This window comes from Helianthus annuus, chromosome 15 (genome assembly GCF_002127325.2).
Source record: "Helianthus annuus cultivar XRQ/B chromosome 15, HanXRQr2.0-SUNRISE, whole genome shotgun sequence".
Lineage (NCBI taxonomy): Eukaryota > Viridiplantae > Streptophyta > Magnoliopsida > Asterales > Asteraceae > Helianthus > Helianthus annuus.
Window position 1 is genome coordinate 51,849,159 of NC_035447.2, and position 72,089 is coordinate 51,921,247.

General features: G+C 36.0%; 4 protein-coding genes and 3 long non-coding RNA genes across 7 annotated transcripts; 2 read left to right on the forward strand and 5 right to left on the reverse strand.

The window, feature by feature from the left end:
* Positions 1-6,381: 6,381 nt before the first annotated feature.
* Positions 6,382-11,314, reverse strand: LOC110913706. Its single transcript, XM_022158526.1, has 10 exons — positions 10,597-11,314; positions 10,155-10,497; positions 8,772-10,112; positions 7,723-7,780; positions 7,544-7,622; positions 7,328-7,464; positions 7,122-7,216; positions 6,891-7,023; positions 6,788-6,810; positions 6,382-6,529 (listed from the first exon to the last, which is right to left on the reverse strand). The coding sequence occupies exons 1-10, from the start codon at positions 11,312-11,314 to the stop codon at positions 6,382-6,384; spliced, it is 3,075 nt and encodes a 1,024-aa protein (XP_022014218.1).
* A 559-nt stretch (positions 11,315-11,873) lies between these two features.
* LOC118487599 lies at positions 11,874-13,006 on the reverse strand. Its single transcript, XR_004882035.1, has 3 exons — positions 12,698-13,006; positions 12,439-12,541; positions 11,874-12,072 (listed from the first exon to the last, which is right to left on the reverse strand). It is a non-coding gene; the product is annotated as an uncharacterized LOC118487599 (long non-coding RNA).
* Positions 13,007-13,097: 91 nt separating this feature from the next.
* On the reverse strand, positions 13,098-14,180 carry LOC110911616. Its single transcript, XR_002577182.2, has 3 exons — positions 13,973-14,180; positions 13,527-13,825; positions 13,098-13,377 (listed from the first exon to the last, which is right to left on the reverse strand). It is a non-coding gene; the product is annotated as an uncharacterized LOC110911616 (long non-coding RNA).
* A 1,665-nt stretch (positions 14,181-15,845) lies between these two features.
* LOC118487454 lies at positions 15,846-22,459 on the reverse strand. Its single transcript, XM_035984321.1, has 4 exons — positions 22,366-22,459; positions 17,968-18,406; positions 16,030-16,970; positions 15,846-15,934 (listed from the first exon to the last, which is right to left on the reverse strand). The coding sequence occupies exons 1-4, from the start codon at positions 22,457-22,459 to the stop codon at positions 15,846-15,848; spliced, it is 1,563 nt and encodes a 520-aa protein (XP_035840214.1).
* Positions 22,460-22,807: 348 nt separating this feature from the next.
* Positions 22,808-23,287, forward strand: LOC110913705 (MAPK-interacting and spindle-stabilizing protein-like). The gene has a single exon (XM_022158525.1). It carries the CDS (start codon positions 22,808-22,810, stop codon positions 23,285-23,287), a length of 480 nt encoding a protein of 159 aa, XP_022014217.1.
* Positions 23,288-40,054: 16,767 nt separating this feature from the next.
* Positions 40,055-41,169, reverse strand: LOC110911615. Its single transcript, XR_002577177.2, has 4 exons — positions 41,016-41,169; positions 40,851-40,930; positions 40,555-40,755; positions 40,055-40,462 (listed from the first exon to the last, which is right to left on the reverse strand). It is a non-coding gene; the product is annotated as an uncharacterized LOC110911615 (long non-coding RNA).
* A 1,984-nt stretch (positions 41,170-43,153) lies between these two features.
* On the forward strand, positions 43,154-44,547 carry LOC110911614 (xyloglucan endotransglucosylase/hydrolase protein 9). Its single transcript, XM_022156244.2, has 3 exons — positions 43,154-43,489; positions 43,585-43,778; positions 43,974-44,547. Exons 1-3 carry the CDS (start codon positions 43,223-43,225, stop codon positions 44,383-44,385), a joined length of 873 nt encoding a protein of 290 aa, XP_022011936.1. The 5' UTR covers positions 43,154-43,222; the 3' UTR covers positions 44,386-44,547.
* The last annotated feature ends 27,542 nt before the right edge of the window (positions 44,548-72,089 follow it).

Sequence of the window (72,089 nt, forward strand, 5' to 3'; positions counted from 1 at the left end):
AAAGTCGGAGTCCGCGTCAGAGTCAAAGTCTGAGTCAAGCACTCCGGGTCAAACAGAAAAACAGGATAAAATAGTGTATGATAGAAAATTCATGTTATCAAAATCTAATTTGGATGATGAACTATTTAAAGTTGCTTACTCTTTGAATGATTCTGACAAATTATATTCTGATGAGGAGTTTCCAATAAGGGGTGTCAAAACTGAACTGATAAACAAGGTTTTCAAACTCACAGAAATTAACATTTCTGAAATAAAAGGCTTATGTCTTAATGGTAAACCTAAACCTTACAGCTCAAGAGTTCAACAAAGATTAAACAAGAAAAAGGGTTACGGTTCTGGTTCTGGTTTCCAAAAGAAATCAAATCATAACGGTAATTTCAAAAAGAAAGGTCTTGGTTTTACTCCAACAGAAAAACAGAAAAATGAAAAATATGTTCGTGATTTTAAATCCAAAATGACATTTGTTTCAGGAACGTCAGCAGATGAAGAAGAAAAGAAAGATTTCTTGAGACAGTCAAACAATGAGTTCCTTGCAAAGAAGCAAGATGAAATGAAGAAGATGGTTGAGCAAAAGAAAGATACGAGAACCTGTTTCAATGCAACACTGTTGGACATATTGCCAGAGATTGTTCTAAGGCAATACAGTCAAAACAGGGAGTATCTCGTAAACTCAAAGAAAAAGTGGTTGAGTCTGAATCATCAATTGATAGAACCAAATTGTTTAAAAATTCTACTTTTGAAATTGGTGAATGTTCAAACAAATTTTACAAAAAGAGAGCTAAATCTGACAATCAGAAATGGGTTGTTAAGAAAGCTGCTAAAAGCTCTAGCGATCATTCTGATAGGTCAAAATCAGAGGAGCTATCTTCTGGCGATGAATCTGACTCCACAAAGTTAGATGAGCCACAAATTGTTTCGAAAAGTGAAGCTAGTTTAAAAGATGAAAAATCAGTTCCGACTGTGAATGATGAGGATTTTCCATCACTTCGGGCTGAAAATTATACAAAGAAAATTGGTAAAGTTGAAATTTCTAACCAATTTTATAATGACAAACAGGAGTTTGATGCTGAGAAGGTCTTTAACCCCAAAGTTAAACATATCTTTGGTAAGATGATTGATCGAAAAGTCAAAGGGGTTAAAGAATTTTATGAGAAGAAGAGGAAAGGTAAGAAACCCAGTGATGGTGACTCGGTGACACCCAAGACTGGTCAGGCTTGGGTGGATATTTTTTCGACTAAAAACCTGACTTGCCGGAGCTCCCAGGTTGGTAAGCGAGGAGCAGGTATCGGCATCTTTCTTGAGGATTTATTCGGTAATGTCAATCATATAAACGGTAAAGAGGTTTGTTTGTGTTTGTTTTTACAAGTAGTTAGAAGATTTGATTGTGCACTATTGCATATGGTAAATCAAGGACATTAATTTGTACTTGCATTTTCCTACAATTGGTTGAAAGACAAGATGATGAACCACATCCCCAAATTTATTATTGATAAACCTACAAGTGGTAAAATCAATCAAACTTATTTTCCGGAAAAACCATTTTGATTAAAACAAACTTAAGTGTTTTGAAATCTAAATGGGAAAATAGTTTGTTGATAGGGGGTTCTGATTGTTTATGCCAAGAGGATGGAGAATTGATGCAATTTGATATCGGTTGTCAGGTTCTGTATAGTTTGTTTAGTTTTGTGTCAAGTGGGTCAAGAGTTTAGTTAGTTTTCACATTTTTCTTTTATGTGTTTGCATTTTAGGGGGAGTAGAAAATTTCAGAAAATCCAAAAACATTAGAAAATTTGAAAAAGTCAAAAACATGATAAAATCAAAAATGAGTTTTGTTGTGAAAAGAGGAAATGATAGTACATCAGTGGACTGTCACAACATGCTAAAGAAATGTAAAGATAAAATGTAATAAACAATCTCACTGTGGATGTGTCACTAGGTTTTTGCACATTTAAATAAATTGTGACGAGATATAAACCTAAAAATCAAACTTGCTTATTCTGTGGGTTAACAAAACTGCTTGGATATATAGGTAACCCCTGAAATCTTGTTTGAAAGGTCCCTTATTCTGAGATACTAGGTCTTTATGCTCAGTGATATCTGGGGTATTATCCCGGGACTTCTGCTGTATGGATGTACTGACCTAGTCCCCGGATAATGCTTTTCGCAAATGCTTGAAACATAGCATCGCCCTCAGCAAGCTGATGAAACAATAAAATTGATAGTCGCTACTGTTGTAATCAAAAGATCCTCTAAAGGGGACACGCCAAAAGTCGAAGCCGTCATCTCTTTGCGTATATGGAAGTATCGACCTGAGCTCTCACGGCCCTCGCACATAACCCCTTTACAGATATCATCTGTGGTATACTCACCTGTAAGACTGAATATTAGGATCTGGATACGGGAGTATATTCAAGTAGTGGGACACACGGATAAGTTCAAGTATCTAAAACATTAACATCGTATCTCGGAACTATTGAACTTTGTGTGAAAATTTAAGTGGATCAATATACTGACAATCTAAGTGAATTGTTTAGAACTTAAAATGAAATGAAGCTTAACGGTGTTATTGACACGTCTCATTAACTGATATGATCCTCTTACACGAACTCACAAAAATATGGTTTGTAAATATTTTTGTTTCTGCATCCTGTTGTTTCTACACTTAGTGGTAGTCTTTGTCTTTACAAGTGGTGTCAGTTAATTTCTTTCAGAAAATCCAAAAAGATTTTCGGTGTGTTTTAGCATAAAGTTTGAAAATTTCAAAAAGATTTTCGACGACTGATATTGAAAAGCTGATTTTCAAAATTCCAAGTGCTAAACATGATGAACAAATAGTTTGGGAGAATGTGTTGTTTTGATAAGAAAAACAATATAGTTGTAAGTGGTTCATCAGAAATGTATTGATATACTTGTTTGTGATAGTTTCAAATGGTGTTTTATATACTTAAATGTTTATCATAAGACTTATGTTTGTGGTAGAGTTTTATGTAGGAAGAGTCAATATTTGAGGGGGAGTACATGTTGGTAATGATGAATTTAAAGATGTCAACAACTAAGAGAAGAAGTTTGTTGGTGATAAAAGAGAAAGAGATGAAGATAGAGAGAGAGAAGCCCAGAGACTGTTCAAGACTGAAGAAGTGTAGATATGATATTGTCAAAGACTCGACGAACGACTCGTTAACATCTGAGGGGGAGTTTGTTGGTGCACTACATCTGTCGACTTCGTCTTGTATCGAGTCTTAGTCTTAGATTGTTAGATCAGGGCACGTTTTACGAGAAAACAGGAGATTGTATGTATCAGAGGTGAGGGTTTCGCTTATAGGGACATAGATGGGTTTCGCTTATGTGTCAACATGTAGTTTCGCTTATGTGTCATTGATGGTTTCGCTCATGTGATATGTACATTGGAGCGAAACCTCAAGCACTATATATAGGAGCTTATGAGCGAAACCATGTAACATTGCCTTGTAACTCATACCGAGGTGCTGCCGGTGTGAGATTTGGATGTAATATGTCAGATATCAATACAAAAAGGTGTTAAAAGTGATTTGCTAGCTGTTTCTAAGTCAGATACTTGTTTTCCGCACCTGTATCTGATCAAAACTCCTCTGAACGACTCGTTCGGGTCGAAACACGATCTTACAATTATTTCGTTAGAGGGGGTCAGAGTGCCAATTGGCCTAAACCCCAGGGGGTAAAATTGCAGTTTACTCTTATTATTATTATTATTATTATTATTATTATTATTATTATTATTATTATTATTATTATTATTATTAGTTTGTTTGTTTTTTTATTTGTAAACTAGTTGAATACCACCCCGTTTTGTGGCGGTATGTTATGTAGATAAAAATAAACCAATCGCGACATGAGATTCTCTGTGATGATAAAAAAAACAACAACGTGGCGGTAAATTCGAAGGTCACGTAAAAGTTATCAGTTGAGTTCGTTACAGTATTGGTGCTCGCTATAACATAAAAACAAATACCCGCAGCATGTTCTGAACGTAAATAAATAGCTTACTTATCATGATACATACAAAATTTAGAAGAATACTATGTTGAGAAAAAAAAACTAAAAAGAAACGACAAAAAAGTAAGTAGAAAGAAAAGAAAAAAACTAGACTTTGGAGTCTAAACAATCTACAATAAAGTGTAAAGAAAAAAATTAAAAGTTGAGGGTCTAAATAGCAAGGTTGGAGAACTCGCTAGTCGTTAGTCGGCCGGTAAGGTGGAGACTCATGATTACTCGGGATTAATCGGATCGGGTTTTTTATATGTAATTTTATGTTTTATGTATACATATACACCTTTTTATAGGTAAATATTTCAAATAGCTAGTTGTTAACTCTTATTCAACTCATTTTTTTAAGTATATAAGATTAATTGTTGGAATTCACATGGTTTGTTTGGAAACTAGCCGGAATTTAGAGGTTTTGGCAAGAATATACAGGTTTTTTGACGGAATCTTGCAGGAATCGCCGATTTTTGGATGGCCGACTAGACTAACGATTAATGGATTGATTAACGAAAAATTATTCAGTTACTGGCCGACTAGCGATTAATCGCCACCTAGTCGCGATTTTTACAACAATGCAAAATAGTAGTTATAATAAAGTGTAAGAGTATATAATCTAAATTAAGAAAAACCTTATTAAAATATAAGGGGTTAAATATGTCATTATTAAATTTGAGGGGCCAAAGATGTGTGATGTTAATAAAATAGTCTTTTAATGTACGTTATAATATAATTTGTAATTTTAAAGTATTATATTATTATGAAAATAAAAATAGTCAAACAGATTTTATACGAATCAATTTTATGTTGTATTCCTGTTCACGTAACTTACATTCATTTATAGATTTACTAGGCTTTTACCCGGGATTGCTTCCCGGGCTCGGGAAAGTTATTTATATTAATTAATTACTATTTGTTTTTAATACAACCACATTAAATCAACCATCTCATTCGATTGAACATCAATGTCTTCAAATCACCGGATTAGATCATGAACTCATATTAGAGGATAAACAAAAGCACAACAGGACCATATGAATAATATCATTTCCACTTTTACATCAATGCACTTACATGATAGGGTGATTTGGAATTTTGAAAAAAATCTTTGTTTTTGTACCTCTTTTACAAAATAAGGTGTTGATCAAATTTGAAACAGATGTTAACCAAAAGTCAATAACATATTGACAAATAGTTAAACAGATGTGGAGCTTAAACAGATGTTTGGTTTAAGGCCAAACATCTGTTTATGGCCAAACATCTGTTTAAGGTCAAACATCTGTTTATGTCCAAATATCTGATATAGAAGAAGAACATCTGTTTAAGGCAAAACATCTGTTTAAGGTCAAACATGTGTTTAAGGTCAAACAACTGTTTAAGTCCAAAATCTGATATAAAAGGCCAAACATTTGTTAAATGCCAAACATCGGTTTAAGCCTTAACAGATTTAACTTGTTAAGATCTACTGTCTTCTAACACAGTTTTCCTCTTCAAAACACTGTTGAACCTAGCATGGGTTTCCATTAACTATTGACCAAAAGGAAAACAGATGTTGAAACCACTATTTGTTATTGAAGTTCTTTAAAAAACTAGATAGAATTCAAGAAAATGGAACAATGACTTAAAGGACTATAATTTAACAAATAATCTAATTGGCCAAATTTAAAACATAAAGTGCTAATAACAGTGTTTTATCATCTTAGCCATACATAGCAACAAATCATCAACTTAATAATTTAACAAAAAAACCTACATCACCATCAAAAAGTTCATCATTAGTATCTGCTAACATAACAGACTTAAGATGTGTTTGTTAAACTAATGTAACATGATTTAATACTATCTTCTGTTGCGAAGACACGTATGTGAAATGCAACATATCACCAAACCTCAAGTTATTGTCAGTCATAAACTTTCGCCCACCGTCCAACACATAACGTGGCTTCAATTCATTTAACTCCAACTTAACATCATAAACCTCCACAACTCCAACCATGTTTTGAACTTTCAAAGGATGAAGATCAAGAGAAAGACCTGCTCGTCTCGCAACTTCAGCAGGAAGACGCTACATGTATTGTGTGGAAAAAAATAATAGTCAGACAAATAAACGTAAATCATTACTTTATTATAAAAAATGGTATACCAGCCTATAGTCTCCTTTGCGATCAAAATGAAAGAACTCAGGGTCAAGAGGATGTCCAGAATGGTTTTTTGCAGTCTTTGCACTCTTATTTCTACGGTTAAGCTTTTTCGGAACGTTGGCAGCTCTCTTCCACTTGATGAAAAAGTAAACATATACATGTGAATTCAAGGAATGATCAATATATGCACACAAAAAAAAACAGTTTATATAACATATACTAATTAACTGGCAAGTATATACCTTAACTTTATGAACAGACGAAGAACATCCAGTATGATCACTTGTGTCGACAGGTAAGGCAGCATTTCCCTTAGTCCTATTCTTGACGACCTCCTTTCTCTCAGAAGTAACTTTACCTTTCTTCTTAACCTGTTGTCATAGAGTAACTTTAATAACAATAGTAATATAACAATCTTTAAGATGGTAAACTTACATCTTGGGTTTTCTTCAATCGTGAAGACATGCGTCTCTTGGACGTGCATTCAGCATTGGTTGGTAAGTTCTTGTAAATAATACATTATTGAATAAATATAACATCAGTAAACAGCATTACTAATAGTTGTAAAAACATTAAATTCTTATATGTGTTAAATTAAAAATAAATAATTTTAATAATTTAGCAAGTACCTGAGTAACGGTTGTACCTTCACCTACAGACACATTAATGAAATAATTAATATAATGCTAAAAAAATTAAAACTTTTCTTGCTAATGCTAAATACTTATGTACCTTGAATGCATTATCAACATAATCAGCCTTCGATATCTCAACTACACTATCATCATTAGATTCAGGTTTCTCTAAAAAGCAAATCTCAATCTCATCTCTATAAACTACTACTTCAAAAACAAAATCATCAATCCTGCTAAACACAAGCAAATCATCCTCAAGTATCCCAACATCATTGCACATTTCCGGCCATCCTCTAGAAAATACAAAGTGCGTATCAACTTTAAGCACCTCAACATTCCAGTAGGAACCTTATAACAGATTTGAAATTTCCCTCTTGGTGGGCTGTTTACGTAAAATTGTTCAATGTAGCAGCCTTCAATTACCTGCATAAAATTAAAAATAATGAATACTAAACGTGAAGTATTTATCTTATGAGAATAAGTGTTAACACGTTAAAGATGCAAAAGAATTGAAGTTAAGATCAATACTCATACCGTAAAACCAAATCTTGTATAACGATTAAAGGTGAAATAAGATTCCCCACACATGCCATTAACATAACAGGAAAGTTCAAGTCCAAAATCACCTAATGGTTTGAAAACCAACAAAGTATCCCTCGGCAAATTGAGATCTTTAACAACAATGTCCCAACCGTCAGTTATTATCGGCGTTGAATTTTCTGTTCTGACCCTAACAACCCATTTTTTTACCAGACTCATGAAATATTTGCAACCTACTTTTTTGCCAACAATCTCCCCAATTTTGATTAGCAAAGAATATAGGTACATCCTGTATATAATTTTTAAATAGTGTAAGAAAATATAAACCATAAGAACTGTTAAATAAATATCTCAATAAAATAAATTATGTATGTAAAAACATGTCATACCAGTTTCAAAGATTCTGGGTTATGAAGAAACTTACAAATGTAGTATGCATCATAAAACCTGAATCAGTAAAGATGTTAAAAGACTGTAATTAAAAAGTTGTCCTCGAAAATGAACATTAACTTTTTGTATTAACAAAGTATATAGTGAAATTATTCATAGAAACAAAGTATGAGTTAAAACTATTCGGCAAATAAGAATTATTTTAACATGTTCTCAACAAATGATTCAAACACATAAGTAAACCCTTCTTGAATGTATAGCAATAAACATTTAAAATCGTATTAGTAGCAAGATAGGATTTAAATTAACATAAATTAAACAATATAAAGTTCATTACAATTGAAATGTAAATACCAGTTGCTGAAGAAGAAATAATAAAACCTCAGGTGATTGAAGTGTAGAAGACGGAGGAAAACAAAATTGAAACCCTAAAAAATGACTGGGGAGAAGAGATTTTTGAAAGAAGAGATGATAGATGTTTGATGTGTAATGATGATGAAGAAATAGTGACGATTGTGTTTTTCTCTTCCCATATTTTCAACTAATGAAAAATATTTACACATACACCCCTTATTGAATTTGTTATTTACATTTACATTGAGATAGAAGAGTAAAGTACATGATTAGTTGAATTAATTTGGTATTCAAATTAACAAAGAAAAATAATTTTTAGTATAGCAAAACCATAGAAATAACATATAATTTGAATGCTTTGAATCATGTATTAATAATAATTAGGTTTTAACATAAGTAACTTTCATGACCTCAAGAAGCAATGCCGAGGGAAAATCTAGTTTTATCTATTATATGTACTTTTTAACATAAGTAGTTTGACTTTGGTCAAACAGGCTTTGGTTAAACAGGCTTTGGTCAAACAGTGTTTTATCAAGCAGCTTTTAACAAAAGTAGTTTGACTTTGGTCAAACAGACTTTGCTCAAACAACATTTTAACATTGGTCAAACAGTGTTTTATCTATTATAATTAGCTTTCAACATAAGTAGTTTGACTTTGATTAAACAGCGTTTTAACATTCCTCAAAATGATTACAAGCTAGTAAAAACTTCTTTGTAAACAACATTAGAAGTCTTATTTGTTGGTTTTCCATCAGCGTCGAGTATTAGTATTTTAACGCCTTCTCTGGTCTTGACCCTTGATAATGCAACATACAACTGACCATGAGTGAAGACATGATCTTTCAAATAAAGACCAACCTTTGATAACGATTGTCCTTGACTCTTGTTAATTGTCATAGCAAAACAAACTGATAACGGAAATTGTCTTCGTTGAAATTGAAAAGGTATTTTTTTGTCAGACAGAATCATATTAATCCTTGGAATAAAAACTCTTGTGCCAATGTTCCCACCAGATATTACTTCAGCTTCTATAACTCGTTTAGCAAGAAAAGTAATTTGAAGCCTTGAACCGTTACATAACCCTTTCTGTTGATCAATGTTTCGAAGAAGCATCACAGGAACACCAACTTTAAGAACTAATCTGTGATTAGGCAAGCCAGAAATCTTAAGAGCATTCAAATTTTCTGTTGAGTATAAGCTTTGTTGAAAAGAATCAAGAATTTGTTCAGTTTGACATATACTATCAGAACTCAGATACTCTTTCGCATCACCAGGAAATAACGAAAGCAATCGATCATTAATTTCATGAACTACCTCATTTTTGGGTGCTAGAATTGCTCGCTCAGAAAAAAATCCAGCAATCCTAAATTGTTGAATAACTGAAGGATATACAAAGTCAATTAAACTTTGTATTGGGTCACAAATATCGGTGATCAGTAAATCATCTGGTATCTCTATAATGGCGTCACCATCATTATCATCTCCAACGTTTCCTTCACCAATATCAATAAGCCATTTTGCAAATTCTCTGATAGACTTCATATTCGAACTTTGAGCTCCAATAGTTAAACGCATGTTTTTAGTCAGCCATAAGAGTCTGCATTTTGCCCATATGTATGAAGAGCTTAAAGAAGCACTAACAATTTCTTGTCTAGTACTATTAGGGATAACAGGTAGTATTTGTCTAAAGTCACCACCAAATACAATAACTTTACCACCAAAAGGAATATCCGAACGAATACTCCTACCTTCCGAAAATACGTCGGTCATGGTCCTATCTAAAGCTTCAAACGCATGTTTGTGTACCATCGGTGCTTCATCCCATATTATTAATTGGGTTTCCTTTAATAATCTCGCAATATCACTATTTGGCTTAATATTGCACATTGAATCTTCTGTTAGATTAATGGGAATATGGAACCGAGAATGAGTTATCCTTCCACGGGAAAGTAATAACGACGCAATACCACTTGAAGCCACATTTAAAACTACTCCATTTCCAGTTCCACCATAACCATAGACAAAAAAAGGCCTCCTTTACGCCATAACCATAGACAAAAAAAGTTATCCTTCGAACAGCTGAAGCCAAAGTCTTCCATAAAAAGGTTTTTCCAGTTCCACCATAACCATAGACAAAAAAAGGCCTCCTTTACGCCCTACAACTGCTTCCATTATTTCATCAAAAACCGCTCGTTGTTCATCTGTAAGAGATTGATGCAACCTGTTAAACTCAGCTTGTACTTCATCTAGGTCATGTGACAGCTCTTCATTGATCAGACGATTAGAAGCATCACGTAAGGAATCATCATCAGGGTACGGCATAGTGGCAAACCTTCGTAATGATGAACCATTGGAAATTAAATAGTTTTCAATTTTCAACAAAGTAAGTTTCTTAATCTGATGTTCAGGAAGCACTAAACCTAGCAAATAAAAAAATTAAGATTATTAAATAAAAAATCAAAATGTAGTATATGAAATAAAAAAAAGATCAGAGCCTGAAATATTTGTTTCTTTTTGACGTCTATAAACAATATCATCAGCTAAGTATTTCCACGTATTCTCCCAAACAAATTCTGGCCGAGATAGAGTATTTGACAAAAGCAGGGTAGCAAATAACGCTCGAAGATACCCAGCATGTCCTTCAAAACTTGCTTCTTTAATGGCCTCAACGTATTCATTGTCATCATCTAAAAGTCCCATCGCATAGCAAGCATCTCTAAAAGTCAGGAATAATTGACCGTTAACTGTACGTATCTCCTCAAATGATCTAGGTCCTTTAACTTTATTCAGTAGTATCCTCAAAAAATAAGGTTCGCCCAAAGCAGGAGATACAGAATGAATCAGGCCAACACACTGGTACAACTTACGTACCTGCCAACATCTATCTTTAAGTATCCAAACAAATTTGGAAGGAAACTCAACATAAGTTAGCTTTCTAGCATCTTCATTTGTCTCGTTCAACTTCATCCATTGCATAAATATTGAAGAAGCAACAGAAGGCTTGCTTAAAACATTATCAATATCGTCATCAGCACCATACACAACATTCTGTTGGCCGGGCAAATGAAAGGGAAGCCTCATAACAGCAGGATACCTATAGTGAACCTCATTAGAGAATATTCTCCACGATGCCTCACAAGCTGAAATATATCTACAATCATAATACTCCTTGATCTCGTCTTTCGGCTTTTCTTTGATGGTTGAACTTGTATCACCAAAAACTACCGCATTAGCCATATCAGGACCTTTGTTGATGTACTTGAACAAATATTTCACTGAACCGGCTTGATTACACCATTCAACATTAATGTGTGCTTGCTATCTTTTCAAAATCCTTTTGTTATAAGGAACAACATTTATGTTGTCTAATCTAACACCAGATTTTATAACTGTATGACCTGAATCTCTTCTTCTGTATACAGGAAAACCATTTGAATCAATAGTTGTATGTGGTGTGAATTTCTTCGGAAAGTTTTTTGAACATCTTTTATCAACCATGCAAGGACAATTCAAATTAGCATTCCCACACGGACCATGAATCATATAATCAGTCACAAGAGAACTAGTTCTATACCCGTCCGGTGGACGGGCATATCAACGGTATAATAACATATGTTTTTATCTTTGCATTCTAACAAAAACCCTAAGTAGGTTCCGTTTGGGTTAACTAAGGTCAATGTAATCGGTAGTCAAGTTTCCAATTGGGCTGCTAAAATGGGTTTTTGATTCTAAACAAAAACTTGCATCAAGTGCATAATGATTATAAACAAAAACATTACATCAAATGCTAGTCCGAGTATAAACCTTATTATTACCAAGAAGTAGGCCGTTGATCAGAAAAAAAAAGAACAATATTAAAAGGCAAAATTACTCGATCACACTGCCTGGACATCGTGATAACGAAATTATCACTTTTCGATTTCTTGAAACGTTGTTCCAACTGCTCATTTCTTCTAATTCCCGGTCCTCGTTTTTTCTTCTATGTAGAACAATCTCTGATACATAATCAAGAGGCTTTAAATCCTCATAGCCATAAAGATATATAGGAAATTCTATCTAAGAAATTTTGCCTATGTCCCCAAATATACCAAGCATAGAATAAGAGTGAAAAAAATAAATGTGAGTACATTTGGTGGCTTTCAATATGTGTATAACAGATGGAATTACAATCCTACTTCCTAATCACATATACATAAAAAAAATTAACTGCTAATGCATATATCTAGCCTAATCATAATCAAAACTTTTAACTGTCCAGATGTCATGATCACACTTGCCAAGATTGTAAGTTTAAGCAGTTTTTTGTAAGTTTAAGCAGTTTTAAAAATATATAATAGACTCAAAGAAGTAAAGCACCATACCATCAACCATGTCTTTGGTTTTGTGTATGAATGTTCCAAAAAGGATTGTCACAAAGCCACATAGTTTTGTTATAATCTGAGGAGGATTTTACCCATCCCAATCCTGTAAGATGAAATTAATAAACTCCTCAGTAAGATAATTTTGTACATGCGAGCTTAACAATCCCTTCAATTTGACTTTCTACATAAGTCAACCAAAAAGTTTGGCCACATATTAATAAATAATGCACACTGATTCATTCTAAGAAATAACCATTACCTTATTTTAATAATTGAGTGATGATACATAGCAAAACAATTACGGTAAAGTAAGCTTCAAAGCAATTCCAATAGCTTTCACACGCATCAATAGCTTTCACACGCATCACCTGGGTCAAGAAAATTTGAACTTAATGTGATGAATGGGAATGTAACACAAGATAGAGGTGGCAATTTTGATCCATTTACCTATCAACAGGTTTATTGGGTTATTTTTTTGAAATATTAGCTAAAGATGGAACACGTCGAACGGGTGAATGTAGCAATTGACCCATAGCACATATCTTTAATACTAAATCCTAAATTACTTCATTTAAAATTAAGAATAATTATCGTAATGATATTGTTTTTTAATCATATATGCACAATATAATTTTATAATCAATTAAATAAATGAAAAGAAAACGTGTTTACCGTTCAACCCAATCGGACCATATAAAAAATAACCCACCGAGCCCGCCCATTGTGCCGCCTTTAACATGATTGGGATTGGGTAGCTGTAGGCACGGCTGTGAGGCCGTACACGGATCGGAACCCATCGGGTTTCTCCATGGAGGGGCATAACACCGGCTTACGGGACCTCTCCGTGTCCCCACGGTAAACCATATCGCGTATCTAAATGAAAAAGTTACCTCTGTAGTCCTCTATATTGAAGATGCTAGCAAACTCATGATTTTGAGCCTACAAATATGAGAACTATTTAGAGCCTAGGAGAATCAATTGTATATGAATTACTGGAATATATAAAATAATAGTTAAACCCCAACTCTCTGGAATCATGCTTATATACTACATTGATTATGAGATGTAGAAAAAAAGTATACAAGTACCTGAAGATGTCGCAATAATTGTTCATGAGCTTGATGGTTTTGAGATATTTCTTCACATGTATGATGAGATTTTACTCTCTTTTCTGAAAGGATCTTCGGTGAGGTATGAATCTGGGAATGTCATTAACTTCAATATAAACCTACGTATGTGCACATAGGAAAGTAATACTATGAACTCACTTTACTCGTAATAATATGAATGTGCGATTTTCAGTAATATGAGCAGTGGCAACCTTACGGTTACAGCGGACCTCAATTTGTTCGCTAGGCCTCAGATCAGAGGGATGATTAATGGCTAACTGATATCACAAAACTCGAAAATTAAAACCCTAAATATGCAAATCGATACAAAATTGACAGTAAATTTCATAACTATGATTAATACACAAGTGAAACGTATCAATCAATGGAAAAAAGCTCATGATTCAACGATAATCCAAACATACCTTCAGAGGCTGAAACTACAGAGGGAAAAAAAGGATCATGCATATGATGAAGAGAGGCTGTAATCATTCCGAGATTTTGGATGGCAGATAAAATGCGAAACTGGAAACTCAAACCTCCAACCTGCCTGTAACCTCCGGTAACCTCTGCTTCCAGAAGAAAATATGTAGTTTAAATGGCTGAGATCTCATCTCAGCTTGATCAGACGGTCAGGATCCAAAATCAGTTTTTAGTTAGTGGGAACATTAGTATTTATAATTCGGAAGTCATGAGACGAAGAACTGAAATCAAACCTCAGATTCTTGGTATAATTCTATGAACAAAACAACGTAATTTGCTCACTGAAACTTCGATCCTTCGGCCTCAAATCCCTCCTCACGTAACCCTTGGCCACTTCATGACTATGCGACCCAAACCCTTCCTGATGAATGGTTCTGCATTTTTTTGACTTGAAATTAACTGCTGCTGAAAAAGAGATAGTGTAGGCGAAAACAACAGGCATACAAGGACAAAAGCAAGATTTATGCCCTAATTGACTCTATTTAAACCCTTCGGGCGGGTGGAGGTCGGGTTTCCACGCATCTAGGAGAGCCAAGGGGCTGGCGGTGGTCGAGTAGTCGACCTTGGCCACAGCACCCGGTGTCACGGTGGTTGGCACGTCGTTCTATGCCGTTAAAAAAAGTAAGCATCATATATTATTGTAAGAGGACAATTTACCAGTAGGTAGACAGACAAAGTCAACCCCTCACTGAGTTTACGGTGAAAATGCGATTTGTAGGGACTAAAGATGGGCCCATATAAATGATCTCCAGGCTATCACTCTCTTTATGAAATTAAACGAAAAAAACTGATTTCAAGTGTAATAAAAGCACTTAAAAAAGAATCAGGTTAACAAACTTAGTACCTCAGCTTAAAATATGCGATCTCATAGTACCTCAGATCCTCAGCTTCCTAAGATTTCAATGTGGTCAAGTGCATTTGAACATGCCCCCTGCACAGACCATGTCACCAATTTGTAAGAAATTTCCCATCAAAATTGCAACTATTTTCATTTCAACAGTTATGGTTTTATGCAATTTGAACTAATTTCAATGAACTCGCATTTCGCCCTAACCCCTTCTCACTCACTGGATGGTCACCATCTTACATACATAGAAAAAATAAGGAACAGATTATATTCAACCTTGTAATATACATCGGGGATGTTTTCTTAGAATTTAACAATGCAAAATGACATACCTTGACAAAGATATAACCTGGCATTTCACTTAACTCAAAAATTAAAACCCTAAAGCTGCAAAAACATAAACACAAAATTGATTTATAAAAATTGGCCAATAACTATGATGAATACGCAAGTAAAACATACCAATCGATGAAAAAACCCCTTTTATTCAACAAAACCTAACTATTATCGGTTTCAAGTCCACCATCGTTGTCGATTTCGATTGAAAAAACCTGGTCAGAGCAGCGGCGAGAGAAAATCCGAACACCAATCCACCACCAGTTTAATCTTATGAAATCAAACCACTCTAAAGGATTGTAAGATGAGTGGATTTTTTAATAGGCTCCAGTGCTTGGGGAACCGAAATCCAAATTGGGGAAACTACGAATTGTTTTTGAGCAGAGAAGAGAAGAAGAATGGGTTTGACCGGCGACGTGGGGAGAAACCGAAGGAAAGGATAACCGCTCTCAACCTCTGCTTCTAGAAGGTTTTCTTGAATTATTACGGTCCAGATTTTACCTCATATTGATCTAAGGGTTGATATTTATCTAATAGTGGGTTGACTTTAATGGGAACATAAGAATAGATAATAAAGTTCAGGATCTTCTTCTTTATCGGGAATCTCAGCAGAAATAAATGGATCTATATGATCAATGGTTGGAAGTTTGTGATCGACCTTCATGAATAAGCATATGTGCATGAGGAAGACCACGCTTTTGAAATTCTACTGTATAAACAACTAAATAAAAAGGAAGAATAAATAAATTTATTAGTTAATAACCTTGATTAAAAAATATACATCAGAGGATAAGCTGTGAAAACAAAATAACCTACCAGCATTAATCTCACCAAAATACTTGAAATCCTTAAAATCTTTGATTAAGGAATCAAGCTTCCTTTTAAACAATCGACATAATATGTCAGGCCTGTCTTCGGCTTTGATGGTTGAATCTTTTAGAAATATTTTTACTTCAGGCCACTTAGGATTACATGTTATAGTTATGAAGAAATCAGGGTACCCAAACCACTTACATAAGGCCATTGCATCGAGGTAATTTTGTTGCATGAGTCTTGCACCACCAGTAAATGAAGAAGGAAGTATAACAGGCTTTCCGGTATCTGTTAAAACTTCCTTACCTTTAGATTTATACTTTTGAAGATTCTCAAATGTTTCAGAGTGAAGGTTCGCTTGTTGCCTACGAATGTAATTTAATCTTTCGCTCTCAATCATTGTGTACGCATCAACCAAAAACTGTTGTAACAACCTTCGCCCATTTAAAATTAAGGAAAAGCCATAAGTTCTATCTTGGATCCTATATGAAAAAAATTCTCTCATTGTGCACTTTGGTTTTATTTTCTTTTGTGTGGACATAAAATCTCTATGAGGAATATCAACTCTATAACCATCATCACCATATGGAAAAAGTAACGGATATTGAATAGCAAGATACGATGGGTGTAATTCGCTAATACGCTGCAGCATTCCCGACTGCGTCTGGAAAACAATATCACGATGGTCTATAGCTTTATTTATGTCTCCGACAACCAAAGCAGCAACTTCAGATGTGGTGGGTAAGTCATATGTCATGCCGTCTTTTTCTCTTCTATAAATTAGTCGAAGACTAAGGTTGGCATCTGGAGATTGGTGAAAATGGTTTCTGACCATCCTATATGTCTTAACCAACATATTTTGTGAATCTAATAAAGCCCTCAAATACTTTATCATTTCAACATCAAGTTCTTTATCAGCAGGCGATGAAGGTTTGGTTCTTTTGCTGTTAAAAGAAAAAAACAACAAAACGTTAACATAACATAACTATTGTAATAAGCAGTGGATAGAGAATCAGTTATTAGTAATTAAGTGTTAAGGAAAAACAGATTAGTACTAAGTCAAACAGCTGATGTAAAACTTGTAAGCACTGATAGTAATTAAAACATTGATGATACTTAACAACTGATAGTGAACTACATAAGGTTAACAACTGCTATTGTAATAAGCAGTGGATAGAGAATCAGTGATTAATAATTAAGTTTTAAGGAAGAACAGTTGTAAACAACTGTTGATACCAGCTCAAAACTTTTAGAATAGGTTGAAAAAAAGTAACATTTCAGAGATTTGGGCTTAAACAGTGGTTTGGTAGGCATCAGTGGTTTGGTCTTGAACATTGGATGGGGTTAATTAGACTTTGTGTACAAATGTAATTGTATCCAACAGTGTTTTGCCTTATTAAATTGTTATAACCAATGTCATTCTAGGAAACTTAGCTGGGCAGAGCTTATTGTAGGAAACTTCAGTTTACCTACAACAGCTGATGAATTTAGAATTAATAACGCAAACTACTGTTAAGACAAACAGCTGATGAAAAAAACTTTTAAGCACTGCTAGTGATTAAAACACTGATGGTACTTAAAAACTGAGAGTGAACTTTTAAGCACTGCTAGTCATTAAAACACTGATGAATTGTAATTATAAATTTAAAATGAATAAAGCAAACTACTGTTAAGTGAAACTACTGTTAAGTGAAACTCCTATTAAGTGAAACAGCTGATGAAAAACTTGTAAGCACTGCTAGTAATTAAAACACAAATGGTACTTAACAACTGATAGTGAACTACTAATGGTTAACAACTGCTGTTGTAGCAATGTGTGGATAGAGAATCAGGGATTAACGATTAAGTGATAGTACTTAACAACTGATATTGAACTACAAATGGTTAAATTTCTAGATGTTTTTTAATAGAATAAAAATGGAACTTAGAAATCACTCGTACCTGAATAATGCCTGCCTGTTTGTTATTTCATTTTCAGTATCATGTATGTATAGCTGACAAAATTTAGCTTCATTTCCAGCTGGAGGTTTGAGACTCCCCATGCAATGATAGTTTTGGCCACTGATACGATATATAAATGGAGCATTGCCCTTGTTGATATTAGAATCAAGCTTTCCACCCATAGATGTAAAAGAGAACATAGAGTTGTATCGTATTATATTCTTCAGGAAGAACTTGCTTTTTGGATTTGAGGAAGAAAACAAATTTTGATAAGACGGATGTGCATCCTTTAAAGGCGGTAGCTGAACTTTACCATACCCACAACACATACCATAACACAGCTTATTTAAAGTTAAACGACCTTTTCCACCTTCCGATGCCCATAACTTTGCACTACAAAGCTGACATGTAAGCACTTGGTCACCATGGTCCAAATAGTCTGTTAACAAATGATTGAGAGTTATATTACAGGTAGATGTAACACCTCGAAAATTCCTGTCCATTGAAATAAAGACACGTGTCATGAGAGACAGACGTGTCAGGAAAACCGGATCAAATAAAAAGATGTATGGTAGGATTTTAATAAAAAGGGCGTTATGTTATTAAAATACCTCTGGACGACCCACGGGCGACATGTTATTAAATCACCTCTGAGCGACCCAAATTTTTATAAATCCCGAGATCCTTAAAATCATTTGATAAACATCTTACAGGATAACCGGTTATTCCAAATAAATAAGGTTCCATCTTTTATGTGGACTTAGGATTGACAGGATTGTTACTACTATAATATTGAATAAAAATTCTTGATTAAAGGAATCAAAGATAGTTAATTAGTTTGTCCAATTTCCATGAGAAACCAAGACTTGTTCTTGGTGTTTCCGTCAAATTAAAATTATCATAAGAATCCAAGGTATCAAAGTTCATGCAAGCATGCAAAAACCTGAATTGGTGGACCCTACACTGCAGTAAAGGCCTGATGTTTCGGCATTTCAAGGTTGCATGGTCAAGACTTAAAAGTTTCAAAATTTTTGTCCTCTGACCATCGGTTACGGACCGCAAGGCCCCAGGCTTACGGTCCGTAAGGAGGGTACCTGGGCGTCTTTCAGCAAGGTCGGTTACGGACCGTAGCCATTTTAGCTTACGGTCCGCAAGAGCTTCTTACGGACCGCAAGGCCTCAAGCTTACGGTCCGTAAGACCGTCGCTGGCAGCAGATTTTGGACAGCTGCCTGTTTAACCAGTTGCACCGACTTAAAAAGATGGTTTCGGAATTCAGGGGCTTGCTAGGCAGTATTTAGCCCTCTAGGGACACCTGGAATGATCCCCCAACCTTTGTAGAGTTCCTTGTCTCAATCTTGGACCATTTAGTTCACTATATAAGGGCATGAGGTGGTGACCATTTCATTTGCTCATTTGAAACTTTGGTTCAAGTCTTCTCTGGAGCTTTCCTGGACAGCAACCAACTTCCATTAGGTCCCTAATCCTTCTTAGGACTCTTGTAAGTGCCCTTAACCTCCCTTAATCCATTCTAGCTTAGTTAATTAGCTAAAAGTCAAACCGTCGTAATTAAGGTTTGACTTCGTGATTAATTAAAATGTACTCTGTCAAATCACGAATTACAGATACCTTTAAGTAGGTAATTAGGTGGGTAACAAACCCTTAAAAGGGTATTTTCAGATTCCCACTCTAAGCATGTCAATTGTCGAGTCAAAGCTAACTTTAAAAAGTCAACAGAATGCTTAAATCCGAATTAACTTATAATTAGCAATGTAGGATGCATGCAACCTATTTTAACATTAATGTCACTTGGTAAATAATGTAAGAACATGTTCAACTCGACAATTTTCTGTTTAGACCCGGTTTGGAACCGAAAGTCGCATAGTTTGACTTTCGCTTTGACTTTCAGTTCTGGCCCGGTTTAGTCATGATTAAGATTGCCGTAGAACTCCTTTTGGACCTAATAACATGTTAGTATATCCTCCTGTGATTATACAACTTGGTTCATTAGATATCTTGATCGTATGCATGTTTCCGTTAAATGCCCATATGTTGACCATTATGCCCAAATGTCCATAAATCATGATTTTTGAGAATAAAAAGGGGTAGACATCTTAGTTACTGAATTATAAACTTGTACCCAAAATTTGACATCAGTTTGAGGTCTAGATTAAGAGTTATGCTCGTTAGCGTAATTAGAAGCTTTCTTAGTAAATAGTTAGCGTAATTAGCATGTAACCTACCTAAACCCAAATTTTGTATCAAAACTTTATACCCACTGTTATATAATAATATTTTGGGAATTTTAAAGATTTTTATTTATTTTTAGGCTAAGCATAACCTAAGGTTTTAAGCTTAATGCAGCTTATGCCGGTTTTGCCCTTGTAGACCATAAAATGAGTTTTACAAAACCTTTTGACCCCAAACCTTTTTCTACTGATTTGTTATGTTAAATATATTATTTTGAGCCTTCTGAAATTATAAAAATATCAGCTTTTCTTTTAAAACCCGGAAAGGGCTCCAAATCGCCTTTTAGGCATTTTTACGACATAGTATATGTTAAAACTAGTTTATATACATAAGGTTTAATACCTACTGATATAATTAGTAAAATTTTATATCATAACAGTAAACTAAAGTTGAGAACTCAGATTTCCGGTTTTAACCTTTTAAGCTTATGTAAAATTACCAAAATGCCCTTAAGGGGCGTAATTGGAGTTCAAAATCATTTGGGGCATAATAGGACATATCTTACTGATATTACAACATAATTGGTGCATATAATCTCAGGAAACTTGTATATGATTTATATGGTTACCCGTTACGCACTTTCGCGTTCGGATCGGCATATGTGACTAGTTTATGCACATTAGCCGAAGCGGGTCAAACCGTATCATCTTAGTCTCTAAATTCAGAATGTATTTAGTTTACCCATAATATACAAGTCTCCAAACTTGTAGGGTCTAAGTCACATTCATTTTCGGTTTTCGCCTTCCTCGCGATTAAACCGTATTTATCCTTCGAAACTAACCGGTCTAAGCTTAGGCTATGATAAAAGACCGGTTAGGATTCTAATAGGTTATTATAAACCTTCGTTCTAGAATAGGAGCCCAGTAAAAGACACTTGCATTTTGCTTTTGTGGTTTATACTTGCTCAGGTAAATACTTTTAACTTATTTTCCCTTATATGGGCTTGGGGGTACGGTATATAAAATACTGCTTGGTCGGGCAATTGACCCTAACTCATTAGTAGTTGGGTATTATCAATGTGACCCGTTTGAAAACTGGTTTTGTTTGTTTTACGCCTTTGGGAGATTAATGACCATGTCCCGGATATCCTTGGCATCATTTTAAGAAATGGCCACGACCTTGACACCCGGGTGTAGGCGTACACCCGGTAATGTGTCCATATTTATTAAGGTATAATCGTTGGCTTCCCGCCGCGGATTTATACTGAGTGGTGTGTCAATTAACCTTAAACCCGGCACGACCCGGGCAACTGAACGCATAACGAACATGTAATTCTTTTACAAGTTTAACTTTGATTAATTACTCCCAAGTTATAAAATGTTTTGTGCCTTGTGCATTCAAATCAATTTTTAAACCTTTTCAAAATGAGTCGGTTAAATTGTATTTACCAGTGCAAACTGACGTATTTTCCCCAAAAAGATTAAGTGCAGGATCTACGCGGAATAGGCTGGCTTCTCCTTAGCATCATAGAGTCTCGCAAACTTTGGGATGCATTTATCTGTTGAACAATTTTCTCCTTTTTATTTCGATCCGCCTGTGGATCTATTTCGACTACTTGTGATACTTAGATATTACATTTGATGGTTGAAGTAAATCTATTTTATTGCTTCCGCTGTGCATTATAATTTGTGTTGTTTGACAATGATGATATCAACTACGTCACGATAATCCCCCACCGGGCCCACCGGTGACACGTGGAAATTCGGGGTGTGATAGGTTGGTATCAGAGCCAACACTGAGTGAATTAAACACTAGCCTTTTGTGTTTAAATCTCAGTGCACAAATTGCACATTCTTCGAGTTCCGAGTCTAGACAAAGAACATAGGACAAACTCTGTTTCGTTTTATTTTATTTTGGGTTTATTTTATATATGTTGTTGTTGTTATCTAAAACTTGTATGCAGGTCAACATGCCACCAAGATTTCTTCGCGGTCGAGGCAAAGGACCAGTCACGGGTCACGATCACGAAGCCGGGCCTTCGCACCGGCGTACCCCGTCCATCACCATGAGCACTAGTCCACAAGAGCCGTGGAGGCTCTATGTTGAACCCGGGAGACGGTCAGTTTCCCTCAGCTCTTCACCTTCTTACCAGCACTCCTTTGGGCCCCAATCGGAAAATGAGCTCAACCAGCAACCACCCTCTTTCATACCTTTGCAGAGATCCAACTCCCACCATTCCTTTGGTGACCCAACCCCAGTTTTCCAAAGCCGATTCAACCCGGCCAACATGCTTCCAGAACCCATGGGTTTTAACCCACTCGGACCGGAAGACCACTTCTCTGGGGAAAATGACATGGACGAGGATACTGATCCAATGGAGCCTGCTACAGGAACGCCGAACCACCCCATCGAAATCTCAGATGGGTCATCTTTCCACGGATCACCGTACCGCGGTCCGGATAGTTATCAAGAGAGGTTCAAGTAGTGGGACTGGTACTTCACGCCCTCTGAGCACTCGTCCCCGTATCAGCAACAGCAGCAGCAAGATCCTTCTGAGGATCAACGATTGTGGCAGTCACTCCGCCACCACCACCACCAGTGGAACAGCAGCCGCCTCCGGAGCCACCGAGGCGGAGAAGGTCGAATGCACGAATGTCTGTGCGAGGAGGAGTTCGTATCAGTACTCCTCAGCCTTCAAGTGGCAGCCATTACCCGCCACTACAGGAGGAAGAAGACCCACAGATGGGAGGTCCATCAAGCCCCATTCCAGAAATCAACTCAGTACCTGCGGCACCACCGTTGGGTTTCGATAACCCAATCCCTGCATACGCTGGCTCAGCGGCGTATAATCCTTTTGAGCAGCCGGCGCATACCCACTACAACTACAACTACGCTAGTGTGGATCCATATCAGGAAGCATGGGATTACAACGCTAGTCACCCAAAGGGGCCTTATGGTGGTCTATGGACCACTGGCTACCCGACTTATGGGTACCAGCATCCGCCGCCTCCTCCACCTGTGTATCAGCCGCCGCAGCCACAGATAATTCCTCCAGAGCGCCAGCAGGAAGTCCTTGAGAGATTAGACCATTGTGAACGGGAGATTCAGACTGAGCGCAGACACAACAGATGATTCTTCAAGGGACTATCAGATCTGATCAAGGGAAAGTCCAAAAGGAGGGACTATTGAAGATCCTTGTTATTTTTTTATTTAGTTGTAATTCAGTCCCTGCGTGGACTTTTGCTTCAGTATTCAGCTCCTGCGTGAGCTTGTCATTTGTACTCTGCTCCTGCGTGAGCATGTTTGGTTAGTTAACCTCTGCGTGGGTTTGTTTCATTCCCCGCCCCTGCGTGGGCATTTATTTTCGTAGAAGTCCCGTTTTGGGCAAATGTTGTACTTGTTTAAAACAATTATGAGATGTTCTAGTTAAATTTTCATCTTTATTTATTATTGATAATTATATGCATAAAACCTGAAAATAAGTGAAATTTAAAAAGATCTGCCGTTATATTGAATTGGTAAAATCTAAAGAGAACAGAGACCTAGCCTTTTGATTAATAAAACAAGGCCAAAATGGTAGTTCCATAATTAGGTTAAGATCCATAATTAACATCTCAATTTAGGACCATTCTACGTTAATTATTAAGAGAATCTTAGGGGTAAGACCTAGCCTTAGCATTGTTGCAAACATGGCCAAGATGGTATAACCCACATAATAGATTCCAATTATTGTTAACATCTGTTAGTATGTTAACCTTTTAGGCAAACTGTGAATCAGTAAAGTCACACAGGCCATCCTTATTAAAGGGTTAATTTTAAATTCCCTTAATTATTTAACCGCTTCTTCGAGGCGAAGTGCCTGTGGACAATAATTGAATGTCCTCCGTGACTAAGGACAGTGGTAACTTGTGACTCCCTGTTAATAAATGGTAATGAACTACGATTCAAACCTAAAACACCTAGATACTATAAAATCCGGGTTTATTAAAAACTGTCCCTGTGACTAGGCCTTATGTGCTAATAATAGAGTATCATAGGATGATGATAAAATCCTAAGATTCTAACAAATTAACCTGAAATGGCAATTTAAAACCTTGGTTAATAAAACATAAAACACTGTAAGAGCCTTTAAGTAAAAACCTTGTCCATCATTTATATGTAGCAATTGAAGCTACATGGCTGGATCGGGTGAAGTCAATAGCCATCCGGTAGGAAACCGTGATGATGCTAAATTCTTAGTAACGGGTGCTGAGCTGAAAGCAATTGTGAATGATGCGGTTGCGAAAGCCTTGGAACGACAGTACAGTGAGTACAGTGAGACCCGTAGTAGAACCCTACCTACACCGCATGCTAAACCAAAGAATCATTCTGAGGCTCACAACAAACCACCACCTACTCCACCCAAATCTAAGAAAGATGATGACCGACTTTCCTCAAATGAAAACATTGTTCACCCCAAGAAGATTGTGTTTGACGATGCTCCGCGTGCTAAGGGTTGCACGTATAAATATTTTGTGTCTTGTAAACCCCGGGATTTTACTGGGGAAAAAGGAGCAGTAGACTGTATGACATGGCTTGATGAAATAGAGACAGTTGTAGACATCAGTGGTTGCGCTGAAAGGGATATGGTTAAGTTTGCATCCCAGTCTTTCAAGGGTGAGGCTCTAGCTTGGTGGGGAGCTTTGATCCAGGCCTCTGGAAAGGTTGCCTTGTATAATATGTCATGGGAGCAATTTGTTGCTCTTATCAAGGATAACTACTGCCCTCGGCATGAGGTTGAGCGGATAGAGTCTGATTTTCTATCCCTGGTTATGAAGAACCTAGACTGCCAGGCATACCTCACCAGTTTCAACACTTTGTCCAGATTGGTTCCTTACCTGGTAACCCCGGAACCCAAGAGGATCGCGCGCTTCATTGGGGATTTGGCCCCAGAAATCAAAGCCAGCGTGAAAGCCTCCCAACCTATCACATTTAGATCTGTAACCGATTTGTCTCTGTCCCTCACTCAAGATGCAGTGAGACAGAGATCATTAAGAAATGCGGACTCTGAAAAGAGGAAACGTGAAGATGAAAATTCACGTCGGTCAGGCAAGAAGCATAGAGGGAACCGTGACAGTAAGAAGGGGTCTGAAGCCAGGAGGAACGATCAACAGTCGGGCGATAGGCCCAAGTGCAAGGTTTGCAAGAAGCACCACTTCGGGAGGTGCAGGTATGAGCAGAAATCCCAACCTAAGGCATGTGGGATATGCAAGTCCACTGAGCACCGAACTCTTGAGTGCAAAAAGTTGAAGGATGCAACTTGTTACAGTTGCAATGAGAAAGGGCACATCAAGACCAATTGCCCAAAGATAGTAAAGAAGGCTGAGGAAGGGAAGAAGACCAACGCTAGGGTCTTCCAGATGAATGTGCAGGAGGCCATCCAAAATGATAACGTCATAACTGGTACGTTTCTCATTAATGACGTTTACGCAAGGGTATTATTTGATTCTGGAGCAGATAAATCCTTTGTAGATGATAAATTCTGTGAATTATTAAGATTGCCTATTAAAGCCTTGAAAGTAAATTATGAGGTAGAGTTAGCAGATGGGACTTTAGAAACCGTCTCGACTGTGCTAGATGGATGTGCCATATCCATTAGGAACCACTCTTTTCCTCTGTCCCTCCTCCCGTTCAAATTAGCAGGCTTTGATGTAGTAATAGGAATGGATTGGTTATCGCGAAACCAAGCCCAGATAGTGTGCAACAAGAAGCAGGTAGTAATCAAGACCCCATCTGGTGAGCCACTCACTATTCAGGGAGATACTCAACACGGATTGTCAGAGCAAGTGGCCATGCTTAAGGCATCCGGATGCACGAGTAAGGGTTGTGTCATTTATATGGCACAAGTAACTATTGGCGAGAAGAAGCCCAGGATCGAAGACATACCGGTCATTTCTGACTATCCTGAGGTTTTTCCAGAAGAACTACCTGGTTTGCCACCAGATAGGCAGGTGGAATTCAAGATTGACATCATTCCCGGAGCTGCACCAGTAGCCAGAGCACCATATAGATTAGCACCAACGGAGATGAAGGAATTAAGGACACAGCTAGATGATTTACTGGCTAAAGGTTTTATTAGACCTAGTTTATCTCCATGGGGAGCGCCAATTCTGTTTGTTAAAAAGAAGGATGGATTAATGCGTCTATGCATTGATTACCGTGAGCTAAACAAGGTTACTATCAAGAACAGATATCCTTTGCCTAGAATCGATGATCTATTCGACCAGCTACAGGGAGCGAGTTACTTTTCTAAGATAGATCTCAGGTCAGGCTATCATCAATTGAAAGTTAAGGAGGAGGATGTACATAAGACTGCGTTTAGGACTCGTTATGGTCACTACGAGCTCCTAGTGATGCCTTTTGGGCTCACTAACGCACCTGCCGCATTCATGGATCTCATGAATCGCGTATGCAAGCCTTATCTGGATAAATTTGTCATCGTCTTCATTGATGACATCCTCATCTACTCAAAGAACCGAGCTGACCATGAGAGGCATCTTCGGTGCATTCTTAAGCTGCTCCATCAAGAGAAGCTCTATGCCAAGTTTTCAATGTGTGAATTTTGGCTTCGCGAAGTCCAGTTCCTTGGACACGTTGTGAGTGAGCGTGGAATTCAAGTGGATCCCGCAAAGATAGAAGCTCTCATGAACTGGCAGGAACCAAAGACACCTTCAGAGATTCGTAGCTTCCTAGGTTTGGCTGGATACTATAGGCGTTTTATTGAAAACTTCTCAAGAATTGCTGCACCCTTAACGTCGTTAACACGTAAGAACATTAAGTTTAATTGGGGACCTAAGCAGCAAGAATCTTTTGATATCTTGAAGCAGAAGTTGAGTAACGCACCAGTTCTAGCCCTACCTGAAGGCATTGAAGAATTTGTGGTGTATTGTGATGCATCACACACCGGAATGGGTTGTGTGTTAATGCAAAAGGGCAAGGTCATAGCCTATGCTTCACGACAATTAAAGGTGCACGAAAAGAATTACACCACCCATGACTTGGAATTGGGTGCCGTTGTATTTGCACTTAAGCTTTGGAGGCATTATCTGTATGGGACGAAGTGTGTAATCTATTCCGACCACAAGAGCCTTCAACACCTGTTCAATCAGAAGGATTTGAACATGAGGCAGCGACGATGGATGGAAACCTTGAACGATTATGATTGTGAAATAACGTACCATCCAGGCAAGGCCAATGTAGTCGCAGATGCATTAAGCAGGAAGGAAAGAGTGAAGCCGATAAGGATCAATGCGAAGAGCATTGAAGTTAAGAGCAGTTTGAATGAAAGGTTGTTAGCTGCACAGAAGGAAGCTGTGTTGGAAGCTAACTATCCTGAGGAGAAATTAGGAGTAACTGAAGAACAGTTGTCCTACGACAAAGACGGGATGTTGAGATTAAATGGACGAATATGGGTTCCTGTATATGGAGGACTTCGAGATGTTATCCTCAAGGAAGCCCACAGTTCCAAGTATTCCGTCCATCCTGGAGCTGATAAGATGTACCAGGATTTAAAGGCTAATTATTGGTGGATAGGCTTGAAAAAGTCTATAGCTGCTTATGTAGCTAAATGCTTGACGTGTGCTAAAGTCAAAGCTGAACATCAGAAGCCGTCAGGTTTACTGCAACAGCCTGATATTCCCACGTGGAAATGGGAAATGGTGACGATGGACTTTATCACCAAATTGCCTAAGACGCCGAAGGGAAATGATACTATATGGGTCATAGTTGATAGACTGACTAAGTCAGCACATTTCCTGCCCATTAAAGAAACCTTCAGCTCTGACATGCTAGCCCAACTGTACGTGGAAAAGATTGTGGCCTTGAATGGCGTACCAGTATCTATTATCTCAGATCGGGATACTAGATACACATCACATTTCTGGAAGAGTTTCCAACAGTCTCTGGGCACTCAATTAAATTTCAGTACGGCTTACCATCCTCAGACGGATGGGCAGAGTGAGCGTACTATCCAGACATTGGAAGACATGCTACGGGCATGTGTAATTGATCTAGGAGGTAGTTGGGACAGGCATTTACCGTTGGTCGAGTTCTCCTACAATAATAGCTACCATACTAGCATTAAGGCTGCGCCTTTTGAGGCACTATATGGTAGAAGGTGCCGAACGCCCATCTGCTGGGCAGAAGTAGGGGATCCCCAATTATCAGGTCCTGATTTAGTCTTCGAGACAACGGACAAGATTGTCCAAATTCATGACCGCCTGAAAGCTGCTCGAGACAGGCAGAAAAGCTATGCGGATGAAAGACGAAAGCCTCTCAATTTTGAGGTTGGCGATAAAGTTTTGCTCAAAGTATCACCTTGGAAAGGGGTGATGCGGTTTGGCAAGAAAGGTAAGTTAAGCCCAAGGTATATAGGACCATTCGAAATCATCGAATGTGTAGGATCAGTGGCTTATAAGTTGAACTTACCTGAAGAGCTCGATGGAATTCATAATGTATTTCACGTCTGCAATCTGAAGAAATGTCTAGCTGATGAGTCACTAGTCATACCACACACAGATGTGCATATGGACGAGAGCTTAAAATTTGTGGAAAAACCTGTGTCGATTGAGGATCGACAGGTAAAGAAGCTTTGGAGGAAGCTTGTGCCTATTGTCAAGGTAAAATGGGATGCTCGTAGAGGTCCTGAATATACATGGGAGTTAGAGTCCAAAATGCAAGAGAAATACCCTCAATTGTTTCAGTAAATCTCGAGGTCGAGATTTCTTTTAAGGGGGTGAGGATGTAACACCTCGAAAATTCCTGTCCATTGAAATAAAGACACGTGTCATGAGAGACAGACGTGTCAGGAAAACCGGATCAAATAAAAAGATGTATGGTAGGATTTTAATAAAAAGGGCGTTATGTTATTAAAATACCTCTGGACGACCCACGGGCAACATGTTATTAAATCACCTCTGAGCGACCCAAATTTTTATAAATCCCAAGATCCTTAAAATCATTTGATAAACATCTTACAGGATAACCGGTTATTCCAAATAAATAAGGTTCCATCTTTTATGTGGACTTAGGATTGAAAGGATTGTTACTACTATAATATTGAATAAAAATTCTTGATTAAAGGAATCAAAGATAGTTAATTAGTTTGTCCAATTTCCATGAGAAACCAAGACTTGTTCTTGGTGTTTCTGTCAAATTAAAATTATCATAAGAATCCAAGTTATCAAAGTTCATGCAAGCATGCAAAAACCTGAATTGGTGGACCCTACACTGCAGTAAAGGCCTGATGTTTCTGCATTTCAAGGTTGCATGGTCAAGACTTAAAAGTTTCAAAATTTTTGTCCTCTGACCATCGGTTACGGACCGCAAGGCCCCAGGCTTACGGTCCGTAAGGAGGGTACCTGGGCGTCTTTCAGCAAGGTCGGTTACGGACCGTAGCCATTTTAGCTTACGGTCCGCAAGAGCTTCTTACGGACCGCAAGGCCTCAAGCTTACGGTCCGTAAGACCGTCGCTGGCAGCAGATTTTGGACAGCTGCCTGTTTAACCAGTTGCACCGACTTAAAACGATGGTTTCGGAATTCAGGGGCTTGCTAGGCAGTATTTAGCCCTCTAGGGACACCTGGAATGATCCCCCAACCTTTGTAGAGTTCCTTGTCTCAATCTTGGACCATTTAGTTCACTATATAAGGGCATGAGGTGGTGACCATTTCATTTGCTCATTTGAAACTTTGGTTCGGTGACCATTTCATTTGCTCATTTGAAACTTTGGTTCAAGTCTTCTCTGGAGCTTTCCTGGACAGCAACCAACTTCCATTAGGTCCCTAATCCTTCTTAGGACTCTTGTAAGTGCCCTTAACCTCCCTTAATCCATTCTAGCTTAGTTAATTAGCTAAAAGTCAAACCATCGTAATTAAGGTTTGACTTCGTGATTAATTAAAATGTACTCTGTCAAATCACGAATTAAAGATACCTTTAAGTAGGTAATTAGGTGGGTAACAAACCCTTAAAAGGGTATTTTCAGATTCCCACTCTAAGCATGTCAATTGTCGAGTCAAAGCTAACTTTAAAAAGTCAACAGAATGCTTAAATCCGAATTAACTTATAATTAGCAATGTAGGATGCATGCAACCTGTTTTAACATTAATGTCACTTGGTAAATAATGTAAGAACATGTTCAACTCGACAATTTTCTGTTTAGACCCGGTTTGGAACCGAAAGTCGCATAGTTTGACTTTCGCTTTGACTTTCAGTTCTGGCCCGGTTTAGTCATGATTAAGATTGCCATAGAACTCCTTTTGGACCTAATAACATGTTAGTATATCCTCCTGTGATTATACAACTTGGTTCATTAGATATCTTGATCGTATGCATGTTTCCATTAAATGCCCATATGTTGACCATTATGCCCAAATGTCCATAAATCATGATTTTTGAGAATAAAAAGGGGTAGATATCTTAGTTACTGAATTATAAACTTGTACCCAAAATTTGACATCAGTTTGAGGTCTAGATTAAGAGTTATGCTCATTAGCGTAATTAGAAGCTTTCTTAGTAAATAGTTAGCGTAATTAGCATGTAACCTACCTAAACCCAAATTTTGTATCAAAACTTTATACCCACTGTTATATAATAATATTTTGGGAATTTTAAAGATTTTTATTTATTTTTAGGCTAAGCATAACCTAAGGTTTTAAGCTTAATGCGGCTTATGCCGGTTTTGCCCTTTTAGACCATAAAATGAGTTTTACAAAACCTTTTGACCTCAAACCTTTTTCTACTGATTTGTTATGTTAAATATATTATTTTGAGCCTTCTGGAATTATAAAAATATCAGCTTTTCTTTTAAAACCCGGAAAGGGCTCCAAATCGCCTTTTAGGCATTTTTACGACATAGTATATGTTAAAACTAGTTTATATACATAAGGTTTAATACCTACTGATATAATTAGTAAAATTTTATATCATCATAGTAAACTAAAGTTGAGAACTCAGATTTCCGGTTTTAACCTTTTAAGCTTATGTAAAATTACCAAAATGCCCTTGAGGGGCGTAATTGGAGTTCAAAATCATTTGGGGCATAATAGGACATATCTTACTGATATTACAACATAATTGGTGCATATAATCTCAGGAAACTTGTATATGATTTATATGGTTACCCGTTACGCACTTTCGCGTTCGGATCGGCATATGTGACTAGTTTATGCACATTAGCCGAAGCGGGTCAAACCGTATCATCTTAGTCTCTAAATTCAGAATGTATTTAGTTTACCCATAATATACAAGTCTCCAAACTTGTAGGGTCTAAGTCACATTCATTTTCGGTTTTCGCCTTCCTCGCGATTAAACCGTATTTATCCTTCGAAACTAACCGGTCTAAGCTTAGGCTATGATAAAAGACCGGTTAGGATTCTAATAGGTTATTATAAACCTTCGTTCCAGAATAGGAGCCCAGTAAAAGACACTTGCATTTTGCTTTTGTGGTTTATACTTGCTCAGGTAAATACTTTTAACTTATTTTCCCTTATATGGGCTTGGGGGTACGGTATATAAAATACTGCTTGGTCGGGCAATTGACCCTAACTCATTAGTAGTTGGGTATTATCAATGTGACCCGTTTGAAAACTGGTTTTGTTTGTTTTACGCCTTTGGGAGCTTAATGACCATGTCCCGGATATCCTTGGCATCATTTTAAGAAATGGCCACGACCTTGACACCCGGGTGTAGGCGTACACCCGGTAATGTGTCCATATTTATTAAGGTATAATCGTTGGCTTCCCGCCGCGGATTTATACTGAGTGGTGTGTCAATTAACCTTAAACCCGGCACGACCCGGGCAACTGAATGCATAACGAACATGTAATTCTTTTACAAGTTTAACTTTGATTAATTACTCCCAAGTTATAAAATGTTTTGTGCCTTGTGCATTCAAATCAATTTTTAAACCTTTTCAAAATGAGTCGGTTAAATTGTATTTACCAGTACAAACTGACGTATTTTCCCCAAAAAGATTAAGTGCAGGATCTACGCGGAATAGGCTGGCTTCTCCTTAGCATCATAGAGTCTCGTAAACTTTGGGATGCATTTATATGTTGAACAATTTTCTCCTTTTTATTTCGATCTGCTTGTGGATCTATTTCGACTACTTGTGATACTTAGATATTACATTTGATGGTTGAAGTAAATCTATTTTATTGCTTCCGCTGTGCATTATAATTTGTGTTGTTTGACAATGATGATATCAACTACGTCACGATAATCCCCCACCGGGCCCACCGGTGACACGTGGAAATTCGGGGTGTGACAGTAGAACACAACAAAATGTCCTAAAACAATAAAATAGATTAAAAGCTTTAGATATCCCTTTATAAGGATCTTCATCAGTGCAAAAGAACACATTTTCTTGATCGGAATTCAAAGAGAGCATAGGTACATGAGTATTATCACGCTTCTTACGCTCAAGGTTACGTTTACCAAAAGACAGCCGTGTAAGCGTAGAGTTACTACCCAATATCGACTGATTGTTACTGCTAATAATGCTAGAAGTAATGGAATATCGACGGTTGCTATCTGCTGGTGTACCTATGTTAATGCCATTATATGAACATCCAATATTAAAACATTGATGTTAAGACCGGTATGTGGTTTAGTAATGTGTTTATCAAAACAAATAATAAAAAAACAAAATACAAACCTGGTGTAGTTGAAATTAAAGAACCAGTAGCATTTCTAACTGCTGGACACGCAATGGAGTACGTATGTTGATCCGTAGAATCAGAGCATTCAACCATATTTGCATTGTCAGTAAAGATGTTACGAACATTCGTTGATGATGACGATGCATTTAATAATTTCTTATTATCAAGTGTTAATTTTTGAAGCTTACGCCTTTCATTCGGTGGAGTAACTAAATAACAAAGAATGTATAATATGTACGAAAAACAACAATCAGTCCCCTTAGAAACCTAAAACGGAAAAAAGTATACTTATAATCAAATTCAAGAGGTATTACAATTTGTGATATCTGAAAGAGGAAATCTGTTAGAGATATCTGAAATAGGAGTTCTCATAAGAGGACCTACAAAAAACCAAATAGAATTATGATTTCAATCTGAAAACTGATTTTGATTTGCGAAATGATGAGTTAAGAAGTTATAATTAGTCTTACTACGTAAATTTCGTTGAGGTGAATTAGCAGCTGATGATGACCACGCATTCTTTAATTTCTTATTATCAAGTATTAATTTTCAAAGCTTACGTCTTTCATTCGGTGAAGTAACTAAATAACAGAGAAAGTATAATATGTACAACACAAGAATCAGTCCACTTAGAAACATAAAATGGAAAAAAGAATACTTATAATCAAATTCAAGAACAATTACTATTTGTGATATCTGAAAGAGGAGATCTGTTAGAGATATCTGAAACAGGAGTTCTCATAAGAGGATCTACAAAAAACCAAGTAGAATTATGATTTGAATCTAAAAGTTGATTTTGATTTTGGAAATGATGAGTTAAGAAGTTATAATTTCACTTACTATGTAAATTTCGTTGAGATGAATTAATTGCTGTAGAAGATGAACGTGAATTCTTTGACATTGTTAAGTCTGAAAGAAGAAGATGCTTTCAAAAGAAGAAAGAGTATAAGATCAAGAACATTAAAAAAATAGAAGAAAAAGGTGGTTTTTAAATTTTGAATTACAATATGTAATACCTAGGGATTAAACATAACCTCAATAAGTTATAATATTGCATTTTATAATTTTGTAATTAAAAATCATTTCATGAAAAAAAAATTGTTTCATATTATTGAATTAATTATTCAAAATAATCTATTACATTGATAAAAACTTAACAACAAATTTTGTAATCTTTGTGGAATGTAAATCGGATGTTCATCGGTTAGGTTTATGGTTTATTTGTATATGATTTAAGTTAAACGGTATTTTTTTCAGTTATCCAAATAAACCAAAGAAAACAAATAAAATAAAAAAAAGGATTGATAAACCAAAAAAAACCAAATAAAATGGGTTTGAATTTACGCTTTATACTTGGTTACGATTTTTCTTAACAACATACTTTGAATGACTTACAGAAAATTTGAAGTATATAAAAAACCTATTGAATGAGATTACTTAAATAAGTTAATAGGAGAAACAGGCACAACTTAAATATTTTTTTTAAACTGTAACATATGACGGATACTTACTAAATCTTAGTGGGCAGGGATAACGGTAAAAACAAATAAAGAACAACCACATCCATTAATAATCCTATATAAATTATGAGATAAGATAATAAGATTAAAATTGCTTAAAGATTACAAATGTTTGTAGATAAAAAAGTTGTTAATTGGGTATATACAATATATATTATAAATTGTTGCTACTATTCATACACATAAGTTTTAAACATAAATAAATATTGACTATTGAACATCTCAATATTTATTTAACAATATACATTATAATAAGCAGATAAGTTTTTAGGAATTCAAAACCACATAATCAGTCCAAAACATAACCCACCAAACACCCAAAAGCAACAAAACGAAAACCATAAGTTCAACATGGCAACAACATATGAAATCAACACGTAAATGTATTTGAAAATACAGAAGACACTATTTCTCAATCTTTGGAATCAACAGCGTTGAAACACCAGCATCTTCATCCTGAGAGTTCATCACTAATGCGGCGCTTTGTCGAGGAGCAACCTAATGCATCATCCACATCTAACACTTCACGAATATTACATTTTGTTTCATCAGAAGACGGATTCTCAGTGCCTACAAGTGCTTGGGATGCAGGTGTAACATTGTCATCACAGTATGACATCTCATCCTGATATAAAAAGACAATAAGTACTAACGTTTAAAAAATTTTAGTACAAATAAGGAAATTCTCATATTACCTTCATAAGGTCAACAGGAGTAGACAAACTGCAGGAATCTGGAACATCCAACGATTCGGACTGCTCATGCTTTAAGTACATAATACACAATAACATAAAATACACACAATGGTATAAATATATTTTAAAATGATATGAATATCAAATTAAAAGAATGACATAATGAAGATTTAGACCTGGTTAAGATTGAATTTGGCGCAGAGCGCGGAAAGGATCTCATCATTGTTAGTGGCCATTGAAATACCATAGTTTTCAACTTGATGCTCAATGTTATAGTCTTTAACGCTTATGATGAAAGCATACCTCTTTCCAATCAATGTGTCAAAGATCTCAGGATATGCGTTCGGTATCTCTCTAGAATTAACAACCTATGATTTTATAAAAATTAATATAAATTACAATGAGCAGATTGATTCCATAATTGAGAACATACAATTTTATAAAAATTAATTTTAAATTATATATAGTACATGGCCAAATAACTGAATGCATGTATTTGTTACCTGATCTTGAATTGAAACTAACTCTTTGGCAGTTTTCTGAAGAATCTTGTAAGCTTCAAAATCAAACAGTGTCAAAGACACAGTACCGGAAGAGTCTTGCACCCTAATAGGTATCTTGAACCTAACAAAGTTAAAAACAAATGAAAACATTAGCATTACTAATAACAAAAGTGTGGTTCATATTAGTATTTAGTATTAGGAAATAAAACAGTAATCTCAAACCGGGGAATAGAATAGATGTCGACTCCTTCACATTTATCATTTGTACACACCCACGATTTTTCATGATAAACATCAGATGAAGCATCCGGATTTTCTTTCGTTACAAGTCTTTCCTCCACACCTGACTTACAGTGGTTACAACCATTGTAATACCAAAGTTTATCAGTGCATATAGCTGTAATAGTTCCAACAACCAAAACCTTCTTTGTCTATCAAAATCAAACAAAAATAATGACACTTGGAAAAGAGTTTTAAAAAACTCAGCATGTAGAGTACTTATAAGAAAATACACACCGTTGATATGGTTCCAAGGAAACCAATAAGCATGAAATCAGGGTTATTAAGAAACTCATCTTGAACACTTGAGATAATGATTGAACCAACATGATCATTTGATGAAGATGAAGCAGAAATTTTCTCTACATACCTAAACAGATTCATGTGATCAAATTAAAACGTAAAAAATAAATGTAAGTACAAAATAATACTGTTCAATGTTTATATGCATATTACTAACTATACCTCTTCCTAAAAGATGATATCTCTTCAATGTCCGTGTCAATAAAAAGTCTGTTTAGCTCAAAGCCGTTTGCAACACCACGCTTGCCTGAATTTAAAAATAAAACCAAATATAGATCAATATAAATAGTGTCAAATTTAAAACATATAAGCAAATCTAAAGATAAATCTATAACAATAAAAAAATTAAACTAATTAAGTTTAAATTGTACCTTTGTAAAGGTTGACCATACCAAAATGACAAAGGATAACAACATATTTCTCTCGTTTCTTATCATTCATGTAAGCAAATATGTCAATAGCAAAACCATCCTACAAAGTAACCGGACACTTTTGGCCTCTAAAATATTAACATAAAACATAATAACATCAAGCAACCTTATAATGGTTTATACGTGAAAATGCAACAACTTAATAAAAAGAACGCACTCAATGTCTTCAAGTCTAAGATTAAGTCTTTTGCCCTTGCTCCCATCCTTCTTTGACGTATCCTCTAGATTGAAACATACATCCACATAACCAATCCAATCTATTCACAAAAATATATTGTGAAAATAAAACAGCATTAAGAAGTGATAACAATAAAAGAAAAAAAAATAATAAGACAAAACAATAGATATATATCATTTAGTGGTTTACATACCAATAACTGTATTAACTTCAAATTTATTTTAACAACATCCTTGAGGTTAACGAAATTAGAACGGTATTTCGGTCCAGACCAGTCAAAGCATCTCTCAACAGAAGTATAGAAATACAGTGATATTTTGTCATTTCTCTTGGTATACTTAGCAGAGGACTTATTAGTAGCAAGAGAAGGTTTGGTGATAAGAAGACATTCATCCAAGTGAAGAAATTCCTTGAATTTTCTAACATCTTATGCAAACAGCTGGCTTGAATCATAGTTCCCTAAGAATATAAAACATCGGATTAAATAAAAAAGGTGTTATATTCATTTGGATATTCATATGTCCAAAAAAATTATAAGACAACTATATACCGTACCATCTCATCCATGAAGATCATATCAAGACGATATATTTCATTTTTGTTATTATTCATCATCTTCTTCGAAATGCTAACAATCTTCACTCTAATCGAATAGTTGTTTGAGAATGTATTAAGATCGTTAAGCATGCTAACCTTTGCAACCTCCATTTTAAGACTGTACAATAACAAAAAAAAGAATATGCAAAATATAAGTATTGTTAAACATAATATGATAGTACAATAAGCATGGATGTTCTTAAAAAATATATCAAGGTTGGAATTCAAGCTTACCAATTATCCAATAAAAACTTTAACTGAATGCAGTGGCAAATGTAATTTCAAATGTAAGGAGAGTATATATTTATATGCTGGTTTATTAAAGTAATAAAATATTAGAAATGATATGCAAAGTAGGCAAAAAAGAGAAAGAACGTCAATTTTAAATTACCATTTTGTATATTTAGAATTTCAAAATTACTGACTTGATTTCAAAGCAATTGTCATAATTTCTTTTCTATATTTTATTTTAAATTTAATTAAGAAATAATAACCGTGAATTTGAAATTCACATTTTGCTTAACTCAAATGTGCAAAGCTTAAGAAATTAGCATTAATTACTGATTTGATTTGCAACAAATAGTCATTAACATCCAAGTGTATAGGAATTTTATTTGAAATTCACATTTTGCTTAACTAAATATAAACACTTAAACACTGTTAACATCCAAATGTTTAGAAATTTTATTTTATTAAAATAAAGATGAAACAATTGCTCAATTATTAGTACAGATGAAACCACTAAGATGATGTGATAAAAACAACTGTTCCTAAACACTGTTACATATAAACACTGTTGCCAGAAAAATGGTTACATATAAAACACTGACGTCATGACAACTAACAACCTAACAGTGTATAAAACATTCATGGGGAAAACACTGTTACATATAAACACTGTTAACATAAACAAATAAACAAACATAGAATAACTAAAGTTGATGCTGAACCACTATTGTAGTTTGACACTGTTGTTGGACGTCATAAATTTCAGATTTAATTTCAAAAGGAAAAGTAGTGTATATTCTTACATGCTGCTTTATTAAAGTAATAAAATATTAGAAATGATATGCAAATCAGGAAAAAAAAAGAGAACGAAAATTTGAAATTGCCATTTTGAATATTTTGAATTTCAAAATTACTGATATTGTCAGAAACTACTGACTTGATTTGAAAGCAAATGCCATAGTGACTTTTTTAAATTTTATTTTAACTTTAATCAAGATATAATAACCGGCAATTTGAAATTCAAAATTTGCTTAATCAAATGTCCAAAGCTCAAGAAATCAGCATTAATTAATGATTTGATTTGAAACAAACAGTCATCAAGAATTTTTTTTTTATTTTTTAATTTAACTTTAAATTTTATCATAAAAATAATGTTGGTGGAACTCTTATGTAGTTGGAATGTAAAGATTAGGTAAAATGGTAATTTGATTGTAATTCTAGTTTTCATTTGATAATTTCAATGTATCACAAATTAACAACATCAATAATAAAAATATGAGCACTGACTATTTTTTAGGGAAACCGCTGATGGTCAATATCAGTGAATGTCAACAATGTAAAAGTGAACAGTGGCTATTTTTTCGAATCAGTGGATACCAAGCATTTTTCGAAACCCTGATGTTCGTTTAGTCAGTCGTCAACATGGAGATTGAAGAAACAGAGGTTGTATTTCAGCAGTGGAATACATGAACAATCAGATGTGATAAATAGTGTTACATATAAACAACAGTCGTAAACAGTGTTACATATAAACACTGATGCCATAAAAATGCTTACATATAAAACACTGAGGTGATGACATCTAACAACCTAACAGTCTTTAAAACATTGATGCGGAAAACACTGTTACATATAAACACTGTTAACATAAAGAAATAAACAATAGAATAACTAAAGTTGATGCTGAACCACTGTTGTAGTTTGACACTGTTGTTGGACGTCATAAATTTCAGATTTAATTTTCAAAGGTAAGTAGTGTATATATTTATACGTTGCTTTGTTAAACTAATTAAATATTAGAAATGATATGCAAATTAGGAAAAAAGGGAGAGAACGAAAATTTTAAATTACCATTTTGCATATTTTGAATTTCAAAATTAATGATATTATCAGTAACTACTAACTTGATTTGAAAGCAAATGCCATAATGACTTTTTTAAAATTTATTTTAACTTTAATCAAGATATAATAACCGTCAATTTGAAATTCAAAATTTGCTTAATCAAATGTCCAAAGCTCAAGAAATCAGCATTAATTACTAATTTGATTTGAAACAAATAGTCATCAAGAATGTTTTTATTTATTTTTTAACTTAACTTTAAATTTTATCATGAAAATAATGTTGGTGGAACTCTTATGTAATTGGATGTCAACAATGTAAAAGTGAGCAGTGGATATTTTTCCGATCAGTGGATACCAACCAGTTTTGGAAACACTGATGTTTGGTCAATCAGTGGTCAACAGGGAGATTGAAGAAACAGAGGTTGTATTTCAGCAGTGGAATATTTTGAACAATCAAATGCTTGAACCAATTTCAAGAATACTATAACCAAACAATCAAGATGAGGTGCTTAATATTCATCCAAGTGTATAGGAATCTTTTTAGTATAAAAATGAAATAACTGTTCAATTAATAGTACAGATTAAAACACTGAAGTGATAGGATAAAATTTGTTATATATAAGGACTGTTAAAATAAACAAAGATAGAATAAACACTGCTAACATAAACAAAGATAGAACAACTAATGTTGATGGGGAACCACTGTTGTTGAAGAGTGTTTCACATTTAGTTGATCAGTGCTTGTCTGGACTTTGGTCTTGATCAGTGGTTTTTCATAATTGAACAGTGGATGATGTTTATCATACTTTATGTAGAACCATCATTATATCCAACACTTGTTAGACAGATAATTGAACAGTGATTTGCCATATTGACTTGTTATAACCACTGTCATTGTAGGAAACTTAGTTGGGCTGTGCCTATTGTAGGAAAGTTCAGTTGAATAAATAACGAAAACTATTGTTAAGCCAAATAGCTGATGGAAAACTTTTTAAGCACTCCGTTTAATTGCTAAAAATTGACATGACGAGAGATCTGCAAAGGATTACAAATGAATCAATGCACCAATAAACAGTAAATCAAAACGTTAGAAATACCAAAATATAAATCACACCAACTTAAGTTACCTTGCTGATGTCTTAAACTTTTGTACTGGTATCACCTATCAAGACACTTGGTATCACCTTTCACATTTTCATCTCCTCAACAACCTCTATAAACCAACAAAAAAGCTATAAACCAACAAAAAACCAACAAGCTTGTTGATGTCCTAAACTTTTGTACTGATATCACCTATTATGGCAGAGGTTGCTTCTAATCAACAAACTCTATAAACCAACAAAAAAGCTTTAGAAAGACAAAGTACAAACCATATCAAAATAAATCTACTCGTAATCACATGATACAACAAAGCAAAACATACCAGAGTTACCGATTAAGAAGAGCTTGTACAAAAGCGTTCATCGAGTACGATAAGAAACCCTAGGAGATCTGTTTCTTCTTCTGAGGATAGAAAAGGTGTAATCATGTTCAGTATGAGAAAATAGATAAAACGAAATAAAATTTCTGAATAAAAAATAGATCTTACATGATTATTCTCTTCTTCAACCACTCGACGGTTCATGATTTAGGGTTTCAAATGCCGATGTATCCAATAGAAGTAACCTCTACCGTACATCGTTGAGGAGATGAATATGAGAAGACGAAGAAGAAAGATAAACATCAGAGAGGATAAACATCGATCGGAATAGAGCAGAGCAGAGAGAGAAAGAAAGCATTAGCCCTAAATGAGTAAATGAAGAATGATATAAATAGAGGAGGGCAGTGGTACTGTTGGGCGGGAAAAGAGAACTGAGGATGCCCTAATTAAGTGACACGTGACCCAAATAACTTTCATTTATTATATATAATAGACTAGGTTATAACCCCGTGTATTACACGGGTCGAATAAATAAATTTTATATACTAAATAATAAAAAAATACATATTTTTAAAAACCTCTTTTATTATACGGGTTAAATAAATATAATTTTATATATTAAATATTAAAAAGTTATATCTATAAGAACAATATTGTACGGGTTGAATAAATATAATTTTATATACTAAATAAAAATAAAACAGTTGTATCTTTAAAACCGCTTGTTTTACACGAGTTGAATAAATGTAACATTGTTTACCAAATAATAAAATAATACATCTTTAAGAAACCTCATTTATTACACGGGTTGAATAAATATAATTTTATATACCAAATAATAAAAAAGTTACATCTTTAAAAATATGTGTATTACACGGGTTGAATAAATGTAATTTCCGTTACTAAACAATAAAAAAATATATATCCTTAAAAAGAATCTTTTAACATCTGAGTCCACAACATCTTTTTTAACCCTTTTGGCCCCTACCAAAAGTGTTAGAAAAAAAGACGTTGTTGTCCAAAAGGGTTAAAAAAAAAAAGATGTTGAGTGCTCAGATGTTAAAAAATTCCTTTTGGTGGTAAAAGGGTAAAAGTGATATAACCACATAGGCCAAAATCGTAATTTACTCTAATATCAAATTAGATAACTAAGTTTGAATTTGAAGTAAATAGATAAATATAAAAGTAATAATTAAACTAAATAATATTTAGTATGATGATTAATTATAATTAATTAGAAGAGATTAAATTAAAATTATAATTATCTATAAGACATGATCTAATATGATAACAAGTGTCTCAAAGTGGTTTCTTTTATTATATGTATAGATATAGATATGTCAAACTTTTAAATTCAAGTAAGATTCAAGCCAACGAGACCTATTTAACACTCGCACAACAAACTCGTTATTTAAGAGCATGTAATAAGGACTTGACGTAGCATAAGCTAAAGTTGAGAGGGTCCCAATTCCTGTCATTAGGCAAAACCATATTCAATTTTATATATTGCACATTTCCCTATTTCGGGTGGATAAATTAAAATACATTTTAAAAGAATAAGTGTAAATATACATATTTAATTTATTGCATATTTCCCTATTCGGGTGGATAAATTAAAATATACATTTTTAAAAGAATAAGACGGTGGCATCTCTTCTCCCCGTTAAAAGGTTTTAGGCTAGCTCGCTTATCCTCTCCCCGCTCATATTACTTGCCTAATCGTACTTTTTAAGATAAAATTTTCACTTTCTCTATCCTAACCACGTCCTATCCGACTCTCCCTTTCACGTCGCTAGAGATTATTTCAATTTTTTTAAACGAAAAATTTCTTTAATTTCATGTCATTTGTGGGATTTGAATCCAATACCTTCCCCTCCCTCCACCTAAGTGTTTAAATACTTTTCTTTTCTCAATGAACTACCAACTCATTAGAATTTTTTTTTTCTTCATATTTATTGATTTTAATCCACGCATCAAAGCAATTGTACACCAAGCGCGTGAGATCAAATACCAATAAAGGCGAGTCCTTTTAACCACTACATAAATGACAGCTAGACAGTACAGTGGCCAGCTGTGTTACCCCACGTGTCATGCTCTCATTCGTTTACATTTACAACCATCTTTACCAATAGTGACTATTCGTACAGTGTGCCCACTTTTACCCCAAACACCCATTCACTGCCAGCTCAAACGGCTATATTTTTAAATTGTATTCCCATTTTTTATCCTTTGTGGACCCACTCGTGCTACATATGTTGCTGACATGTCAATCCTCACACCAAACTTATGCTATAAAAACCACCCCTCACTCACTTTCTTCACTCAACAAAACATCAAAATATCTCTCTTCAAGTCTTAACAGTAATAATACAACAATGGCGTTGTGTTCATCGGTTATTGGTTTTCTAATGTGTTTTTCACTTTGTTTTTGCTGTGCTTTAGCAACTGCTAAATTTGAAGATATGTTCCAGCCTTACTGGGCTCCTGATCACTTCTCGTTTGACGGTGATGCGGTTAACATGAAGCTTGATAACTTTTCAGGAGCTGGTTTTTCATCGAAATCAAAATACATGTTCGGACGAGTCAACATTCAGATTAAGCTTGTCGAGGGTGATTCCGCAGGGACCGTAACTGCATTCTATGTAAGTTGGTTTCGGTGAATTTTATTGTGACTAGTTTTTGTTTTTAAATTGGTTGATTTATTTATGGTTTTTTTTGTTGGTTATGAATATTTTAGATGTCATCCGAAGGCCCGAAACACCATGAGTTTGATTTTGAGTTCTTGGGGAACACCACAGGCGAACCTTATGTGGTTCAGACTAATGTGTACGTCAATGGTGTTGGTAACAGGGAGCAGAGGTTGAACCTTTGGTTTGACCCGACTAAAGACTTCCATTCTTATTCTATCCTATGGAACCAACGTCAAGTTGTGTAAGTTCTTTTTCGTTATATTAGCTTTTTATTAACGACACGTTGATGTATTTTTATTATGTGACCCGACTCGAATATGATTGAAAATTCTAAAAAATATACTAATGTGTGTAATATCACCATCTTTTTTTATATATATGATGGGTACAAGTTTTTATGCCAATGTCTAACAAGGGTAATATGGTAATTTGACAGCTTTTTGGTGGATGATACACCAATTAGAGTACACACTAACTTGGAACACAAAGGTATCCCATACCCTAAAGACCAAGCCATGGGTGTATACAGTTCAATTTGGAATGCGGACGATTGGGCCACACAAGGGGGCCGGGTCAAGACAGACTGGTCCCATGCCCCTTTTGTGGCGTCGTACCGGGGGTTTGAAATCAATGGTTGTGAGTGTTCTGTTGCGAATTCGGATGCGGATAATGCCAAGCGATGTGCCAACATTGGCGGTTGGTGGGATCACCCTATGTTGTCGGAGTTAAATGTGCATCAAAGCCATCAATTGATTTGGGTGCGGGCGAACCATATGATTTATGACTATTGTAGTGACACCGATAGGTTTCCGTCTGTCCCTATGGAATGCGAGCACCATCGCCATTAGTTACTCGCTTGTATTTCGACATTTAATCAAATATTTTGTGTAGAAATGATTGGAAGAAAAAGAAAACATGAGCTTCGTGTTTTTTCATATTTTGTTAATGTAAGATTATTCTACTTTGTAGTTAATGGTGATTTATTTTAATGTTACTTTCAGACTTGATTATTTGATTAAGACCGCACGAACAGCAGTAACGTTTAAGTATGTTTTTAAAACATGGTTAATAAAAAAAGAAGTATATTTTTTTAACCAAGTTTGGGCCCACTAAGAATGACCTCAAGTCATTTTCCATTTTAAATTAGTCTGTACAACATAATGGCTGTTATTTGGACTTTTATGACGTCTGGGCCCTTAAAAACTCATTAAAAGCAAACCCATCAGGCCCATGGCCTAATTCCCAACAAAAGATGTACATAACTTTAATTATTGTTACTTATTACTCTAGAAATTACCTCTATCTTGATCTTATGCAGCGGCGAAGCTTGACCCGAATGATGAGAGGGTCGAAAACGTATATACCCAAAAATTTCTATAGAACTGAGCAAAATGTTCGGGGGGTCGGGCGCCCCTCCCCGCCCCCTCTATACTTCGCCCCTGATGTTGTGTAGTAAATGATGGAGTAAATTGCCATTTTAGTCCCTAAGTTTTGTCCAAATTTGCCATTTTAGTCCAAATAACTTTTCCCTTTTATTGCCATTTTAATCACATACACTAACTCCATCCAAAAACTCCATCTTTAACCATGGGTATTTTGGGGATTTTCATTTTAAATGTTTTCAATTGTCATTTTGATCCAATTCCAAAAAATCCAAAAAATTCCAAAAAATTCTAAAAAATGAAAATAATTCTAAAAAATCAAAAAAATTCTAAAAAATCCAAAAAATCCGTTTCGGCGCGAACCGTTTCGAACCCGAACCGTTTCGAGCTGAACCATTTCGAGCTAAACCGTTTCGACGCGAACCGTTTCGACCCGCACCGTTTTGATCCGAACCGTTTCGAGCTTAACCGTTTTGACGCGAACCGTTTCGACCCGTACCGTTTCGACCCGAACCGTTTCGAACCGAACCGTTTCGACCCGTACCGTTTCGACCCGAACCGTTTTGACCCGTACCGTTTCGACCCGAACCGTTTTGACCCGTACCGTGTCGACCCGAACCGTTTCGACTCGTACCGTTTTGACGCTGAACCGTTTCGACGCGAACCGTTTCGACCCGAACCGTTTCGAGCTGAATCGTTTCGACGCGAACCGTTTCGATGCGAACCGTGCCTTATCGACGCGAATCGTTTTGAACCGTACCGTTTCGAACCGAACCGTTTCGACCCGAACCGTTTCGACCCGAACCGTCGAAACGGTTCAGCTCAAAACGGTTCGGTTCGAAATGGTACGGGTTGAAATGGTTCGGCTTCGAAACTGTACGGGTTGAAACGGTTCGGCTTGAAACGGTTTGGCTTCGAAACAGTACGGGTCGAAACGGTTCGCGTCGAAACGGTTCAGCTTCGAAACGGTACGGCTTGAAACGTTTCGGCTTCGAAACGGTATGGGTCGAAACGGTTCACGTTGAAACCGTTCAGCTCGAAACGGTACGGGTCGAAACGGCACAGTTCGGTTCGAAACGGTACGGCTTGAAACGGTTTGGCTTCGAAACGGTACGGGTCGAAACGGTTCGCGTCGAAACGGTTCAGCTCGAAACGGTACGGGTCGAAACGGTTTGCGTCGAAACGGTTCGCGACGAAACGGATTTTTTGGATTTTTTTAGAATTTTTATGATTTTTTAGAATTTTTATTACTTTTTAGAATTTTTTTGGATTTTTTGGATTTTTTTGATTTTTTGGAATTGGATCAAAATGACAATTGAAAACATTTAAAATGAAAATCTCAAAATACCCCTGGTTAAAGATGGAGTTTTTGGTTGGAGTTAGTGTATGTGATCAAAATGACAACAAAAGGGAAAAGTCAGGGACACAGAGGAAAAAAAACTATTTGGACTAAAATGGCAAATTTGGACAAAACTCAGGGACTAAAATGACAATTTACTCTAAATGATGTCTAGTAGATTGCCTGAATGTTGATTGTTGATAATCAAACGGACACATTAATATTAGATTTAGGTATAAGTCTACGATGTTTGCTTTTTTTCCTTTTGTTTTCCTTTTCTTCTTGGTCTGTTGTATCTTCCAATTTCTTGTTGGCACTATATATTTCTATAGAGGTGTTGCTGTTCGAAAAAATAATAGGTGTTCGACTCTTGCTAAATATAAATATGGTTTGTTGGTCCACTTCAATTTGGGACCAGTTTATTGAACTTAATCCGACTATTACAAATAGACATTTTATTTGTAAAAGTTTCTTCAACACGAAACCTTAAAAACGCTGCCACGTCACTACCTGCCCAATCTGCCACTCCCATAGCAAAAAAAAAAAAACGTTATCTCCCTCTTTCCATTTCTCACAAAACTTGTCAGAGGGCATTCCTGGGACCAGATGCTTCTACTCTGTCTCTCCTAACTATATCCTCCACGTTGATTCCACATCCCTGTAAAAGGGCCAAAAATGTCTATTTAATCGTAATTTTGTTTGGGTACTGTCATGTTTATGTGTTCTTATTTTCCCAAATAAGCTGCTATCATAACCAGTTTTCGAATTATACCAGGAACAAATATGTAGTCCAGGATGGATCAACGTGGAACATACAATGAAACATGGGTTGCGACCAGTAACTTTCACATGAATCCTAAAAAAGTTGTATTGAAGTTATAAATCAATTTAAAGTCTACCTTAATCATTAGAACTAGCTTTTTTCTGAACAGCATAAACTGCTCAAAATATTATCAAGAGTAAATTACTTTTTGAGTACTTGTGTTTTAATGGTTTTAACCATTTGAGTTCGAAATCAAAATGTTGAACGCCCTGAGTTCATAGACCCTTTTTTATAACTTTTTGAGTCCTTTTGAGTCCAACTTTTAACCTTTTTAGTCAAATTTTTTTTAAACAAAATTGGACTCTAAACATTATAAAATGAACAAAATTGAACTCAAAGCGTTATAAAATGAGCGATTGAGTTCTCGGGGCGTTAAACTTTTTGATTTTGGACTCAAAATTGAACTCAAAGCGTTATAAAATGAGCGATTGAGGACTCATGGCGTTAAACTTTTTGATTTTAGACTCCAATGGTTAAAACCACTAAAATACAGGGATTCAAAAAGTAATTTACTCTATTATCAAATCAAACCGACTTTAGAACGGGTCATTGATGTCTACATGCAAGAATCCGATTCATAGTGCACTAGAAATAACAAATAAAAAAAATAAATAAAATCATTAAGACCCTAAGAAATAATTTTATTAGCCATGTGGTTCGTCAGTCAGTCTGGTGAAGCATCCAATTATCCATACACTATCATAGTAGACAAAGGTATGGTAGAATCTAATCAAGTCAAAACAAAGACAACACCTGTACTTGTGGCAATTGGATCTAGAAGCATATAAAAAAGAAATAAACTACAGGATGTGTTTGTTTATAGAACTCAAATGACTAACCATAAAAAATCTAAAACCATTTACATGTGACCTTTATAATAGAGCATGTGACAAGAACAACTACAGACTCAATTAAGGTGTTTATAGTAATAATGATATACTCAAAGGTGTTCAGTTTTTGGTTTATTAGGTTCGAATTTGTTTTCGATTGAAACCAAAAACTAATCAGAATTCAGAAAGTTCAAAACCAAGCCGACTGAAAAACCGATTTTTTCACAATAAGTTAGACTATTAACAAGCACACGGTTCCTAGCAATTCTAATCATGTATGTATATAACGTATACATAGTCAACCCATTCAACTCAACATATAGGACCTCGTTAAAATCATGAACCCCTACAATATACTTCCACTATAATCACACCTCATACATCATCAAAATCATAGATTTATCATGCCAAAACATCAATTATTATCAAGAATAGTAACCCTAACTAACCTTTATGTGTCTATGCAAACCAAAACGACAATACATACATCTTACTTGATATTCATGCATTCTACACTACGAGTTAACCTTGTACGCATCAATATCGTCACAGATGTACACAAACACAACCACCATAACTCGGTTAAACAACCGACATCACACATCAAACAAATCATCGATCATACTTTATATATATAGGAGAAGGATCCGTTAGGAACCACCCTTTATTGCGAGAACCGCGAGAACCAATGTGAACATAACAAAAAATACCTAAAAATAGCTAAAAAACACCAAATTTTTTTTTTAACATTTTTTATAAAAAAATCGCTACTTTTAGTAGCCAAAAAAAGTTATTTTTTTTTTACTACTAAAAGTAGCGATTTTAATGTAAAAAATATTAATTTTTTTTTTGTGTTTTTTTTTTATTCTTTTAAGGTTTTTTGGGGGTTTAGTTTTTAGCATTTTAGCTTGTGGGGGGGGGGGGTTTGGATTTTTTAGGTTTTTTTTATAGCTATTTTAGGTTGTGTTCATATTGGTTCTTGCGGTTCTCGCAATAAAGGTGGTTCTTGCATGAACCTTGCCCTATCTATAATACTACAAAAGGAGAAGTGACGTACAAAAATGTAATTTTATCATGCGTACAAGTTTTAAAGCAGCGTTTACAAGAGAATGCAAGCTCATATAAAGGGAATTTCGCTTTATTTTTAAGACGCCTAGGGTTAAAATTGGGATTTTGCAATAGTATTGAATGCCGCGTTCAATGTCTGCTATTGCCACCTCTTCACTTTCTTTCTTTATATCTCAATTGAAGCGATGATTGAAGAAGCAAATCAATGATTTCATGAAGCGATCAATGCACCCTCATTCAGGTTCTAGGGTTTCATCAAAATCTCTGTCCAAATCAAGCAAATCCATTTGGTTCTCCGTTCTCATCACAAAAGGTAACCTCTCCAACCTCAATCGACTATGTTCTTTTGAGTTCTGTATAATGACCATCTTTCTCTCCTTCAAATCAAGCAAAAGGTACACATGCGGCGTCATTCTAGAACACCAAGATATCTGTGTAAAGTTAAGCACTTCGATCAGATCTGCAATGATGAGGTTTTATCTATCTCGGATTTCTCAACAAACGACAACGTATCGATTTTCTTCAGAGATTCCGGCCGGAATCCGAGCCGACATAATGGATGCTCTAGGGTTTATGAAGGTTTGATGAACTCTGCTGCGTGTACTGGCGGTAATCATTTGCGTAAATTTGACGCCATTTTTGAGGTTGTATATATTATGTTTCTTTAGTTTTGGTTATTTTTTCATGTTTTTGACTTTAATTTTGTTTTGTAGATTAATAGATTATGTGATTGTTATTACTTGTTTTATGGTGTTAGTGTAATAAGCTGGCTCATTGACATGATTCTTTAAGAGTTATTTATTTTTTAATACAGTAGTATATTTAAGAGCAGCTTGTGGTATTGATATTACTTGCAATTGTTGTAGATTTTGGTTTGGTGGATTGTAAATGTTGTTAATAAAGAAATTAAAAACAGGAGTTACTGTTTTTACGATTGCTATTGTTTACTTCATTTTATCAGCATAAAAATGGTTTAGGTGGTAGTATTCTTGAGCAGATTGGTGGCAACTGAGACGAGATTCCAGCAGTACATGGTTGTCAAGGTTGGTTCCGACAACCTGATTTTGATTTAGCGGCCACAGGTATGTTTTTCGAGAACGAAGGTATGTCCGGCGACCTTCTTTTGATTTATTAAGGTAACGTGCTTCAGTTTCTATTAGATTTAGCAACTGATGTTGACCTTTTGTAGTTCTGGAGGCTTTAATGATGATTCTAACAGCTGCAGTAGCCATTTGTGACACCGCAAGAGGCTATTAGAGGTATTTTTATCGTGTATGTTCGTTATGCATGTTGTAATTGTTTTTTGGTATGTTATTGAATTGGTGTATTAATTGAATGTATATAAGACACGTTAAATGAAACTGATTTGAATGGGTTGGATTGGTACTCTCAAATGTGTATCAACTATGAGTAATAACCAGAATTTTGTATATATTTTTCTTTTGCTGCTAAAATGACTACATATCTAGAGTATATTACTGATAATGTAATGCATTTGCCACTCACTGTGGCTAAACCATCATTTTTTAGGATGTAAATGGCAGCCATCATGTTATTCATGGATTCTAGATTTTATCCTTTTGATGCTTTTTTTCAGCCATAGTTTTTTATAGTAGAAAGACTTCACAATTCACATATTGAATTCTACATAGTGCTTTGTGCTGTGATTTATTTTCTTGTCGTTTTCATGTGGATTCTAATAAAAGTGAATGTAGTACGTATTGTCTGGACTGTTGTTGTAACTCTCTTTGTTCTTACTATTTGATCCACCACAAAGAGCATTGTGTTGTTCAGGTAAATACAAACGTACTTAGTGCTTGTTACGTGTTCGATGAAATGCTTGACTGAACACCAGTTTGTCATTTTAAACATGTGCTAACTTCTTGAGCCTTTGTTATGATCGATTAGATATTGTGATCTTCATACCATAACATGATTATGTGTTCGATGAAATGCTTGACTGAACACCAGTTTACATTGTTGTGAAGGATAGTATGCACACCACCTGTTTGTAGAAAGTCCAGACCCTGTGCTGCATCAATGCATATATTCAGTCTTTGTTTCCAAGTGAGCCGGTCGCGGTATTGGGTTTCGTAGAGGTGACTGTGTAGGCTGCGGTTAGCCATGTACTCGTAATCGAGGATAACTTTGGATTTATGGTAGCAGTATCCTATTAATGGGACTAAGTTGGGATTCCTGGGTTGAGATAATGTTTCAATCTCTTTGCAAAAGTTAGACATGAAGTCTATTTTTTCGACCAGTTTTCGATCATGAACTTCTTGAATTGTTTCATGGCGACCACTCTGCTTCCGTAGTCGATGTAAGCTTTATACACAATGCGGGAGTCACTGGTGCCCACGATTAGGCTTTCATCGAAATTGTTTGTGCCTGAGTGAATTTCCGAGAGAACGAACCGTTGACAACCATCTTCGTACATGTTTGAGCTACTTACGGAGATAAACGAATCCATTTTTGCTGCTTTCACTCCGTTCCAAAGCAAATCCCATCTCCAGCTCCTGAGTTTTTTGAGCTCCAGGCATTTTTACTCGCACTTGACGCTGATTGTTGTTCTGATCGCGGTGACTTAGAAAACGAAAGGATACAACTATATACTGGCTTCTCTTTTTGTTTTAGTTAGTCATTTAAGAGGTCAATGCCTTCTCTTTTTGTTTATTTCTGATATTTGGTTTTTATTATTGATGCAGATTAAGAGCAAATCATTAAAGAAATCAAACAACTTGAAGCCAATAGGGGTAAGGTTATTGCAAATACCTACTATGAGGACTGGAGTTAAAAAATCTGCTGTTGAAAGAGATGTCATTCAAGACCAGGTCAAAGTAAGAACACGTCTTCTGAATCCGTATGGCTAAGTGTAGTGGTGAAAATAGGCGGGTTGGTTAACAGGGCATGGGTCCGGTTAATTTATAAACCATGTTTTCATCTACTTGATTTGTTTTTCTAAATAACGAATTAGTTAAGATTTTCAAAAGTTAATATTATTACAATATTAAATTAATTTTTTAGTTAGTCATATAAGAGGTCACATGCACTATAAATATACTTTGAGGGACCTTGGACCAATCGGTTTGACCAATCTAATGTAGTTCATTTCAACTTATATGTAGTTCATTTATAGCTTGAATGTAGTTCATTTCAACTTATAAGCTGCCAAGAAGCACCTTCAAACAGCACTACCTCTGAATGTAGTTCTTTCTTTTTAATTTTTTTGCATTTAAACCCATCACAGGTTCAAAAACTTTGCTTTTTTACATTGGCATTCAAGACCTTTATAGGTGAATTTGTTTGGGTTGATGTTGGGCGGAATGGCTTTGAAAAGCATGTCCAAATTCTTGCATGTCATTCGTCTTAAAAATATAGTAATCAGTTACTGCTTAGTGCTCAAATTTTTACCCAATCACCCAATGTTCATGTAGTATTACTTGCCCTTTTGTATTGTATAGAGGTCGAAATTTCAATTCTGTTTATGATTGGGTTGATTGTGGTTGTCTTTTATCTCTTAACTGGTCAAATCTTTTATCTATATATACACCTTATATATATAAATGTTCCCACTCCGTCTTGTCGACTCCGCCGCAACGCGCGGGTTTCCCACTAGTATATATTTATCGCAATTAAGAGAATGTTATACATAATCATATCAAGGATCACATGTCATCAAAATTCCATACACAATTGATTATACGCAGCCATAAACAACCCGATTTGATCCTCGAAAGGCATGTATATAATAACAAAGATGTAAAGTCTAGTTACCTAAAGAAGAAGAGGTAGGATACTCAAAGACGACTCGATCTCGAAACCTTTGGCTCGGTTTCTGGTTCACCGTTCACGGCAGCAGAGAGGGAGAGGAGTAGAGTGGGTCGCAGGTTTTTAGTTTGGAGGTTAGGGTTTTTAGAATGATAAAACTTGATAACAAGTTCATGCAGTTCGCGTAACAAGGTGTGTGTGTGTGTGTGTGGCGGTTTGAGAGATGGGCCGATAATGGAGGTGGGCCGAATTTGGGAGTGTTCGGGTTTGTGATTGCCTGAGTTTAGGTTAAGGTTTGGGTTGGGTCATCCGGATTTGGGTTACGGGTTTAGGAGTTTATGATTCCGAATTTATTAAAGGGTGGGTGGATGTCCGGATTGTAAGGGGGTGTGGGGGTGCGAATTTGAGAGTGAGGAGGGGTTCCGAATTTGTTGAGGGGAGGGAGTATGGAGTCCGAATTTGTTGTGTTGTTTTTATAAAGAATTCATAACAAGACCCTCTAGTTATTATCTTGCAACTCATGTAGAAAACTATCCTAGAAAACTTTGCTTTATGATGAGATAAGTCTCTCATGTGTCCAAACTTTACCGTTTGTATAGAAGTTAACACGTTAACTTTGAATGTGTATACATAACTATGTGTTGTGTTATAACTTGCACGTTAAGTAAGATAACACATATTATATAATTTATAAATGATAATAATAATATGATACTTTAGAATATGTACACTTTTTCTGATAATTAGGGTCAAAAGTACGAGGTGTCACATTCTCCCCATGTTAAATAAATTTCATCCTCGAAATTTAGGTTAAGGTATACTCTATACCCCAGTTATGTATTTGTCAATAACACGTTACGTGTAAATATACGCGGTTCCACGTAAGTTTACAAAATAACATATAAATTCACATAATTTATATTTGTTTAATTGTCCGAGAATAGTATTCAGGTTGTTTGCCATGTTCGAGTACATACTTGTGTGATTCTGTTCTTCGCGATTGCGTTCCCACTCTTAACAAACACGCCTTCCCTATCGACCTTATACCCATGCAACTAGGTAGTTTCGACATCATAGTGGGCATGGATTGGCTTCGTAAGAACCATGCTGAAATTGCTTGCCACGAGAAGTATGTTCGTCTACCTTTTCCATCTGGTGACACTTTACACGTCTATGGAAACCGACCTTCGAGAGGACTGAGATTGATGTCCTGCACATAAGCAAATAAATATTTACGCAAACAGGACTTTGCCTTTTTAGCCCACTTTGTGGAAGAAAAGGGCAAGGGAAAGAGCGTAAGTGATGTTCCAGTGGTGCGCGATTGTCACACCCTGGCTTTGCGGAAGCGTGGTTAATTTGGTGTGACTTCTTAATACCATAGCTTAATCATAACAAAGCTATATGAATTAAAAATATGCAAGATCATCCATTAAAATAAAAATACCATAACATTGTCTTAACGGGATAACACCCTAACAACCATAAACTTGTTCACCAAACATTACAAATTCAATTTTAACATAAACACGATTCAAGGACTGTGACTTGTCCAGGAAAGAGTCACATTCCCCGAACCCTGGATGACCTCGGTGACTAATGCAGCGGGAAAAACATGCCATACCGTGCCAGATCTTTAATTCCCTGAAATACATGTAAGTTGAAAAATCAACAATAATGTTGAGCGAGTTCATGCGAAAGTGAGTAAATAAACCTTTGTCTTTATCAAAACCCTGGTATGTAGCAAATAAGGAAAAAGAGATCACCAATGGTTTGCAAGGCCATTGATATGTGTGAAGTGCAAGTAGGAAGACTCAAACCTAGCGGATTTATGCGTCGGGCACTAAGTCACCCCGAGGTCCGTTCTGGACCTGGGGCTGGGCTCGCAACACCCAGATAGATCTACCGCTCCTGTCCCTCGGTCCTACCATGAGGATTAATGGCCTCAAGTTTCCGCCTACCCACTCACATGATCTTAAGTAACAAACCTCCTTACGCTAACCATACCATGTATAAAGTGTTCATAATCAATGTAACATGTATTTCACCCCCGCAGTTTAGAAAACTGAAAACAGTTAAGAGAAAAGGGGGACATGAACTCACAATCAGTGCGTCTCTACCAAGTACTCCGAATGTCAGGCAGCTGTGCAACGACCTACATGTGCTAATTCTATTAGACTGATGGCCGTGCCTTAGCTTTATAGTTTAAGTTTTTGGGAAACAGTTAGACAACCGTTCCTTGTATATACTTGGTAGTTAATCTCCTTCCCAAGGATGGGGGATTTAATACATGTGCGTTCAATTTATATCATTAAGTCTCACTTAATATATTTTTACTTCTAATTCCAAAATATAAATATTTTTCTCAAAAATATTATATTTTCTCTTCACATAATACTTCCAAAAATAATACGTTGACAAAATACGCGTTCATGAATATTTCCGTATAATGCGTAAGTTACGTTTTAACGATTAAGTGGTAATAATAATTACCGGTGTAACTTATATGTTTGTCGTGTAAGCGTTTGTATTATTTTGGATTCGTCAACGTTTGCAAATATTATTTTTACTCTAAAAATAATATTTGTGTATTTTCACAAAATAATCATAAACAGTGTTGTGAAAAATTATATTTACCAAATATATATTTATCACGTTTAGTTTTGTGAAAATCCCACCTCAGAATATTTGTAAATAAAGTCGTGGCGAAATATATTTTGAAAACATATCAAAATAATTCTAACACTTGTAAATAATTCTAAGTGTTAGGTTTTTAGAAAAATTTCGCCAGAGTTTCCCCTGTAACTGGAGGTGGCTACGCTTTCAAGCGTATCATTTTCTTTTACAAAAATCATTCCAACACTTCTTTAATCAATCAATCAATTTTCGATATATCAAACTAGTCGACAAGTATGTAGATCGCATGTTCACATGAACTTGTAGTTTTTCTGAAAACTATAGTGTAGATCCCGTTATATTTGGTGGTCTTTGTATAAAATAGTTTAATCCCGTAAAAACCTCGTTTTTAGAATAAATCATCCTTTACAACTTCCTGTCATCTTTCTCAAAGATTGTTATTTTGTCGAAACTTTTCATTTCACAAGTGTTTATACACTTGTGGTTTGTAAAAATCATATTTGTTAGTGTGTCATCTGACTTTTATAAAACATGATTTTCTCGACACTTGGTTCTACGAAAATACCACTTGTACATACGTAGATCCGCTAGTTTTAAATACTATTTTACAAGTAAAAAAAAAATACTTTTACACAAGTTCATGTTTCTCGTGTGGTAGAGTTTCACCTTTTAACCCTTGTACCGATAGAAACAAGCTTATGTCAAGGTCCATGATCTTAACAAAGTAGGGTTAAACGATGATCCGAGCTACCACAACGTAGATCGGGCCTAAATAATCACCACTTTCAAATACTACAACTTTTACACAAGTATTAAGCTTTTATCCAACAATATTCATGTTTTAGTAGACTTTAAAGATTCAAAACGCAAGTTTCCGCATTTTATCCGTTACAAATCTTATTAACCACCTTAGATTAGTTCGAAAATGAGTTTTAAGTGTTATACCTCTAGCTCGGGGCTAGGGAAGATTCTAGGCGAAAAGGTGGTGGATAAAAGCAAGATAGCGAGGTCCTTCCACTTCCGTTTGCTCCAAGACTCCTAATGCGTGACCTTGAACACTTGTATGATGTTGGAATGGATGGATCAAAAGCCGAAAATGGTGGGGTGACAAGGGGAGTGTTCGGCCGTAGCTATGGAGGCAAGAGAGAGAGAGAGTTTTTGGTGTTGGTTTGTGAAGTGTAAGAACTCTTGAGTTTAGGCAAGGTATTTATAGACAAAATCAAGATCATCGTCCAATGGATTATATGTCCCCTTGATATTAGGCAACACAATTAAAATAATCAAACTTTGTACCCTTGTTGTCTCCTCTAGTTTGGCCGATTTCAATGGGGGGGGGGTCTTGGTTCGATTTCAAGTGGATAGTTAGAGTTTAGTTACTTTAAACCAAGTTAGATTAGGAGTTAACTTAGTTAGTCACATGTTGTGCCTTAATGCGGGTGTTAGGGTATTCAGGGACCCTAACTGGCTCAGAAAAAGACCAATAATATTTTTGGCAATATTTTTATGTTCCGGGTATAGTCCGGTTGTTCGGTTGGATAGAAATCCGTTAAAGTGCTTAAGTAAGCTTTTAAGCGTCGTTAATAATATTTTTAGTGACACAACTTATTCTGCAAAGTGTCAGGAATATTTCCTCATGTTTTGGCACTTTATTAGTTAGCCAGAAGATAGTATGTTAAATAAAGTGCTGTGTTTTGTGCTTAGCGTACGTCTTAGGCACATCCAATCATCATATCTTATTCCTAGAGACGCAGTTCTACAACCCTTGTATCCCTACACTCACTATGGGTGTAGTAAAATATTTCTGGCTCATACAGGCCTTAGAGGCAGTTTCTGCCTGATGCTGGCTTTATCAGCATGTTCAATAGGTTATCCGTTCATGGTGCTACTGTGCTTTTCTGCATCATGTTTGTCACTAAAGTTCAACATGTAAATAATGTAGTGACGGCATGTAAAGTATGATGCAGGAATATACAAGTATCAGAAATCAAGTAGCAGTTCATCAGCAATTTCAGTTAAGCACAGTAATTAAGCAGTAATTAATTATTAATTTAATCGTACAGATACCTGGTTTAGTGAGGGTTGTCACAGCGATTTCCCTGACGTGTTTCCTGAAGACTTACTTGGTTCTCCTCCACCTCGATCTGTTGATTTTCGTATTGGTCTCGTCAGGGCCGGCTCAATGTTTTTAGAGGCCTAAAGCAAACAATAAAATTGAGGCCTTTTTATCGGTTATCTTCGGGGTTGAGCAAAATTTAAAGTGTACTCCTTCTATTTGAATAACATATAAAAATGATACAGTGTTTTATATCATATATACATACACATATATAGTTTAATATATTATTTGACCTCCGTTTCATACTACATTATACATCACACAAGCATGGTTCTTTTTTAAGGTTAAAAAAACTAAATTTTTAATATTCACATATCTTGAGTTTTTCAATGTTCATCTTCCCTATCTTTTCTAACCTTTCTTACCAAAAAAAAAAAAAAAAAAAAAAAACAGAACTGAAAATATATCTTATTCCTTCTATTTTAGAATTTTCTTCTAATCTTTCTCTAGATAAGGGCTTCATACGTCCAAGTACCTCACCTTGGGGTGCTTCTGTGCTTTTCGTCAAGAAGAAGGATGGCTCGTTTTACATGTGCATCGACTATTGTGAGCTTAACAAACTCATTATCAACAATCGTTACCCTCTTCCGCGCATCGATGATCTTTTTGACCAACTTCAAGGCGCAACTTGCTTCTCCAAAATCGATCTTCGATCTGGCTATCACCTACTTCGTGTTCTCGAAGAGGACATTCCCAAAACCGCTTTTCGCACTCGCTATCGACACTACGAGTTCGTGGTTATGCCTTTTGGTTTGACCAACGCACCAGCTGTGTTCATGGATCTAATGAATCGTGTTTGTAAACCATATTTGGATCATTTTGTCATCGTTTTCATCGATGATATTCTCATTTATTCTAAAAGCCAAATTGATCATGAACGTCATTTACGCCTCATACTCGAGCTTTTACGTGGTGAACGCCTATACGCGAAGTTTTCTAAGTGCGAATTCAGGATCAAGGAAGTCCAATTCCTTGGACACGTTGTTAGTGAAAAAGAAATCCATGTTGACCCTTCCAAAATCGAAGTAGTGAAGAATTGGATCGCGCCTAAATCTCCTTCTGAAATCCACTCCTTCTTAGGACTGGCGGGTTATTACCGCCGATTCATCTCGAACTTTTCGAAAATCGCTGTTCCTCTCACCTTGTTGACTAAAAAAGAGAAACCTTTTGCTTGGGGTCCTGAGCAAGAGGAATCTTTTCAAACTCTCAAGGACTTGCTTTGCAACGCTCTTATTCTTGCTCTTCCTAATGGGAATGATGATTTCATGGTATATTGCAATGCCTCGAACCGTGGTCTTGGTTGTGTTCTCATGCAACGAGACAAGGTCATCGCTTATGCCTCTCGACAGCTCAAAATACATGAGAAAAACTACACTACCCACGATCTCGAGCTTGGCGTAGTTGTGTTTGCGTTAAAGATTTGGCGACACTACCTATATGGTACGAAGTGTGTGGTTTTCGCTGACCATAAGAGCCTACAACACATCTTTAACCAAAAAGAGCTTAACATGCGTCAACATCGTTGGGTAGAATTGCTTAACGACTACGACTGCGAGATTCGCTATCATCCTGGCAAAGCGAATGTAGTGGCCGATGCGCTCAGTCGTAAGACTCATGTTAGTGGCATTCATTGTTTTCAAGTCTCCAGTGACCTTTAAACTTGCATTCGTGAAGCTCAATATTCATCAGCCAACGAAGGTAGTCTAATCGTCGAAATACGAGGTGCTTCTATAGACCAACTTGTGACAAAATTTGATGGACTTCAATACTATCTTGATCGCATCTGGGTGCTAGATCGCGACAATCTTCGTGATCTCATCATGAACGAGGCACACAAGTCCCGATACTCTATTCATCTTGGTGCTGATAAGATGTACCACGATCTACGTACGTCCTATTGGTGGCCTGGTATGAAGAAGGACATTGCCTCTTATGTGTCTAAATGCCTCACTTGCTCAAACGTCAAAGCTGAGCATCAACGCCCTTCTGGACTACTCGAATAACCCAAAATCCCTGTTTAGAAGTGGGATAGCATTACCATGGACTTTATAACCAAACTTCCTCGCACACCTTCTGGTCACGATAGTATTTGGGTAATCATCAATCGTTTAACCAAATCAGCTCATTTCCTTCCTATTCGCGAAGATTTCAAAGTTGAGAAACTTGCTCTAGTCTATACTGATGAAATCATATGTCGTCATGGTATACCCATTGACATCATCTCTGACGGCGATGGTCGTTTCACTTCACGTCTTTGGCAAACTTTCCAGTCCGCTATGGATTCTCACTTGAATCTCAGTACGGCCTTTCATCCTCAAACGGATGAACAAACTGAACGTACATCCAAACCCTAGAGGACATGCTCCGTTCTTGCGTCATCGACTTTGGTGGTAGTTGGGATGTGCATTTACCATTGAACGAGTTGTCGTACAACAAAAGCTACCACTCCAATATTCAAATGGCTCCTTCCGAGGCATTATATGGTCGCAAGTGCCGATCTCCCATCAACTGGCATGAGATTGGTAATAAGCAATTTACTGGCCCTGAACTTATACAAGAAACAACGGATAAGATTCCCCAAATCCAAGACAATCTACTCAAGGCTAGAAGCCGACAAAAGAGCTATGCCGACAAGAGACGCAAACCTTTGGAGTTTAATGTTGGTGATCATGTACTACTCAAGGTATCTCCTTGGAAAGGAGTAGTTCGTTTTGGTAAAAAGGGAAAACTTGCCCCTCGCTACGTCGGTCCTTTCAAGATACTCGAGAGGATTGGCAATGTGGCTTATCGACTCGATTTACCTCAAGAACTCAGCAACGGTCATCCAACGTTTCACGTCTCGAACCTCAAGAAGTGTCTAGCTGAAGAAGGACTTCAAGTTCCACTCGAAGATCTTCAAATCAATGAAACTCTACACTTTGTGGAGAAACCTGTCAAGATCGTGGACCGAGGAGTCAAGCAATTGAGGCGCATTCGAATTCCTATCGTCAAGGTACGATGGGCAGGAAAACGTGGCGCTGAGTTTACTTGGGAACTCGAAAGTGATATGAAGACTATGTATCCGCAACTTTTCGTTACTTATTCCTAAATTCCGGGACGAAATCTCCTAAAGGAGGGGAGATTGTAATGCCCTGCTTCTTCGTACTTTCCATAATTAGAAAACGTTGTTTGTATTTCAATTTTTGGAAGTCTTGTATTCTTGTTATCGTTCTTTCGTCGTAATCGTTGTAAAATCCGAGACTTAGATCATAAATAAAATTCGTATTTCTTTAAATTTATGTAACACCCTTACTATTCTAAGAGAGTTTTAGTACTAAAAACGACAATTAAATGTGTACTTAAGAATACACGTACATATAAGATACGGGTTTACTAAAAACTTTTACAGTTTAAAAGTTTTATAACAAATGTAATTGAGTTCGTCGTTTAAAAGTTATGACGTAACTCCATGCGGAAGCTTTAATCTCGTGTGTTCGGTTCTTCGTTTAGCTTGATCTTCATTCGGAAATCCCTTGACATATACCTATGACCAAAACTAACTTAAAGGTTAGCTTTGGTAGCTAAATAACATGTTTAAACAAGTTATATGGGTCAAACAATTAAAATAACACAATTTGCCAGCAATATCAGCTCTCGCGGGGCGCGACAGAGTAGGGGTGATTCCTACCCGGGGCGCAACCCTCGTCGCGTCACGCGACACCTTTAAGGCTCCGCCATCGCGTAGCGCGACGACCGTATTTTTCCAGCAGGTTTGTTGTTTAATGCTGCAGATGCCCAGCTTGAAGTTTAACCCATTTGTAAACTTAAAACTTGCATAACTTCCGTTTTACAAGTCCGTTCTTCGTGATTCTTTTTCCTACGTGATCGTAATTTAATCCCCCATCACATGGAGTGGAAACCCGACATCCGAATTCACAAAAATTTAGATTTCAAGCTCTCGGCTTGAAATTCAATTACGACAATTTTTTGACCCGTTCGTGTATTTATCAAACGAACAAGTTTGTTTGACCCCTCATTCCTCAGGAACCTTTTAATTTCAATATTTTCTATCATGTTAGGTTCCAGTCGCGGGTTTCTACGCATTATTAAACCATTTTTGCTTATAATCTTATTTTGACCCGTTAAGGGTATTTATGCACTTTTAAGCATAAATTACGCTCATTTCTTATATGCCTAATAATTCCACCCATTCCTATTGATTAGTCTTCCACCACAACTATGATTGTGGTGGATTTAATGCAATTAAACTATTTATTCCGAGTTTTATCCCTCGGATATGTCATTTTACGACCAGACGCATTCTAAGGCATTTGACCCTTGAAAGTTTATGCCTACAACTTTTTATACGCTTCTAAGGGTTATAAGTTCATAATATAAGTTTCTAAACCACCTCCCAAGCCTCCATCTAGCTTGTCAAGAGTCAAACTATCATCATGATTCATAAGACGGTTAGTTTAGTCATCATTAGCTACGACTATTCCGTCTTACAGATTTTATGTCGAATCTACTATTCAACTTCATCATTGGTTAGTTTAACTTTCTAAAAGTTAACTACCATTATTCATATCACAAGCACCATTTATATTAAATCAACATCATGATTAGAACTCGTATTACCCCATATCACACGGGATAAATCAAATTAGGCAATCACGCGTTTCATTCACAATTTCAACATATGAATATTCGTTTAGGCATTTTAACAAACACCATACGGGCAAGATTGTTATACTACTTTTATTTAGTTCATTACTAGCTTTTAACCCAATTTATATTATCAAAATCAAGCCCTCGGTCCAGTATTCGTGAACATTATCACTATCTTACATCATAACATCAGCTTTCTCACAATTTAACATACATAATCATCTGTTCATTACAATAATATAAAACCCATTTAGCACATATATAGGTAATCACCAAATCATTCAAGTCATAGCGTCATATGTATGATTTTCACTTAGGGTTTAGTCCCTAAGCATGTATACATCACTAATTTAGCCATAACTTCTCTAATCCTTACATAATTCACGAATTATGATGCTAACTCAAATTTTGCAACTTCACGAATCATCAAATTTTTACATACCTTATAACCCCCTAGGTTGGGTGATCATTAATTCACGTTCGGTTGTGAATTTGAGCTTCGTTTGGCCCTTCAATCGGATGGATTTGTTGGAGTTAGGGTTTTGGCTCTAGAGCCTTCTCCTCTGGTCGATCACGCACACACTGTGTGTTTGTTTTTATTTTGTTTTAATAAATAAGCTTTTCCAACTATCTAACTTTGGCCCCTCAAGTTTGGTTAATTATTAAGTAGGTTACAACCTACTTATTTCTAATCCATATCCCCTCTTATTAACCGGGTTAAATATCCCTAGTTAACTTAGTGGGTTCGAGGGAAGTTTATGACTAGGTTTTATTTAAGTCCCGTTGACTCAGGCCTTTTATCCATTTTATTTCCTTAAAATCTTTTATTCACTTTTTATTTAATATTAGGATTATTTATTTAAGTCCTAACATTTACCGGGTTACTTTTACCGCTAACAGTATTTTACCCGTCTTTTAGTATTAACGGGGTTTGATTACCAAATCCCTTTTCGGGGTGTTACAATTTATGTTCTACATATTTCATACATGTTCATATGTTCAGATTAATCATACATGTGATACTTTATCCATGATTCATGCAAAACGTGTTAAACTTGTCATACATGCTCAATTCATGCAAATACGATACATAATCTCGACATCCATACTTATTTATACTTGATTTACATTTATTTTTATGCTTTAATTACATTACACACCCTTATACATGGTCCTTTATACATAAAACACCTTAAAACACCCTAAAACCCTAAAATATGAAAGTATAGGGGTTAAAAGTGTCAAAACATCAAGGAAATCACCAACCTGGGGTGGCTCGCGGCCCGCGACTCACACCCCTTTATGGGTTATGCCCCGCAAGGCAGTTTGATCCGTAGAATCCTTAATCAGCTTCGTGGATTGGGCGATTTTTGGTTAGTTTAAGTGTGTTTTCTCCATTAAATGCCTACCAAACTTAACCTAATCCTTCCCTATAAAACCCAACTCATTTCCACACATTTTCCACTTTGCAAACTCATCTTTTCTACTCTCAAACACTCTAAATCCAGCTAAGAAATCAGTAGCAAGGCAGAATCATTACAAGTTACAAAAGTGAGCATAACTTCACTTATACTCCATCTTTTTCATTCATTCTTTCTTCTTAGCACTTGGAACAACCTTAGGTATCTTTCCACAGGTTTTCCATGGAACCAAGGCTAGAACATCAACCAAATAGGGTTAAAAGTGCAAGAAAGTTTTTGTTTTGTACAAACACTTTGATAAACATGTTTAAACTTATGATTTCTTCATACATTCCTATGTCCTTATGCCACTAATCAAGACTATGATTACGTGTGCTTAAAAACAAGGTTGTAACATGTGAATCCAGAGGTTTAATCCTCAAAAAATTTCTGTTTTAGAAGGGTTTTAACCCACAAGTGATGAACAAGTCTTGAACTTGAATATGTGTGATTATTTGGATAGCTTGGGCTATCCTACTTACAAATCCACATATCACTTGATGTTTTCTTCTTAGATAGTTAGTTAGTTTACTTCATTTCCTTATTGCACATTCATGACCATCCTTGTTGTCTTATGACAACTTGTTTATTGGTGAATACAAAAGAGGTTCCAAAATAGAAGATTTATCTTCCTACCTCATGCATGACTTCTATGATAATCATGTTATACTTGATGGACTAGAACTTATAATATATACTATATAACATTTATTATATCCAAAGTAACGAACCTTTGATGATAACCTAGTGGTTATTCGTCGGAATATTAAGTTACATAATCTAAGAACTTAGCTCTCGTTACAATTCTAATGGGTACTTTAACCCATGAAACATTCAGACCCCCATGGGTTTCATAGTGTCAAGAACGAGTACTAGGTGCTAGATGGTTATTTTTCTCATATGTTACTTTCCATATACTTTAAATCCCGAATTCCTACTCCTGCGTTATCATTCAATACTCATACACCTATGTTTCCTCGTGTAGAAGGACTCGGTGTTCCATCCCAAATCAACCAACAAACTCTTCACGGATTAACAAGTGTAAGCTTGCAAAACCGTGAGTATACTCGATCCCATTTTTACTTTTAAACACTTTGGGTGCAACATGTATTCTATACAAAAACGCGCAACACTTGAAACTTATTTTAATCACACTCTATCCACGTTTAAGCATGAAACAATTTGATGCTTGTTAATCTCATATGCTATGTAAACTTTTGTGTCTATATATCCTTATTAACTTTGCTAGCCTACCTTAACAATTATAGCGCTATAGGATTAACGCACCGCCCATTAGTCTTGGGGTATTGTTAAGTAAAACATGTTAACTTCCCATTAGTCTCAGAGAAAGGCAATTTGCGTTGTAAACTCGGGTTTGAACATATAGCTTACACCGTTTCATCATATAGTAAATTGTGTCTATGTTATTCATGTTGGATATGAGTACGTTAAACATTTTTATCCTATTTTATGCTATGTATCAAACTTGTATACTCGCCAACTTTTGTTGATCATATTTTAATACATGTTGCAGGTTGATAGACGAGATGATGCTATTGAAGAAACGAGATTTAGGTGGACTTAGAAACACACCTAGAATAAACGATTATTTGATGTTATGTTTGAAACAATTTTGTTCATGTTTGAATCTTGTATGACATTTTAGCATTTTTATGAAATTTAATTTAAATTATATTGTCACAATAATGTTATGACGCTTTGAGCGATTTGTTTGTCTCATCCTGATGTTTCCGCCATCAGTTGGGGTGTGACATTTTAGTAGGTTAAGCCACTATGGCTTGAAGAGGTCGTGAGGTATCAAAGTGAATTCTTGCATAGAGATTTCGAATGGAGATTAAGTTAGGCTATCAAGGAAAATACTGAGACATGCCAATTTGTATTTGGTCTTAAGTAGAAATATAAGTTGGGTTAATGGGAGGTCGATGATAAATAGTGTTGAAACAAGTTAAGTTAAGCACGGGCGACACCGCAAGAGTTGGAACACCAATGTGTCATACATCGGTATGTCATTGACGGATGAGTTTAGCATGTATGGGGGGGGGGTTGTTGCACTAAATATAGTTTAGGTGAGCTCAACACGTTTGAATTTGAGCGACTTGTAGAAGGCAGTAATTTGTTATCATGGAGTGATCTGAATATTAAGTAGACAACACTTCACAAAGAAAGTGTATCTAAAGTATACTTTGTGGTTGCTCGAATGGACACGAATGTCATATGTTATAAACGAAGGGTCGATGAAATAAACCGAACTGGAAATGTGTTAAGGTAGTTCGTTAAATGCCAAATTGCTCAAATCCTAAGATCACATGTGCTGGGTGCACCACCGAGATATACTCAAAGTAACGGACGTGAAAGTGAATAAAGTGAGTGTAAGAGATATTCGTTTATATATGGTATCGCTATCGGCGATCAGAAATGGTGCAGTCACCACTATCGAAGATCAGTGATGATGCCATCGTACATAAGAACTCGAGAAAGAAAAGTTAATTGCTTGAAACAGGTGATTCAGGCAAATCAATCAACAGATTGGATGAAAACTCAAGTCAGGCATTATGCCCTTTATTCCGGAATAATAACGTCTTGACTCATTCATGTAGAGGGAAGGGAAATTTTCGGTTTATATTGATCATGATACTTTGGTTGTAGTTGGTTGTAGTAGATGATCAACTTCCGGTCATAGAGGAAAGACTACAGAACAAAGAGGTCAGTGAAGCTATATATAGGTATGGTGCTTTCACATGGAAAGGGTGTTGACCTTGGCATACCTCATGGAAGTAGAACTTCTATTTTTATGCTCCTACACTTGACGAATTTAAGTATGGCTCGTAGCTCATCGAGTAACGTCCATAGAGAGTGATTTAGACAAGCATGAATTAGCGTATCACAGGGTTACACAAGAACTATGGTCTTTATTCTAGAATAACGAAATGAGATGTGAAGAACATACCAAAACATGGTTGACGTCAATGTGTTCCACCTAATTGTTTTAGAATAACGAGTAAAATAATAAATCCGATGGTGAGGATGTAGTTGATCGTACGTAAGCGATATGAATAGAAATAAAGTGATGCTACCGGGTGATAGTAGCACTATGTTGAAGGTATTGGCCCAATAAGAATTATGTAGGAAAGTGTCGCAACCCCCGTCCCCTAACATCCCGGGAACGGGCCGTCGTGGCCAGTTTCGGTGGTATCGGTGTTTATCATTTTGGCAGTGGAAATTACATCAGGACCGTAGTTAGGAAATATTTTATCAGAGTAAAATACCACACTTTTATAATATTAAATACGTGGGAAAATCCCAAGTTTTAAGTACACACATTTTCATAGGGATAAACCCTATTTTATTTAATAGAAACATCTCTTTATTTTAGGTAACTTTATAGCCACTTTTCCCAGCCTTCAGTGCTGTCCAACTGGCTTCTAATTGGCTTTCACATTTTGTTACCTGAAACGCGTTTGAAAACATTTTGTCAGTGGGAAATACTGGTGAGTGAATCTCAGTTTAATCAAGTTAAGTAAAAACCATTATACAGTATTGAGGGCGGTCGCGCAATTACATTTGTTTCCATCTACTTTAATTACCACCCACGGTACTATCAACCCGACTTCTGGTCATGTTACTACTCACAATGTAGTAAAAAATTTTGTATACAAAACCCCAACATACCGACGATAATTGTAGAATACAGATACTCAATCACTGTTTAATATAATGTTAATTAAGTAAGGTTTTGTAAAAACAGTTTGCAAAAAGGGAGATCACTCACATTGTTGTCTTAGGGTTTTCTTTAAGGATTTCCTGGTGATTATCTATTAAATACACAAATGCACACGCGCTAGTATAATAACCCAATATTTACATTAGTAATACCCTTCCCGAGACGACATTCCAACGACTACGTCGGGCAGAACCTCGACAGCCATTACGGAACCCTGGATCAATCAGGCAGCGTATCTAATACGTAATCAGGGTTATAATACTTACAACGGGGCAAAACTTCGTTATTTAGGGGAGTATTATACCCGAGAATTACTTTAATTATACAGAAATTCGAGAGAGAAGAAAGTGTGTGAGCGAATTCGACTGAACAGCCGATGCCCTCTATATATAGGGCCTGATTCGAGTTTCGTCGCGCCCCACGAAGGTCGTAGCTAAAGGCTACGCGGTCCGCGAGGGCTTGTAGACTAGGCTATAGCTTGGCTGAGTTGACTCGTAGCTTCCACACGCGTCATGACACGTGGCAGCCCAGGGTGCGGCCTGATCCTCCATCTGTCTCGGCCCGCGTAAGCCGGAGGCTTAGCCTTCGCGGCCCGTGACCGACCCCATTTTCTTGTTTTTTTAATTAATTTTTTTAAGTATATAAGGTATTTAGGGCTCGGTTTTCTTATACGGGGTGTATTTTAGGACATATAGCGACACTTTAAATATATTAGGGGTGTCGAAAAAATTTTGGAGGGTTGTTATATCCTCCCCACCTTGGTTTAGAGCTCGTCCTCGAGATCTACTGGAATAAGTGCGGGTATTTCCTTTGCATTTCTGATTCAAGCTCCCATGTGTACTCTGGTCCTCTTTTGGAGTCTCATTTTACTTTGACTAGAACTAATTTCTTGTGTTTGAGATTTTTGACTTTCCTATCTTCAATCTATAGAGGCTTCTCTACAAATTTAAGTTGTTCATTTACCTCTATATCCTTAAGAGGTACTACCAGTGATTCATCAGCTAAGCATTTCTTGAAATTAGATACATGAAATACATCATGTATTCCTGTCATTTCCTCTGGTAGTTGTAGCTGATAGGCTACAGGTCCTATTCTTCTAATAATCTCAAAAGGTCCAACATACCTAGGGCTTAGCTTTCCCCTTTTGATGAATCTTACCACTCCTTTCCAACGGTTTTCATCTATTATCAGCATAGCTCTTTTGTCGATCACATGCTGCTTTCTGTCTTTCCTTGACTTGAATAATTTTGTCTGTTGTTTCTTGCACTATCTCTGGTCCAGATAGTTGCTTTTCTCCAATTTCTGCCCAACAGACTGGGGTTCGGCACTTTCGTCCATAAAGTGCTTCAAATGGTGCAGCATTGATACTTGTGTGATAACTGTTATTGTAAGAAAATTCTATTAATGGCAGATGATCGTCCCAATTACCTCCAAAATCAATTACACAAGCTCTAAGTATGTCCTCCATTGTCTGAATTGTCCTTCGCTTTGTCCGTCCGTTTGAGGATGATAGGCTGTGCTTAGATTCAACTTGGTTCCCATTGCTTTTTGGAAACCTGTCCAAAAATGAGAGGTAAAACGGCTATCTCTATCAGAAAGAATTGATAAAGGAATTCCATGTAATAAAACTATTTCATTTACATACACCTTAGCTAATTGTTCCATACTGAAAGTTTCCTTTATTGGTAGGAAATGTGCTGGCTTACTTAGCCTGTCTACAATCACCCAGATTGTATCATTACCTTTCCTTGTTTTGGGTAATTTGGTAACAAAATCCATTGTTATCAATTCCCATTTCCATACTGGCATTTCTAACTGCTGCAATAAACCTGAGGGTTTCTGATGTCCAGCTTTAACTTGTGAACAAGTTAGACACTTAGAAACATAAGATGCTATATCCTTTTTCATTCCTATCCACCAAAAATTCTTTCTTAAATCTTGATACATCTTATCATTTCCAGGATGCATCGTATACTTAGACTTATGGGATTCTTCTAATATACGGTGGCGTAGGTTTCCTAATTTAGGTATCCACATTCTTTTCTTATGGAATCTCCAAATTCTATCTGTTCCTTGTTCTAATTCCTTAATCATTCCTTTCAACTTTTCAGTATCATCCTTGATTACTGATTCTTGTGCTTTTCTCATCTGTTCATTTAAATCTACTTGTAGATTTAATTTAAGAGAACGTACTCTTTTTGGCTTTTTATAACACTTTCGACTTAAAGCATCAGCCACTACATTTGCCTTTCCTGCATGATACTGGATATTACAATCATAATCACTAAGTATTTCCATCCAACGTCTTTGCCTCATATTCAACTCCTTTTGCCCAAAAACATACCTTAAACTCTTATGATCGGTGAAAATAGTAAACTTAGTGCCGTAAAGGTAATGTCTCCAAATCTTAAGGGCAAAAATTATGGCTCCTAATTCCAAATCATGGGTTGAATAATTCTCTTCATGATTTTTAAGTTTTCTAGATGCATAGGCTATAACCTTTTGACGTTGCATTAACACACATCCATAACCTAACTTAGAAGCGTCACAATAGACTACAAAGTCTTCAGTTCCTTTTGGTAACGCTAGTATGGGTGCGTTGGTTAGTCTTTGCTTAAGAATTCTAAAGGCTTCTTCCTGTTTTGGTCCCCATTCATACTTAACAGATTTACAGGTTAACTTAGTTAAGGGAATGGCTATTCTAGAAAAATCTCGAATAAATCTTGTAGGATCGATTTGCCGACCGAAACGAGTCGTTCAGAGGCGTTCTACTCAATATGAAAGGCGAAAACAGACATATCAAGTTCGATTCAGCTATATATTCACTTTAACTGTCTTTCTGATTGTTTTGACAAAGTTTTACAGCGAAACGACACTTCGGCTCCAGAAACGCACATACACGACTGATTCAAACGAAATTACCTAGCACCTATTTATAGGCAGACTAATTTCTCTTGAAACATGCTCACACGAATTTACATACAAACGAAATTAGCATTCATGCGAAATTACCTTGCTAATTTCGTACGGAATTACCCTAAATTCTAAATTTGACAGTTTCCTCGTAAAACGTGCCCTGATCTATCCAATCTAGTCCAAGACTCGATACAAGACGAAGTCGACAGACGTATGCACCAACAGACTCCCCCTCGGATGTTGACGAGTCTTAAGTGTCGAGTCTTCAACGTCTTCAGTCTTTATCAGTCTTTCTGCTCTCTCTGAAGTATCTGACAGTGTAAAACTTCTTCAATCTTTTCTTTTCTCTTTTTTTCAGCACCAACAAATAATCTCCCCTCGGATGTCTTCAGATTCCCCCTTTCGATATGCTGGGATCGCAGTCTGGCTTTTTGAAAACACAGAGTCCTCAGGTATCGGAACCTGGCTCTCTATCATTAAGAATCAGGATCTGAAACTTGGCTATCCTGCACATTCTCTACCTCACATTAAATTTCACAAATTTAAAAATTTGACAAATTTATACATCACTTGCAGGAATTAATATCTGATAAACCACTTGTAGGCCAAACACTCAAAATCTGTTATCATTATACACAAACTCCCCCTCACGAAATGTTCATCATGTTTAGCACTTGGAATTTTGAAAAACAGCTCTTCAACATCAGTTGTCGAAAATCTTTTTGGATTTTTCAAAAATTTATGCTAAAACACACTTAAACTCTTTTTGGATTTTTGAATATAATGAAATGCAGTAAACAAATATTTACAGACAATATTTTTGTGAGTTTGTGTAAGAGGATCATATCAGTTTTTGAGACAAATCACTAACACCGTTAAGCTTTAAACATTTTCAGTTCTAAACAATTCACCTAGATTGTCAGTATACTGATCCACTTAAATTTTCACACAAAGTTCAACTGTTTCGAGATACGATATTAATGTTTTAAGCACTTAAACTTATTCACGTGTCCCACCTCAGAATATACTCCCGTATCCAGATTTCTATATTCAGTCTTACAGGTGAATGTACATTAATGATATCTGTAAACAGGTAAATGCGAAACCGTGAGAGCTCAGGTCAGAACTTCCGTTCGTGCAAAGAGATGACGGTTCGACTTTAGGTGTGTCCCGTTTGGGGATCTTTTCTTCAACAGCACATGATTAGCATTTTTCAATGTTTCATCATTTTTTGTACTGAGGGCTGGCTTTAAGATTAAAGCTTTTGCAAAGCATTATACGAGGACTTGGCTATTGCTCCCGCAAAATCAGAAGTCCTGGTATAATACCCCAGATATCACCACGCACAAAGACCTAGTTTGTCAGAAATAGAATCTTTCAAACAAGATTTCGGGGGTTACCCATATAGCTGAGAGATGTTCCCCACGATATAAGTAAGTTTTAATTTTAGGTTTATATCCCGAAAACAATCTACTGAATGTGTAAAAACCTACTGGCATATCCTCAGTGAGATCGTTTATCACATTTTTGACTTTCCAATTCTTTAGCGTGTTGTGATAGTCCACTGATGTACTATCATTTCCTCTTTTCTCAACAAAACTCTTTTTCATTTTATCATGTTTTTGAATTTTTCAAATTTTCTAATGTTTTTGGATTTTCTGAAATTTCTTACTCCCCCTAAAATTCAAAACCAGTTAAAGAAAATTGAAAACAAACTGTACAAGAAACTGACAACTGTTGTGAATTGCTTCAATTCGCCATTCACTCGGCATAAACAATCAGAACTCCCCCTTACAACAAACTATTTTCCCATTATGATTTCAAAAC

What these genes read in the sequence shown, in the direction of transcription:
- LOC110913706 (XM_022158526.1), bottom strand. Translation starts at nt 11,314, where the DNA reads ATGGCTAATGCGGTAGTTTTTGGTGATACAAGTTCAACCATCAAAGAA. An exon ending in ATACAAGATTTGGTTTTACG is followed by an intron (nt 7,217 to 7,327) that starts GTATGAGTATTG and finishes AATTTTATGCAG; the next exon opens with GTAATTGAAGGCTGCTACAT. An exon ending in ATGTTGATAATGCATTCAAG is followed by an intron (nt 6,811 to 6,890) that starts GTACATAAGTAT and finishes ATGTGTCTGTAG; the next exon opens with GTGAAGGTACAACCGTTACT.
- LOC118487454 (XM_035984321.1), bottom strand. Translation starts at nt 22,459, where the DNA reads ATGGGTTCTGGAAGCATGTTGGCCGGGTTGAATCGGCTTTGGAAAACT. An exon ending in AACAGGCAGGCATTATTCAG is followed by an intron (nt 16,971 to 17,967) that starts GTACGAGTGATT and finishes TTCTTTTAACAG; the next exon opens with CAAAAGAACCAAACCTTCAT. An exon ending in TTTTGGTGAGATTAATGCTG is followed by an intron (nt 15,935 to 16,029) that starts GTAGGTTATTTT and finishes CTTTTTATTTAG; the next exon opens with TTGTTTATACAGTAGAATTT.
- LOC110913705 (XM_022158525.1), top strand. Translation starts at nt 22,808, where the DNA reads ATGTCTGTGCGAGGAGGAGTTCGTATCAGTACTCCTCAGCCTTCAAGT.
- LOC110911614 (XM_022156244.2), top strand. Translation starts at nt 43,223, where the DNA reads ATGGCGTTGTGTTCATCGGTTATTGGTTTTCTAATGTGTTTTTCACTT. An exon ending in GGACCGTAACTGCATTCTAT is followed by an intron (nt 43,490 to 43,584) that starts GTAAGTTGGTTT and finishes TGAATATTTTAG; the next exon opens with ATGTCATCCGAAGGCCCGAA. An exon ending in TGGAACCAACGTCAAGTTGT is followed by an intron (nt 43,779 to 43,973) that starts GTAAGTTCTTTT and finishes GTAATTTGACAG; the next exon opens with CTTTTTGGTGGATGATACAC.